The 72,089-nt window shown below is 43.5% G+C and overlaps 3 protein-coding genes, 1 long non-coding RNA gene and 1 pseudogene across 31 annotated transcripts; 1 reads left to right on the plus strand and 4 right to left on the minus strand.

Moving 5' to 3' along the window:
• Positions 1-9,319: 9,319 nt before the first annotated feature.
• On the minus strand, positions 9,320-30,464 carry LOC123068257 (uncharacterized). Of its 2 annotated transcripts, none has more exons than XM_044490778.1 (19): positions 30,223-30,464; positions 22,488-22,748; positions 22,106-22,361; positions 21,801-22,017; positions 21,540-21,690; positions 21,071-21,392; positions 20,858-20,976; positions 20,513-20,774; positions 16,526-16,754; positions 16,279-16,429; positions 15,979-16,170; positions 13,906-14,322; positions 13,477-13,583; positions 13,347-13,401; positions 12,611-12,650; positions 12,058-12,353; positions 11,789-11,932; positions 11,550-11,704; positions 9,320-9,974 (listed from the first exon to the last, which is right to left on the minus strand). In XM_044490778.1, exons 2-19 carry the CDS (start codon positions 22,656-22,658, stop codon positions 9,851-9,853), a joined length of 3,408 nt encoding a protein of 1,135 aa, XP_044346713.1. In that variant the 5' UTR covers positions 22,659-22,748; positions 30,223-30,464; the 3' UTR covers positions 9,320-9,850. The 2 variants fall into 2 exon arrangements, with proteins under 2 accessions (XP_044346713.1, XP_044346712.1); XM_044490777.1 differs by having other exon boundaries at positions 12,028-12,353.
• Positions 30,465-34,524: 4,060 nt separating this feature from the next.
• Positions 34,525-36,240, minus strand: LOC123067147 (uncharacterized; annotated as a pseudogene).
• Positions 36,241-38,532: 2,292 nt separating this feature from the next.
• LOC123064343 (formin-like protein 16) lies at positions 38,533-39,053 on the minus strand. Its single transcript, XM_044487839.1, has one exon. It carries the CDS (start codon positions 38,983-38,985, stop codon positions 38,695-38,697), a length of 291 nt encoding a protein of 96 aa, XP_044343774.1. The 5' UTR covers positions 38,986-39,053; the 3' UTR covers positions 38,533-38,694.
• A 993-nt stretch (positions 39,054-40,046) lies between these two features.
• LOC123068260 (uncharacterized) lies at positions 40,047-44,332 on the minus strand. The gene is made up of 8 exons (XM_044490784.1): positions 44,182-44,332; positions 43,515-43,567; positions 43,263-43,416; positions 42,369-42,518; positions 42,086-42,220; positions 41,471-41,653; positions 40,800-40,860; positions 40,047-40,410 (listed from the first exon to the last, which is right to left on the minus strand). Exons 3-8 carry the CDS (start codon positions 43,413-43,415, stop codon positions 40,382-40,384), a joined length of 711 nt encoding a protein of 236 aa, XP_044346719.1. The 5' UTR covers position 43,416; positions 43,515-43,567; positions 44,182-44,332; the 3' UTR covers positions 40,047-40,381.
• Positions 44,333-44,884: 552 nt separating this feature from the next.
• Positions 44,885-55,728, plus strand: LOC123068261 (uncharacterized). 27 transcript variants are annotated; one of them, XR_006431652.1, is made up of 10 exons: positions 44,887-45,552; positions 46,149-46,896; positions 47,380-47,498; positions 48,280-48,383; positions 48,918-49,231; positions 50,501-52,058; positions 52,638-52,782; positions 52,967-53,039; positions 53,935-53,966; positions 55,209-55,728. It is a non-coding gene; the product is annotated as an uncharacterized lncRNA (long non-coding RNA). The 27 variants fall into 27 exon arrangements; XR_006431638.1 differs by having other exon boundaries at positions 44,886-45,552; positions 50,501-52,782; positions 53,935-53,985; XR_006431647.1 differs by having other exon boundaries at positions 44,886-45,552; positions 50,501-52,782.
• Positions 55,729-72,089: the final 16,361 nt, after the last annotated feature.

Consider the following 72,089-nt stretch of genomic DNA (forward strand, 5'->3'; position numbering starts at 1 on the left):
TAATACCCATAGTTCACATCGTCATGTGATCAACACCCAAAGGGTTTACTAGAGTCAATAATCTAGTTCACATCACTATGTGATTAACACCCAAAGAGTACTAAGGTATGATCATGTTTTGCTCGTGAGAGAAGTTTAGTCAAGGGGTCTGTCATATTGCAGAGTCATATGTATTTTGCAAATATTCTATGTCTACAATGATTTGCATGGAGCTACTCTAGCTAATTGCTCCCACTTTCAACATGTATCCAGATCGAGACTTGGAGTCATCTGGATCGGTATAAAAGCTTGCATCGATGTAACTCTTTACGACGAACTCTTTTATCACCTCCATAATCGAGAAACATATCCTTATTCTACTAAGGATAATTTTGACCAATGTCCAGTGATCTACTCCTAGATCACTATTGTACTCCCTTGCCAAACCAGGGCAGAGTATACAATAGGTCTGGTCCATAGCATGGCATACTTTTATAGAACCTATGACTGATGCATAGGGAATGACTTTCATTCTCTTTCTATTTTCTGCCGTGGTCGAGATTTGTGCCTAACTCAATTTCATACCTTTGCAACACAGGCAAGAACTCTTTCTTTGTCTGTTCCATTTTGAACTACTTCAAAATCTTGTCAAGGTATGTACTCATTGTAAATATTATCAAGCGTCTTGATCTATCTCAATAGATCTTGATGCTCAATATGTAAGTAGTTTTACTGAGGTCTTTCTTTGAAAAAATCCTTTCAAACATTCCTTTATGCTTTCCAGAAAATTCTACATCATTTCCGATCAATAATATGTCATTCACATATACTTATCAGAAAGGCAGTAGTGCTTCCACTCACTTTCTTGTAAATACAGGCCTTTCCAAAAGTTTGTATAAAACCATATGCTTTGATCAACTCATCAAAGCATATATTCCAACTCTGAGATGCTTGCACCAGTCCATCGATGAATCGCTGGAGCTTGCACATTTTGTTAGCACCTTTCGGCGACAAAACCTTTCTGGTTGCATCATATACAACTCTTCTTCCAGAAATCCATTCAGGAACACAATTTTGATATCCATTTGCCAGATTTCATAAAATGTGGCAATTGCTAACATGATTCAGACAGACTTAAGCATCGTTACGAGTGAGAAAATCTCATCATATTCAACACCTTGAACTTGTCGAAAACCTTTCGCAACAAGTCGAGCTTTGTAGATAGTAACACTACTATCAGTGTCCGTCTTCCTCTTGAAGATCCATTTATTTAACATGGCTTGCTGATCATCGAGCAAGTCAACCAAAGTCCATACTTTGTTCTCATACATGGATCCTATCTCAGATTTTATGGCCTCAAGCCATTTCACGGAATCTGGGCTCATCATCGCTTCCTCATAGTTCGTAGGTTCATCATGGTCTAGTAACATGACTTCCAGAACAGGATTACCGTACCACTCTGGTGCGGATCTTACTCTGGAAGACCTACGAGGTTCGGTAGTAACTTGATCTGAAGTTTCATGATCATCATCATTAGCTTCCTCACTAATTGGTGTAGGAATCACTGGAACCGATTTATGTGGTTTAACTACTTTCCAATTCGGGAGAAGGTACAATTACCTTATCAAGCTCTACTTTCTTCCCACTCACTTCTTTCGAGAGAAACTCCTTCTCTAGAAAAAGGATCCATTTTAGCAACGAATATCTTGCCTTTGGATCTATGATAGAAGGTGTACCCAACAGTTTCCTTTGTGTATTCTATGAAGACACACTTTTCCGATTTAGGTTCGAGCTTATCAGGTTGAAACTTTTTCACATAAGCATCTCAACCCCAAACTTTAACAAACGACAACTTTGGTGCCAAACCACAGTTCATAAGCCATCGTCTCAACGGATTTCGATGGTGCCCTATTTAAAGTGAATGCAACTGTCTCTAATGCATAACCCCAAAACGATAGTGGTAAACCGGTAAGAGACATCATAGGTTGCACAATATCCAATAAAGTACGGTTACGACGTTCGGACACACCGTTACGCTGTGGTGTTCCAGGTCGCATGAGTTTGTGAAACTATTCCACATTATTTTAACTGAAGGCCAAACTCGTAACTCAAATATTCATCTCCACGATCAGATCACAGAAACTTTATTTTCTTGTTACGATGATTTTCCACTTCACTCTGAAATCCTTTGAACCTTTCAACTTTTTCAGACTTATGTTTCATCAAGTAGATATACCCATATCTGCTCAAATCATCTGTGAAGGTCAGAAAATAACGATACTCGCCACGAGCCTTAATACTCATTGGTCTGCATACATCAGTATGTATTATTTCCAACAAGTCAGTATCTCGTTCCATTGTTCCGAAGAACGGAGTTTTAGTCATCTTGCCCAAAAGGCACGGTTCGCAAGCATCAAATGATTCATAATCAAGTGATTCCAAAAACCCATCAGCATGGAGTTTCTTCATGCGCTTTATACCGATATGACCCAAACGGCAGTGCCACAAATAAGTTGCACTATCATTATTAACTTTGCATCTTTTGACATCAATATTATGAATATGTGTATTAATACGATCGAGATCCAACAAACTATTTTCATTGGGTGTTTGACCATCGAAGGTTTTATTCATGTAAACAGAACAACAATTATTCTCTGATTTTAAATGAATAACCATATTGCAATAAACATGATCAAATCATATTCATGCTCAACGCAAACACCAAATAACATTTATTTAGGTTCAACACTAATCTCGAAAATATAGGGAGTGTACGATGATGATCATATCAATCTTGGAACCACTTCCAACACACATCTTTACTTCACCCTCAACTTGTCTCTGTTTATTCTGTAACTCCTGTTTCGAGTTACTAATCTTAGCAACCGAACAAGTATCAAATACTCAGGGGCTACTATAAACACTAGTAAGGTACACATCAATAACTTGTATATCAAATATACCCTTGTTCACTTTGCCATCCTTCTTATCCACCAAATATTCAGGGCATTTCCGCTTCTAGTGACCATTTCCTTTGCAGTATAATCACTCAGTTTCAGGCTTTGGTCCGGCTTTGGGCTTCTTCGCGGGAGTGACAACTTTCTTGCCATTATGCTTGAAGTTCCCTTTCTTTCCCTTTGCCCTTTTCTTGAAACTAGTGGTCTTGTCAATCATCAACACTTGATGCTCTTTTCTTGATTTCTACCTTCGTCGATTTCAGCATCACGAAGCGCTCGGGAATCGTTTTCACCATCCCTTGCATTATAGTTCATCACGAAGTTCTAGTAACTTGGTGATGGTGACTAGAGAACTCTGCCAATCACTATCTTATCTGAAAGATTAACTCCCACTTGATTCAAGCGATTGTAGTACTCAGACAATCTAAGTACTTGCTCACTAGTTGAGCAATTCTCCTCCATCTTTTAGGCAAAGTATTTGTCAGAGGTCCCATACCTCTTGACACGGGCATGAGTCTGAAATACCGATTTCATCTCATGGAACATCTCATATGTTCCGTGACGTTTCAAAAACGTTTTTGTCGTCCCGGTTCTAAGCCATAAAGCATGGTGCACAAAACTATCAAGTAGTCATCATATTGAGCTAGCCAAACGTTCATAACGTTTGCATCTGCTCCTGCAATAGGTCCGTCACCTAGCAGTGCATCAAGGACATAATTCTTCTGTGCAGGAATGAGGATAATCCTTAGATCATGGATCCAATCCGCATCATTGCTACTAACATCTTTCAACGCAATTTTCTCTAGGAACATATCAAAATAAACATAGGGAAGCAACAACGCAAGCTATTGATCTACATCATAATTTGCAAAAATACTACCAGGACTAAGTTCATGATAAATTTAAGTTCAATTAATCATATTACTTAAGAATTCCCACTTAGATAGACATCTCTCTAATCATCTAAGTGATCACGTGATCCAAATCAACTAAACCATAATCGATCATCACGTGAAATGGAGTAGTTTTCAATGGTGAACATCACTATGTTGATCATATCTACTATATGATTCACGCTCGACCTTTCGGTCTCAGTGTTCCGAGGACATATCTGCATATGCTAGGCTCGTCAAGTTTAACCTGAGTATTCTGTGTGTGCAAAAACTGGCTTGCACCCGTTGTAGATGGACGTAGAGCTTATCACACCCGATCATCACGTGGTGTCTAGGCACGACGAACTTTGGCAACGGTGCATACTCAGGGAGAACACTTTTATCTTGAAATTTAGTGAGAGATCATCTTATAATGTTACCGTCAATCAGAGCAAGATAAGATGCATAAAAGATAAACATCACATGCAGTCATTATAAGTGATATGATATGGCCATCATCATCTTGTGCTTGTGATCTCCATCTCCGAAGCACCTCCATGATCACCATCATCACCGACGCGACACCTTGATCTCCATCGTAGCACCGTTGTCGTTTACGCCGTCCATTGCTTCTACGACTATCGCTACCGCTTAGTGATAAAGTAAAGAAAATACAGGGCGTTTGCATTTCATACAATAAAGCGACAACCATATGGCTCCTGCCAGTTGCCGATAACTTCGGTTACAAAACATGATCATCTTATACAATAAAATATAGCATCACGTTTTGACCATATCACATCATAACATGCCCTGCAAAAACAAGTTAGACGTCCTCTACTTTGTTGTTGCAAGTTTTACGTGGCTGCTACGGGATTAGCAAGAACCATTCTTACCTACGCATCAAAACCACAACGATAGTTTGTCAAGTTGGTGTTGTTTTAACCTTCGCAAGGACCGGGCATAGCCACACTCGGTTCAACTAAAGTTGGAGAAACTGACACCCGCCAACCACCTATGTGCAAAGCACGTCGGTAGAACCAGTCTCGCGTAAGCGTACGCGTAATGTCGGTCCGGGCCGCTTCATCCAACAATACCGCTAAACCAAAGTATGACATGCTGGTAAGCAGTATGACTTGTATCGCGCACAACTCACTTATGTTCTACTCGTGCATATAACATCAACGCATAAAACCTAGGCTCTGATACCACTGTTGGGGAACGTAGTAATTTCAAAAATTTCCTACGCACACGCAAGATCATGGTGATGCATAGCAACGAGAGGGGAGAGTATTGTCCACGTACCCACGTAGACCGAAAACGGAAGCGTTATGACAACGTGGTTGATGTAGTCGTACGTCTTCACGATCCGACCGATCCAAGTACGGAACGTACGACACCTCCGAGTTCAGCACACGTTCAGCTCGATGACGATCCCCGGACTCCGATCCAGCAGGGTGTCGGGGATGAGTTTCGTCAGCACGATGGCATGGTGACGATGATGATGTTCTACCAACGCAGGGCTTCGCCTAAGCACCGCAACGATATGACCGAGGTGGAATATGGTGGAGGGGGGCACCGTACACGGCTAAGGAACGATCACGAAGATCAACTTGTGTATCATGGGGTGCCCTCCTGCCCCCGTATATAAAGGAGGGAGGGGGGAGGTGCGGCCGGCCCCCTAGGGGTGCGCCTGGAGGAGTCCTACTCCCACCGGGAGTAGGACTCCCCCCTCTTGCCTTGTAGGAGAAGGAAAGGGGGAAGGGGAAAGAGGAAAGGGGGGCGCCACCCCCTCTTCCTTGTCCTATTCGGACTACGGGGGAGGGGGCACGCGGCCTGCCCTGGCCGGCCCTCCTCTTCTCCCTTAGGGCCCATGTAGGCCCATTAACCCCCGGGGGGTTCCGGTAACCCCCGGTACTCCGGTAAAATCCCGATTTCACCCGAAACGATTCCGACATCCAAATATAGGCTTCCGATATATCAATCTTTATGTCTCGACCATTTCGAGACTTCTCGTCATGTCCGTGATCATATCTGGGACTCCGAACAACCTTAGGTACATCAAAACTTATAAACTCATAATAAAACTGTCATCGTAACATTAAGCGTGCGGACCCTACGGGTTCGAGAACTATGTAGACATGACCTAGAACTATTTCCGGTCAATAACCAATAGTGGAACCTTGATGCTCATATTGGCTCCCACATATTCTATGAAGATCTTTATCGGTCAGACCGCATAACAACATATGTTGTTCCCTTTGTCATCGGTATGTTACTTGCCCGAGATTCGATCGTTGGTATCCAATACCTAGTTCAATCTCGTTACCGGCAAGTCTCTTTACTCGTTCCGTAATACACCATCTCACAACTAACTCATTAGTTACAATGCTTGCAAGGCTTAAGTGATGTGCATTACCGAGAGGGCCCAGAGATACCTCTCCGACAATCAGAGTGACAAATCCTAAACTCGAAATACGCCAACCCAACAAGTACCTTTGTAGACACCTGTAGAGCACCTTTATAATCACCCAGTTACGTTGTGACGTTTGGTAGCACACAAAGTGTTCCTCCGGTAAACGGGAGTTGCATAATCTCATAGTCATAGGAACATGTATCAGTCATGAAGAAAGCAATAGCAACATACTAAACGATCAAGTGCTAAGCTAACAGAATGGGTCAAGTCAATCACATCATTCTCCTAATGATGTGATCCCGTTAATAAAATGACAACTCTTTTGTCCATGGCTAGGAAACATAACCATCTTTGATAAACGAGCTAGTCAAGTAGAGGCATACTAGTGACACTTAGTTTGTCTATGTATTCACACATGTATCATGTTTCCGGTTAATACAATTCTAACATGAATAATAAACATTTATCATGATATAAGGAAATAAATAATAACTTTATTATTGCCTCTAGGGCATATTTGCTTCATCCCTAACCGGCCGCTCAGCCATGGTCCATGCCCAACTAGTTGGAGACAAGCTTCATGGAATCGGATGACGAAGAGGAGGCAGCTCAATCCCTCACCAACAGAGCATCCCGACCGAACCCAGCACCCCTGATGACGCCTCCAGCAAGGTCACGATGCGCAAGGTGCCGCCACAGCCAGATTCGCAGTGGATAAATGGTTTTCACCCGGGCAGGGGGGTCGGGGTGGAGAGCAGGGGACCTCGCCTGCGCCCCCATGGAGGAAAGCAGCGCCCTTGGGCGTTGCCACCGTCGGGTCGGCCGGATCGGCCAAGGTTTCCCCCGGTCCCCTAGCTGGCCACCAACACGCACCAACGCCGGAGCCAGAAAACAAATCGCTAGCCCCCGCCGACGGCGAGAGAGAGGCAACAGGGAAGAGGGATTCCGAACCTCCAGATCTGATGAAGAAGAGACTTCACGCCGCGGCCGGATTCCACCAGCCACGCCGTGACGTCTTATTTCTGCAAATGATGTTACCCTACTTGCTTTACTTTGTGTTTGCCAAACTAGAATTAGGCACGCACCTGTACATGAGAAGCTTATGTTGGTTCCAATCAAATATATGATATTGTATGTGATTCAATGTTCTTAGCCTTGCACTATTCAACCGTCTAAAAGGCTCAACAATAATAATTTGCATCAATTCAAGTTTTAAAAGTAACTTTCTATATACAAAGTCTTTTGCTCACAACTAGAATCTTCACGGGTAATTGATTTCCACCATTGCTATTCCTTGCTCGCATCCAAGCACAACCCTGCATAAATCAGTCAGTATGCCGCCATTAATAATTTTGTATCAGCAAAATTAAAAATAAACTGATAAGGCAACCCTACACAAATCAATGAGTAATATGTTTTTGTTAATTTCTTTTGCAATAGAAAACAGAAAAAAAATCAATAGACAAGGTATGGATTGTGAAGCAAACAAGTGATTTATAACTAGTGGACATGCAAAAAATAAATAAATTATACTCATGCTCCTCATATACCACATAGATGGATCCATTATGCCTCTTTATCATTCTTAATATACTTCATTAATAAAGTCAGTTCCATAAATTAAATAACTCCATATGAATCCATGTACTTCATATTATTTGCTCATAATTTGATTTTTCCTACGTAAAAATGTTATATTCCATAAACTAATGGACCCAGTGGTATTTGCTTGTACATTTTGTGTTGCAATATCTTAGAATAATTAATAAAATTTACTGAATATGATAAAGATATATAATAGTTTGGTATATGTATATAAGATAACAATATATGAGGCATGGCATAGTTACACCCACGCGACTTTCATATGTTGTAGGTACTATCTATAATACAAGAGACTTACTTGCAATTTTTCATATAGAATCTTAGATGTAGTATGTTGAACATACACAAAATGATAAAATTAGTACATATACTACCATTTATAGTATATGCGACGTTAGTGTAACTACACCTGCTTGCAGGTCTCTGCAGCCACACCTATCATGGTCGTACGAGCCTGCTATGTGATCTGGCGCCAACCGGAAAGGTGAAATGCCTGCTTCTTTTAGCCAACTCTCAAGTGGACTAAAACCCAACATATGTCGTTTGTTGCAGCGATCAAAGATTTTTTGCACGTGAACCACTAACTTTTCTCTAGAACAAGTGGGTCGCCCACATCACAAGGAACCAAATATGTTTCCTCACTTGCTCTCCAAAAAGGAAAAACCATGTCGCTTTGCTCCTCTCTTCCCACCAACCACTTCCCTGAGCACTATCGTGCACCTACTCCTTCCACCTCATCCAACACCAATGTCAGTGTTTCCCTCCTCCGCACGCTCTTCCCCACCTCCAATGCCGTAGCGCTCGCACCACCGTGGCCATGCTCCCTATCGGGGTCAAATCCATGACGACTAGATCCCGATTCTACCATGAGAGCTGCCATAGCTAACATATACACCATCGCGTGGATTATCATGTTCTGCTCAAGGTCGCGGTCACCACCACCAGTGCATCCATCACCTCCTCGTGTGTCGTGCCTTCTTCCCCTCCCCATCCTGGGACCCGTTGACGATGTCAGGGGATGCTAATAGCAGCTCCCCACAATGGTCGGTGTGCATCGCGACATCTGCATGGGCATGGCAACGACGGGGCTTCAGTTGCTCCTCCCTCTTCTACACGAGTAATTCCTTGGAGAACCAACAAGATCACTCGTCTTCCATGTATTTTCCTCCTCTCTTACCTTAGGATGGGAATGGGTTGGCCCGCTCCGGCACCTCTGTTCTGTTCAGGCACATGGAGCAGGCCCAGTGGTCCACGAGCGGCCTCATGTTCCATTGGGCAACATCGTCCGACCCATTTTAACACTAGATTGCACAAGAGCAAGTAACGATTGCACAACAACATTATTTCAATTAGCATCATCTAGTTGTAGGGATTTTTAGTAAGTTAAGATACATATAATTTATTTGTTCAAATGAAAAAAAATAAACATATGCAGCTCCGGTTCTATTTCTATCGTTAATTGTTTGCATCACAAGATAACATATTTGTAACTCTGAAACAAAGCAGCCTTAGGTCAATAGTTTGAAATTTTCATATCAACACAAGGATAACAACCTTGCAAATGCATGTGCATTATAATGGCAGACTACAATCTTGGGCAACTAAAATTGAGTCGACTCGCTTGTCCCGGTGGGCCGATGGTGACAGCTCTCTTGACCCAATTTTCTTATGAAGCCAACCCAGAAGACCCATCGGCCTTGAAATTATGGGCTGGACCAATGTCCCAATGGGTAACATCGGCCCATTCCCATCGGGACTCTCACACGATCTAGCTTCCACCACCTCCCTCATATGCCACTTTGGACAGAAACGTGAAGAACCGAAGGAAACCAAGATTTCAATTGTTCAGTTTTGGATGAAAAATTGAAGAACCGTATGTAACTTTTTTTGTAATTATTGATGAACCTTTTGTCCTCTCTTGGAAGTTGGAACCTTTTCTATTTAGGGTGATAACTGGGGCACCTCTCTATGTATGGAATTGATCAACATGAATTTTTTATATATCTGGATTGAACTTCTCACCTCTGTACGAGGGACTTGGATTGGTGTTTGGAACTTTCTGATCCGAGGCAAGAACTAATAAATTCGTTAGAAGCTTCCTTTACAAAGAGCCAGAACTTGGCACATAGAACCGTCTGAGACCTGTGTACAGAACCGCATTCATGCTAGTTAGATAGGAGGAAACCGGATAATATATAAAATAAACATGCATAGACACATGAAGAACCATTCACTTAATGCTGATGATTAATCATTATTGTGTGCATATGTATATTTGATCTCATTTTTGTTCATTACGTACTATATTTAGCAGTAAAAATGTTTCTAGTAAGTAAACTTAAGGCCGACAATAGAACATTTCATTAAGGCGAGGTATGTATGCAAGAGCAGTAACTGCACTGAGGTTAAGGCGAATTATGTTCTCAAGTCTGTAACATTATAAAGACCACTGTCAACTTCTAGGAAAAGTGTCAAAAAAACCATAAATAGGATTAGTCAGTTCCAAACTCAAATCAACTAGGCAATTATGTGTACCATATTGTCTAAATCCTGAGAACTTACAGTCTTGTATATCTCTACCTTCTTGCTCAATATCCCAGAACAATACATCTTTAAAAATCTATTTGTTTGCTAAATTATTAAAATTAGTTAACTATAAATTAGTATTTGTTGGACACTCACAACATAGAAATTACTCCAAATCCGTCTCTAGTAGTTCTCTTCATCTCATCTAGCAACAAAATCAACCCGATGCATATTAAGCATATGTTGTAGTATTAACTAAAGCACCCCACACGATCAATACTAACACAAACATCTTCGGGTTACTCTAGCTATGAATCTCTTGAAAAGTTGTATATTACTTCAGCATTTCCAATAGACCATCAAACCTAGCACACTATGCCCTACAAGGCTAACTCATCTTCTAACAGAACCTTGCTAATACAAGACTACATGTGTATAATTTGGAAAAGGGCCTAGAAAGAGATAGAAACTCCTTAATGGAAATTGAAAAGGAATGCAGGCCCTCTTAATTTAGACGGTAGGACTTTCGTGCAAGAAGCGGTGCCGACCTATTTTTTTCTAGGTTTTATTTCCCATATTTTTGCTAATATTTTTTTTCAAAAATATGAATACAGTCTGTGAAATTTGTATAATATACTCACCGAGAAAGTTAAATATTTGTAGATTTGTGCATTAATTTTCAATAAAAATACCAAAATTGACTATATTTAATATTATTACTGGATTTGTATTGAGATATACTTTATTATTGTGTAGTCGACTTTTTCAAAACAACATATTTTCAAATGAATTGGTAGTCGAAGTGTCATCTGAAAGACTCTGTAAATGTATAAAATGATCTAAATTTGGGCAATATGTAGTATGACTGATGAAATGACATTTGAAAATTATCTAGCCGTCAAACAAACAGCTACCTAAATAGGAACCACCTCTTGGTGTGAGACAGTGTTCCAAAAGTGGAGTCGTGACTATTAGTCACTGACACGAGTGTTTAAGTTTGGTAGTGTGTACTTGTATATTTTGCAATCACAAAGGAAAAACCTACTAGATGTGCTAAGATCTGCGAGGAAGCACAAAAACAAACAGACACTTTACGAAGTCATGTACTTCACATTTATACCATTTCAACCACCGAAAGAAAAATGAGCACCTAAGGGTCAGTGACCATAATGGTATATAAAAGAGCAGTACCTGTATCTAGTGCTAGTTTGCTTCCAGATTTGTACGGTCCCATCAAGGGAACCTGTTACTAGTACTTCATGTTTGGGGTGCCAACAAAGAGTAGTGAGACGATTTGTATGTCCTTCGAGCATACCAACACATGTATCCAGAAGCTCATCCCAAACCTTATTGAACAACCAATCAGTACCCCCTGATGACCGAAGTGAGTTTTATTGTTGCACTGAAGGAGCAATATGGATGTGTAATACCTTTGCAACACCATCCGAAGAGCCAACAACCAGTAAACTCCGATCATCGTAAGCTTGCCTATCTCTGATGTAGTGAAGACATAGCAGGCCACCCGATTTGTCTTCAAACGTGTTGTCGCAATTACCACAAGAAAGGTACCAGCGCTGTAAATTGTAAGCAATGTAAGGTAAAAATAACACATGTTCAACTGAAAACCATGTGGATTTTTGGTTACTGAATTCATAAGAGAAAAGAAAACCTTGACACTGCCATCCATGGAAGCACTCACAAAAACATAACTGGACCATGGGTCAAACATCACTTGTGTGACTCTGTCATAGTGCCCACTAAATGTTCGCATACATTCCCAGTGCTTGTCCCAGTCCCAAAGCTTGATCAGGTGATCATCAGATGCTGATAGCACGAAAGAAAAACTCGAATGCAGAGCCAAAGACATGATATTATTCTCATGAGCTTTGAAGTTCATGGCTTCTTTCATTGTATCATAACTGTACACATGAATGTATCCATCGCCATCCCCAGTCACGAACCAGTGCTTTGGTTCAATAAATTTTGCGGAATATACTACAATTGAAAATATATAGTTATAACTTCTAACAGAGGTTCATGTGCAAATGAAGTTAATTCATTAAGTTAAGTAGTGCTCCCAACTTTAAGTTTATTTGAAGGGGTAAAAGGAAATTGAGAGATATCGCAACAAGAAATTAAAAGGAAAACAAGTTTGTTGAGATGAGTAGTCGGTCGGCTATAAGCCTTTTTTCTGTAAATTGAAATAAATTTCATGAGTAGAGAAATGTGGATATAGAAGTCAGAAAGCTTACATGGTTCTCCTCGAGTAACTTCAAAGGAGTTCAACGTTTCCTGCACAAAAGGAGTATGGCTATTTAATCAGTATGGACGATCTAGCACACTATATTGAGCGTGATTGTCTGGGAAGGGCAGATGCCATGGCTCCCCCATGTTCTCTTGAGTAGATAGTTTTAGAAAAATTGGTTAACACTCCTGGTCTCTGAACCATTGCAATGCACAAAACCATATTTATTTAAAGCAGGAGTAACATCAAAGAAAACTCAACAAGGAGATAAAAACCACAACCAAATGTACAACAAGAATACTGTTATGCAATCTCGGGTCCGCTAACACTAGCGTTTCTGACCCATGTGCGTCACCAGGCTCAATCGAAGAGCAACACCGACTTATGAGAGGCCTTGGGCCCTCTACCCCCAAAAGACTCGACTGTTAGGAGGGACACCCCCACCCTAAGTCATGTTCTGTCTTCTCCCACAACCAATGTGGGAGTAAACCCAACAATCTTCCCCTCACGCACCAGTCACGATGGGCCCGCTAACAACAACTAGCGTTTCTAGCCCACCAACCATGAGTGAGATTTATGAGAGGCCATGCCCCCCCCCCCCCCCCCCGCAAAAAAGACTAGCCTGATAGGAGGGACACCCCACCCTTATAAGTCGTGCTCTGCCTGTTCCCACAACCAATGTGTGACTAAACCCAACAAATACAATCCTACAGATATAGGTCCTGCGGTTCTATCTCACATACCTTCTTCTCGTAGTTCCAAATGCAAATAGTGCCCATTTGGTTGGTCGTCAATAGCCTGCACTTCACACTTAGGAATCAAAACACAGATGCCCACACCAAGTCACTAGAAACTAGCAGGGCATAAACTCACCAAGGCTCCTTTGGATGCACATCTATGGACAACACCTGTCGGTAATTCTGGCTGATTGGATGAACATCAACGGATGGAACCACTCGAAAATGCTGACTGGCTATGATCTGAAACAATCAAAGTTAGAGAATTGCTCCCATGTGCTAAATTATTAAGGGACATTCTTTTGGGGCTTATGGCTGGCTATGGAAATAAGGTGCCATCTCCCCAGCTTCTAGAAGCCTAACCTATTTTTTTAGAATCCTAGTAGTTAACCCTTAATTAGTAGGCTTCTAAAATAAAAATTTAGGTTGGGCTTCGAGAATAAGCTTGAAGGGGAAGATTATTTCTACAACCATCCATAAGCCCCAAAATAACTGGCCCTATGCAACTATAGCATGCAACTCAAATCTGAGCAACTGAAGAAGATATAACACTGAATTGAGTAACCTGATCAGAGATGGTCTCTTCCGGTGGGTCACAAAAAACAGGCAGCATCATCTCTTGGACCTCATGATCGGGGTTCTCAAAAAGGACGGCAGCGGAGTCTGCGTCGAGATTCTTGAGTTCCTTCTCGTGCGTTGTGGTGCACATCGGGGTCAAAAATTCGTCGCTATTTGACGGTAGCTGCTTTGTCTGCTCATGCACTACCACGTTGATAGTGTAGGTGCACTTCGGCAGTACAATACCGTAAAGCAGCAGCTCTATATGGTACCTCCCTGGGTTATCCGTGAGAAGCCTGAAGGCGATGCACTCATCTTTGTTGTTTGTTAGGCACAATAGGCGGGAAATCAACCTTGTGGGAGTGAGAGGGAAGCAGAGACGCTGGGGTTGCACACTCAACGATAAGATGGGACCGACTCCTGGCTAAACAAGGGGAAAAGGCAATTATATACAAAATGGCAGAGTGAGAGATTAAAGGGTTAGGAGGAGCAAAACAAGGCAAGAAATGCAACATGATGGGTCAAGCAATATCAGTACACATATTTTGCTTATAGAGTTCAAAGTCTAAAACCTAGCATATATGTGCGTAAGTGAAATCATCCGTGTAGACCCGCGATTGTATATGGTTATTATTTTCTTACCTAACCCCCTCTCGGTCTTGCTGATCCTAGGATTCTGGGGGGCTAGGGCAACAGAATATTGGATGCCCTTTTTCAGACCTCACCCAAAAAACATATTAATTACTTCATTTTCCAAGTGAAAAGAATACTGATCCCCTCAAAATAAATGTTAAAATAATATTGACACATTCTAAACTTTAATATAGGTAAGAAAACTCTGAGTTACTCGCCGTAGAAGATTCAGTAATGCATGTTACCGATGACACATATTACATTTGGGGCCGTGTAATGGCCACAAGGCGAAAGGACACATAACAAGGTGTGGTTGCAAGCTTGCCAAGGTAATAGAAACGACAAATGAGATTTCTACTATTAGTTGCGACCGCAAACCCCTACAAAGTGTGGAAGGTGAGAACCAAATTGCACAACTAGTGAAGCTATTATTTCCAAAAAAAGTAGTGAAGCTAATTGTACTTATGCCTACTAGATATGAAATCCTAAGTTTTATGTCGATAATTTAAAATGGTGCCAGGCTTATTTGCAACTGGTGAACAGTAAAATAAAAAACAAATAGCAAAAAAATCCAAATTTTTTTCATCTAAGATTCTCAGATGCATGATGTCAGTGCAAAATTTTGGGGAGTTTGGACATTCGAGGAGTTCGTGTTACGACATTCGAGGAGCTCGTGGCAAAAAAGAAAAAAAATCAGCTCCGAAAAGGGGTTTTCCCGGAATTTGTATTTTTTATCATGAGCTCCACAAATGTCCAAACTTCATCAAATTTTGCATCTTACACGCCAAAAAATCTTTTTTTTTGTCTTCTTCTATTTTTTGTGATTTTACTGTTCATCCTCGAGCTCATCTGAGCCCGGACGCAGATTAGCCGTGTTTGTTTTATGTGTGTCTCAGCGAGATGAAAAATTCTTTCAGCGGCAGGCAACTTAAATTTCCTGCACATATTCCATATCCCCCAATACAACATAAATTGGAGGCATGTAGGAGGCATTTAACTTTGTTTGTCCTTGTCTCTAGTATCGCGGATGATTTCATCCTTGGAGCACCATTGCAGGAAGCAACCAGTGAGCAACATGTAATCTACTCCCTCTGTCCCAAGATATAAGAACGTTTTTAACACTACACTAGTGTAAAAAACGTTCTTATATTATGGGACGGAGGGAGTAGCATTCTCCTACTCATAAAAGCACATCAATCATTGGGTATCCACAGTGAAATTAAGCACTATCACATGACTTAAGGTACAAGATGCAATTGACGTACATTTAATCTTTGATGGGACTATAAATTGTGAAAGAAAGGTACGATTCACCCTTTCTCACTCAGTAAACAATTTTGATGATCCGTAAACTTTTCTGAGGAGAGGATGACCGAAGGAAAACACTTGTTAACTAAATGGAGCTAAATTAAAATGTGTACAAGGTTTAGGTTTTGAAGATGCATACCTTGTTTAACACTCTGCCTATATATGGATTATTCAGTGTATTGGCAATTTCCCGTATAGATGGCCTGTCCTTTCTTTTGTCCTCGACACACCATAACGCAATCTGGAGGCATACTTTGAGTTGACCAATGCAAGTGACACCAAGTGATGTATACTTTGATGCTATGTATTCATCCGTCCACTTTTGACGTGCCTACCAGATTTGAATACAGTGTTTAAGGGACCGAATAGAAGAAGATACAACAAAGTTCCACAGAAAATATATCACCATTCTTCAAATTTTGAAGAAGATTTGACTTACATTCGCAAAATGGCTATTATCCATGGTTTGTCGAGCATGAGACCTGTTTTTCTCTCCTGTTGCGATATCCATTATTAAGAGACCTAAGCTGTATATGTTTGATTGGAATGAAATAGTGTATCTATTTATGTATTCTGGAGCCTTGTACCGACTGAAACACATTAAAATCAACATACAAATCACTAAGTGATTGCAAAAATGCAACTTATTTTTATTAGTGTAAGAAAAATATATATACTGAGATTACTTTATTTCCGGATCGTATTCTGTGCCCTCTGGGGATAGTCCTTCGAACAAATCTGATAGACCAATATCTGAAAGTTTTGGTACCAAATTTTTGTCTAATAATATATTTTCAGGAGTAAGAGGCAGATGACTGATAGGCTTGTTTAACTCAGTATGTAAGAAATGCAGCGCCTCACAAATGGCCAAAATTATCTTGAAGCGCATATTCCACTCAAGTTGACAAGAATCACCTACATAGAAAAAACTGTCGGTTTAAAATCACTAGTACAGCTCTTTGTTTCGCTCCAGACTCCACCAATATATTTATGTTTAAAACATGTAAAACTCTCATTTACAGTTGTCCCTTTCTTTAAACACCATTTCCGTTGGTTAAGAAGAATGTGGGAGAGCTAGTTAATTCGTGGAAAACCGGACAAAAAAGTTACAATCACGCCCAAAGAACAACCGTCATGGAACATCGGCCAACCTGGCTAGCAACACACACACACACACACACACACACACACACACACACACAGAGAGAGAGAGAGAGAGAGAGAGAGAGAGAGAGAGAGAGAGAGAGAGAGAGAGAGAGAGAGAGAGAGAGACCAAAGAACAAGCGTCATCGCCATCACCCATCACCCTTGATCGAGTAACACCAATTTCATTGCAGGTGACCATCAACGAATTGATGATCAACACAATCACGCGGATCCCATGCGGTCCATGCCAAACAATCGACCACGCCCGTGAAAACTACAGACAGCTCCGACTACTTTGATGACTAACTTCAAAGGAGAAGTATGCCGGGCTTGCGTCGATGAGACTCCCACACACGACCACCCTTCCCATGTCAACTTCGTTGTCGAGGCTTGCTCCGTGGCAGCTCCGACTCCACAACAAATGACGAAGCACAAGAAGCCCACCAGACATGTAGGTAAAGTCAACTGCCTAAATCTATGACGCAATCCATTCAAGGTCATCATCATTTTCAAACAAATTGCCATGCCAAATGAATCAAGGGCAGCCGCCCTGACATTCCCCACTAGTCCCACCCATCAATGTTAACTCCCAATAGGATGCCCCTAAGGGAAGTGCGATGCACAAGCACCACCACCCTTACATCCTCGAGATGATCTAAGATTTTCCCCAGCATTGTTGGATGGCAGGACGAGCACAACACCTCAATGACGCCTTCGAGCAGGAAGTGATGCCTTCGAGCATCACTGCTGCCTACCAAGGCCAGTGGCAGAGGTCAAAGTCTTTACCTGGTGATGTTTTGCAATCCTCCCACCTGGGCCTTGAATCCGAGTCCTGCCAAACCACCTACTCCTATACACTCTCCTATATGCTATCAGCCCACCATCTCCACAAGAAACCACTTTGTCAGCCACCTGCATGAGATCTGCAAGTGCAACCCTTCGTACAAACTCTCTACAACACAAATAGAATGGGTCCAACACAGCGCCTCCATGCATAGCAGGGGGCTTACCGCAGCACCGAACTAGAGGGTACAACTTCGTTCCGCTCTGGGACATCCAACGACGAGGAGGCCCACCGACGAGGAGACCCACCGGCTCCACTGGTCACGTGTCGCTGATCTGCCATGGATAAGCACCAACCCGAAATCACTAATTATAAAGAGTACCCCTTTACCTCTTCGGGTTGCGACAAATGGCCCACTGCATGTGCGCCACTTATCACAACTGGAGAGTTTTCCTTTATTTTATAGTTCCGTTTATTCAAAATGTTTTATCTGTATGCTTCTTGAAGGCACCGCCTTGGAGCCCACGGTTCGTCATATGCGGCTTCATCTCTTCACGGTGGCGTGTTCACGGTCGAGGACCCGACTGCTCTTGTAGTGCTTGGCGTGGTGTTGCTGCACTCAGCGCTTATGTATCTTGCCTTGGGTGTGTGCGTGTGTTGTGGTGGCATGCATTTATACCGGGTTGTTGTTGGTCGATGCTTTATATATAAAGCGGGGCGAAAGCCTTCTTCGGTAAATGTTTTATCTCATACGTGTGTCCAAATCTCAAACCATTTTCAGCGTTGGATTTCTCGCGTCGAGATCTTCAAAACTAGATCCCATGTTGATAGGTTTGGACAAACTTTTTTTCACGAAAAAACCCGAACAAGGAGCATGTTTTTTCCCCTTTCTAAAAGCCATTTTCGAGAGGCACACGGAAGCAAAACCATGCCTCTCACGGAAGCAAATCCGTACCTCTCACAGAAAAAAAAAGAGAAAACATTTTTTTCTGTTTCCGAGAGGCACGGCCGTGCCTCTCGCGGAAGCAAAACCATGCCTTCCGCTGAAGCAAAACTGTGCCTCTTGCGGAAGAAAAAACAAGAGAAAATACTTTTTTTTGTTTCCGAAAGGCACGGCCGTGCCTCTCATGGAAGCAAAACCATGCCCCTCAGGGAAGGAAAAGAAATAGAAAACACATTTTTTGTTTTCGAGAGGCACGGAAGCAAAATCATGCCACTCGCGAAAGCAAAATTGTGCCTGTCAGAAAAGAAAAAAAATGTGTTTTTTCTCGAAAAGCTAAGAAAGACCGGTGAAAAAACGAAAAGCAAAAAAAACAGAAAAAATCGTTCAAAAATTTGAAAACACACGCGAAAAATATGAAGGAAGCGCCCGGAGCGCGACACATGGCGACGGTTGAGAGCAGTGATGATCGTTTTCCAGACTATACTATGTGGGGATGTGCTCACAACATGTCTTACGTGGGGGACCTACCTAAAATTTGTTTTTTTCTTGAACCGCTAATTCGATAGATGATCCATTTTCATCATTGGATATGTTTCTGTGAGATCTTAAAAACTAGATCACATGTTGATATATTTTAATGACTTTTTCCAGATTATACTACGTGGGGATATGCTCACAACATGTCTTACGTTGGGGACCTACCTAATTTTTTTATTTCTTGAACCGCTAATTTGATAGATGATCCATTTTCATCATTGGATTTGTTTCTACGCGATTTTCGAAACTAGATCACATGTTGATATATTTTGATGACTTTTTCCCTTGCTAGTAATTGCCAGATTAATGTCACTTATTTGCAAAATTACGGTCACTTCCACCAAATCATAATAAACTGGTTACTAGGTTACTAAACTACATTCTCCATGTAGTATAAACAGGTAACTAGAAAGAGAAAAAAAAGGGATAACTCAGTATGAATAATCTAGTAACTCGATATGTATAGTTTGGCAACCATGTACTATAAATCTAGCAACTAGTTTTGACAATAAAAATCATGGAAACATGCCTACATTGGATCTTGTTTTGAAGCCCTCGTCGAGACGAACTCATGGGTGAAGATGGACCACTAACTGGATTAAGCATTTGTGAGATAAATCATTTTTAAAATAGCATCAATGCGATGATGTCAGCATGAGTTGGAAAATTCATGCATGCATGCATGTGCTCTCTGCTTATAGGGATTTTTTCATTAGACACCCGCCAATGTGTAAGACTGAGTGGGGGACATGTCCCACTTAGATTTTCCGTTTTCTCCTTTTCAGGTAATAGTTGTCTCTTTTGATCCTTACATTTTGAATGTCAACAACGTAACAATCTCTCAACCAATGAAGATTAGTGGATTCAATTTACAAAATACATCACTGCAACAAGATTAGTGGCTCAAATGAGTAATATTTGAGTTATTTGACTTGTACACAACATATCTAAGGTTGTTGCTCACATAGTGCAAATTTCTCTGAAATCTAATGCAGTGGGGTGATTTTCTTTATGCCATCGTTAATGCATAGTCAATCAAGCTTGACACCTTAACCACAAGATTGGTTTTACCATATCTAAGTTCAATATTTTTGGGTTTTAAATGTTTAATGAGAACAAATAGTCATCACTACAATTTTTTTCTTAGAACATGATGGATCGATCGAGGGCCTACTTGGATCCTATTTTAAACCTGATTCAACATATATGATTCACTATGGAATTTAATCAAAGTAATATATAACATATGTCGCATTATCTTACCATAAATATATTGGTCAAGGCTTCTATTTGGCACATACTCGTACAATAGCAAAGTTTCTACCTTGCATGTCACAATATACCTCCCGTCATGCTTCACGGCTTCCCTCTTCTTTTCATTGCAATAGCCGAGTAACCGTACTATATTTTTGTGTTTGATCTCCATGAGCTTTCCAACTTCATTCTGAAACACCTTATCTGTAATATCCTTTTTACTTGCCCTAAATCTCTTCACCAGAGTCTCTTCCCCAGAGTTAAGTATACCCTGCTTAACTTCATCTATCAGCAAATGCATGCATGGTATTAAAGATGAGATATAGTTAACTTAATAAGAAACAGCAGAAGTACCTTAAAAATTGTCGCAGATGCACATTCAGAAACTATTCGTTCCTTTGAAAAATCATTAGTAATTTCTCGTAGAAACTCGAATGGCAGTTCACATGTGCGAATGTGTGAATCTTCTGGTTCTGATAAAACAAGTAAGCTATAGCAGTTCACGCTAGAAAATTCTTCACACTAGCAATACTGGAAATTGAGGGAACATCTACATCTAGCACCAACCTAGTGAAGGCATCTGAGGGGTGTCTATCATCTCGTTGATGTCTATCGGCAACGATAAGTCCGTTGAAAACTTGGCAGACGTATAATCTACTTTTAAACTAGATGTCATATAATGAGCGGCTGTAGCGCGCCCACGACGTACCCCTATCCTTCGTATTGGAATCAGCTTACTGACAATATGATTCATCGAAGGCCTATTAAGTCGCTCAATATCCATACATTGTAGTGCGATCTCAATACAAGTTCTTACTTGTTTACAATATTCTTCAAGCCATAGATACCGTGGTATCTCCTCAAACCTTTTCCTCCAGTTGTCGTGTACCTTCAAAATCAAGTAGGCAGGAAGCACTAATAGTGATAATATACATCTATCACTGTCTCCACTGAATATTAGATGATGTACTAAACTTTACAACTTTAAATATTAGAACAATTTATCTTAATATTAATATGATTAAAGGGTTCTTACATGCTCAATACATTCCTTGTCATTCATGTAAGAAATGTTCCAGTAGTCCATTGGTTCTGTCAATATCTTCATAATCGTAACCCCTAAGCTAAAGATGTCAAACTCTCTTGAGATAACTTCATTGTCTATGAACTCCCTTGGTATGTATCCACTGCATTAAATCATTATAATATAAACCATAAAGCGAGATTGTGAGAGTAAATAAGTAGTACAACCAGTTAGCTGATTAGAGATCCATGTTGATATCTGACATATGCTTACATTGTCCCTAACTGAGTTGCCTCTCTGATGCATTCTTCGACCAATAGCCTTGATATTCCAAAATCCGCAATTTTGGGTATCATTTCTGCATCTAGCAATATATTACCAGGCTTTATATCCAAATGCACAACGGAAACTTCATGAATATATTTCAAACCCTCACACATCCCGTTGATTATCTGGAACCGTGTGTGCCAACTACGTCCAGTATATTTTTCTGCAAGCACACAATGGGAAGACGAATTGTAAGAATCACATTTTGACTACATGCTGACCAACGTACCCATAGTGAATCACCAACATACCACGAAGATAGTCACTAAGGGGTCCCTTGGGCAGGCATTCGAGGCAGAGTGCCCTATGTATTTCTTCGGCAATTATTGTTTTCCCTTTGTACTCGACAAATGCATGCTCTGTTTCATCACAGAAGCCCACTAGCCGCACGATATTAGGATGCTTGAGCCTCTTAAGGTGTTCGTATTCGTTCTGGAATTGCTTCTCATCAATCCCAATCCTGAATGGCAGTTTCTTTACGGCAATCACTTCTCCATTGAACTCTCCCTGTTCACAGTTATTCATGATGCTACTTTGTAAGACGTGCTCGTGCTCTATAATTTGATAACGTAAAGTGAAAAGTAGGATATATACTATCTACGCAATAAGATTGGGGTGTGGGGATAGAGATACCCTGTAAACTTCCGCAGATGCACCACTGCCAAGTTTGTCGGCAAAGTTGTTTGTGACCTCCTTTAAGGATTGGAATGTCAGTTTCACTGGCATGTCACTTTCACGGTATCGTTGCTTGTTCTTCATGGCACACACTGATTCATTTGCAAAATTCCTTCCGGGCAAGAGCATGTGCGCCTGCAACAGGCCTTACACGAAGCAGCATGAGCAACGGGTATAGCTTCATTTGCCTCTTCCTCTAGCCATTTCCAAGCCCTGTAACTGTGCAGAAACACACTGACCAATATAAACAGGAGTATGGTATAGATTATGCATACTCAAGAGCTATCTAGACAACAAATTGCCACAATATATGTCATATTCAAGAACTCTTTTGGAGAAATCTGGAGCGTAAGACTACTTCATAGATATATTTATATTTTTAAAAGGTCCATATATAATTTAAAGGGAGAACCTACCCATTAGGTGACTAAAAAAAGAAATTGTTTCAGTCATATCTGCACCAATTCTGCAAACTTTTTATATGCGGATGGTTGGTGAATCTAACGACTGTGCACTAGCACTATTCATCTTCCCCAGCGATGCCGATCTTCCCCGTCTCTGCCCTACCTTGCCTCTGACAAGCTCTTGTCTGAGAACGTTTGTCTTCGGCTCGGGCTCCGACTAATCCAACTGCGAGAACGAAAAAGCCCGCACTCACACCTTTCAAGTTGGATGCTGCAGCTAGCTAGGGGCGTCATCTCCGGGTCCGACTCTGGCTCACTCCTGGCTCATCCTCATCGGCGTCCCCGTGCCTTGCCATCGTTCGATCTTCAATGCGGCGCCTCATCTCGGCCTCGGGACTATGCACTGTTCTCCCACCGAATCGACTGATACAAGTCCTATTTCCAGGCAACCGATGAATAACAAGACAATACTTTAAACCATGCACATACTCTGTATGTGTGCTCTTGACGGTTTGCTTTATCTATAAAGCGGGGTAAAAGCCTTTTTCGGTATATCAGTGCTTTCCATCACCCAGTGTGCAACTACATATAGTTGCACGCAGGCGCGCGGTGGCCGATGAATGTGTAGTTACGTTGAGTTGGCAGTTGCACACGGGCGCCCAACGTGCAGTTGCCTTTGCCTTTGGCCGGCAGACGTGTAGGGTTGTGCGTGAGAAACAGATATGTCGTTGCGCCTAGTTGCACGACAGGGACAAACGTGCAGTTGCACCAGGTTGATGTGGTTGAAACAGTAGTTGCGCGTGGAAGACATACATATAGCCATATAGGTGCGCACCTTTTTTTTGAGCAACATATAGGCGTGCATAGTTACTCGTGCGGGCTGCTACAAGCGGCCAACGAAAAAAAAACCCAGACTTAAAGCCTGCACCGGAAGAAAAAATTTAGAAGGAAAAAACTTAAAATGGAAAAAAAAATCTTGACGAATCATTACGCACATGTCAGGAACCTGACAAGGATCGAACTGTCTAAATGCTCAACATTGCGATTTCAGAGAGAGAATTGGAAGAATTTGCTAGGGTTTATATTGCTCAGAAAGGGGAAAGTAGCAAAAGCACGCCACCGGCGGCTAGGGTTTCTACCCAGTTACAATAATCATGCCCAAAACTGAGAGCGAGGGGTGGCTATATAGCCATTACAGAGGGAAAAGCAGAACAGAAAGTGGAGACAGAGCACATGGCGTGTCGGGCGATGAACAGCGACACTCAGGGCGATGATAGCCGTTGGATGGAGCATCTGCGACTCTGATGACAAACCAGTGGCGAACCGTTATCTTCATTGGAGAGCCACTTGATAGCGAATCGACGGCTGAGCTTGGTTCCGACACGCAGAAACAGGGGAGTTCTTCAGAGATGCAATGACTGGACTGACAATTCCCCCCTGTCAAGACAAAGCTTGTCCTCAAGCTTGAAAGGAAGGAAAAACCTTATGTATGAAGGCCGAGTCCTCCCAAGTAGATGCTTCTTCAGGCATATTGACCCACTTGATCAACCATCTGACGACTGGAATGCTGATGTTGCCCTGAGGTCTGGGAATTAGTTTTCTGTCCAATATTGCTTCAGGTTCCATTTTTACAACTCCATCAGCATCTATCAGGAGCAAGTTCTTTGAAGGAACTACTCTTCGGCCAATGTGCTTTTTGAGCTGACTGACATGGAAGGTGTTGTGTAGGAGACAGCCTTCAGGTAGAAGTAGCTGGTAAGCAGCTTTGCCTACTCGTTGCATAACTCTGAAGGGCCCATAGAACTTGGAATGTAGCTTGAGGTGTCTATGTAGACTCAATGATGTGTGCCTATATGGCTGCAGTTTCAAGTAAACCATATCTCCTGCCTCAAAGGATCTTTCCTGTCTGTTTCTGTCAGCATAATGCTTCATTCTTTCCTGTGCCTTGGACAGATTTTGCTTTATCACCTCTAGTGCCAGTTCTCTATTTTGCAGTAAATTGTCACTGTCCTCAGAAATGGAGTCAGGTAATGCAGACTCAGCTACCATGGGGGGAGGAAATCCATATAAGGCTTGAAAGGGGGTCATTTGCAGAGAAGTATGGAAGCTGGTATTGTACCACCATTCAGCTAGAGCTAGCCAGCCATGCCACTTTCTTGGCTGTTGGAAACACATACACCTCAAGTAGTTCTCCAAACATTGGTTTACCCTCTCTGTTTGGCCATCAGTTTGTGGATGGTAGCTGGTGCTCATGTGCAGTTTGATGTTGAGGGATTTAAACAGTTGCTGCCATAATTTGCTGGTGAAGATCCTGTCCCTGTCAGTTACTATGACCAATGGCATTCCATGTAGTTTGAACACTGTATCAGAAAATGCTCTGGCTACAGTTTGGACAGTTATTGGATGTTTCATAGCAATGAAGTGGGAGTATTTTGTGAACCTGCCAACTACAACCAGAATAAGGTCCTTGTTTTCAGAAGTGGGCAGTCCTTCCACAAAATCCATGCTAATGTGGGCCCAAGCAAAATCAGGGACTGGCAGGGGTTCAAGAAGGCCAGGGTAAGGAGTGTGCTCAGCTTTGTTTAGCTGGCAGACAGGACACTGTTTGATGAAGCTAATAACATCCTGTTTAAGTCCTTGCCAGTGGAATACTAAGTGTACTCTATGATATGTTGCTCTTGCTCCTGAGTGTCCCCCTAATTTAGAGTCATGGAATGTTTTCAAAATGCCCTGTCTTAGAGAAGTTGCAGTTCCAATGACAATTTTGTTCTTGTACCTCAAGATCCCATTCTTGAAGGTGTATCCAGTGGAGTTGTCCTTGTTGGTGGCACACTCAGCTATGAGGTCCTTAACCTTCTGATCTGCAACATAGCTTTTGAGGACTTCAGATATCCATTTTGGGGTGGTAACACTAGCGGAGAGGAGGGAAATCATGTGTTTCACTCTTGACAAGGCATCAGCAACTCTATTTTCTTTGCCCTTTTTGTACTCCACTGTAAAATTGTAACCCAACAACTTTAGCAAGAGCTTATGTTGTATTCCCTCAGTTAGCTTTTGCTCTTGGATGTACTTCAAACTTTCCTGGTCAGTTCTGATAATCAAAGAAGTAGCTAGGAAATAGTGTTTCCACTTTTTCACAGCCTCAATAATTGCTAGTGCTTCTTTGTCATAGGTGGACCATGCTGCTGCCTTGGGTCCTATTGACTTACTGAAATAAGACAGGGGTCTTCCCTCCTGCATTAAGACAGCTCCAAGACCATATCCACTTGCATCAGCTTCTAGGATAAATGGTTTGGAGAAATCTGGCAGGGCCAGAACAGGAGCTTGAGTTAGTTTTTCCTTGATAGCTGAAAATGCTGCTTGTTGCTCTTGCTGCCAAGAAAAGGAGTCTCTCTTCAGACAGTCAAAAAGGGGCCTGCAAATGATGCCATATCCCTGAATAAATCGCCTGTAGTAACCACTCAGACCCAAAAAGCTTCTGAGTTCAGTGACAGTTTTAGGAGTTGGCCACTCCTTGATAGCAGCAATTTTAGAAGGATCTGTTGCCACACCTTCCTTGTTGATAACATGGCCCAGATATTCTATCTCAGACTGTCCAAAAGAACATTTGTTCAGTTTGGCATATAAATGATTCTCTTGCAGCACTTGAAATACTTTCTTCAGGTGTAGTTTATGTTCTGCCATGGTTGTGCTGAACACTAGAATGTCATCAAAGAACACTACCACAAATTCAAAAGAGCCAAACAAAAAGTTCATAAGAGCCTGAAATGAGGGAGGTCCATTTGTTAATCCAAAAGACATCACTAGAAACTCAAAGTGCCCTTGCAGTGTAGAGAATGTTGTCTTGTGGATGTCTTCTTCAGCCATTCTTATCTGATGATATCCACTTCTGAGGTCTATCTTGGAGAAAACTGTTGCTCCTTTTAATTGGTCTAGAAGATCTTCTATTATTGGAATGGGATATTTGTTTTTGATGGTGATTGCATTCAGTTTTCTGTAATCAATACAGAGTCTCCAAGTTCCATCCTTCTTTTTGACCAGGAGGACAGGAGAAGAGAAGGGGCTAGTACTAGGCCTAATGAGACCAGCCTTGAGGAGCTCAGCAATGATTTTCTCTAGAGCTTCCTTCTGGTGATGGGGTACTCAGTATGGTCTTTGATTTACAACCTTAGCTCCTTCCACTAGTGGAATTCTGTGGTCACAAGCTCTGCTTGGAGGCAATTCAGTAGGTGCACTGAATAATTTGTCATACTGCTGAATGAGTTCTTGGAGCTCCATTGGGATAGGGTGATCAGCAGCCTGTGTCACAGTGTGACAGGTGGACAGGAGGAAAAATCCACAAACAGCTTGATCCATTAGTTTTTTGCATCATCTGTGATCTCCACAGGGGAAGAGGAGGGAACGGTCTCATCCACAAAAGTGGCCTGAGTGGTTGGTGTTGCATTAATTCTCATCTCCATTTTAATGAAGTCCATTTGCACAGGGCTATATTTTCTCAACCAATCTACTCCCAATATGATATCATATCCCTTCAGCTTTAAAACTCTGAATGTGTCCTGTAGCTGTATGCCTTGTATTTCATAGGGGCAATTGTGAGAAGTGAACTCACTCCATAGGACTCCTCCACTAGCTACTAGCACTTCTATCTTCTGGTTGGGAACAGGTGCAATAGGTAGTTTTGCAGCTATGTCAGGAGACACAAATGTGAAAGTGCTACCACTATCCACCAGAGCAGTAGCTATTGTTTTGCCCACCTTAACAGTTAATATAAATGTGTTCTTAACTACACCAATGCCCATGGCAGCATGCATAGAGACCTGTAGTACAACATTATCAGGAGGAGGTGCAGCTTGGTCCAACTCAGGATCTTCAAAATCTGTAACATAAATGATTTCTGCATTTTCTTCTTCCTGTACTTGTAATGCCTGTATTTGTGCTTTTTGGCTCATTCGACATACTTGTCGATGGCCAGGCACCCAAGGTTCTCTGCATTTGTAGCAGACTTGGTTCTGTTTTGCCTGCTGGATGACTGTGTTTCTGTTTTGTGTTGGATCAGCTAGGGGTGGCTTTGCTTGGTCAAACACCACTTGCCTTTTAGGCTGGGAAACATAAGTCTTAGGTTGGGCAGGAACACTAGCTTTTTCCATTCTCCTGGCATACCATACTGCTGTTTGCATATCTGGTGGTTTAAAACACTCCACATGACTTCTGATATAAGGCTGCAGTCCAGACAGGAAACTGGTTACATAATAGTCATTGGGTATAGCAGGGTTTTCTCTTCTCATGCAATTCACCAGCTGTTCAAACTGCTCTACATACACAGCCACAGTTGATGTTTGAGAGACAGAGTGGAAAGAGTTCACAATGTCACAAGCAGAGTCTATAGAAAATCTATCTGCAATATAAGAGCAGAATCTATGCCATGGCACATTATGGGGTGAAAACCCAGTTCCTCTCCACCACTGTATAGCAGGGCCTTGCAAATAAGAAACTGCTAACTTAGTTCTGTGCTCTAAGGGGGTTCTAGCAGCTGCAAAGTCTTGCTCCAAGTTCTGAATCCATGACTCTGGATCAGTGCCACTGAATTCAGAAATGTTCAGTTTGGCCGGCTTCACTGTGAGCACATTCCTTCTATCTTTAAATGGGGAGTGAGGTCTTCTACCTCTATCTACTCCATCTGGCCCTTCCTCCTGTGCCTGATCTTCCATTTGAACTGGTTGTTGCTGTGGATGTGGAATTTGTTGTGGTTGCTGGGGTGCCAAAGCTCTGGTGTTTGCAAAATTGGGATGGCAATAAGGCACTTTCGGTGTACCATCCAAGTTGAGTTCTTTTCCTGCATTATCTCTCAACGTTGCAGTCCCTATGATGGGAGGGGCCTCCTTTTCCACCATAGCTACTGAAGGTGGTGTGTTTGCAAGCAGCTGTTTGGGCCTGCCCGGCACAATGATTGGAGAATGAAGTTGTTGTTGTTTGGGTTGTGCACTCCCGTGTGCCGACTGCTCATCAGGGATCTCTACTGGTTCAGGAAGCAGCAACAAGCGCTTGAAGTTGTCCTGAATCTTGTCGAAATTTTGCTGCATTGTGACGAAGTTCTTGTTGACCATGGATTGGAAATCCTGGAATTCTTTCTTGTCCTCCTCACGGTAGCGCTGTAGTGTCTTGATATCAAGCTCCAACGACTGGAGCTGCAGAACACCTGTGTCGGACGACTCATCTAACTAGGACATGATTTCCTTCCGAATCCTGAGAGGGTTGGGAAGGGAGGGATTTAGCCAACTAGCTTATGTTCTACCGCCGCCAACTCCGATTCCTGCCACCAAGAAGCACCGCCCGATTTCAGCTGCTGGGATTTTACCACAGGAGAATTGCTCCGAGGCAACCAGAACTGATTTCAGACTGCCTCCGAATTGAGCCACTCCGGCCGCCACCAACGAATTGCAGAGGGATTTTAGGGCGATGCGCCAACCTCTACACGCCAGATTCAACGCCTCCGAGAACCGATTGGGCCTCTGATACCAATTGTCAGGAACCTGACAAGGATCGAACTGTCTAAACGCTCAACATTGCGATTTCAGAGAGAGAATTGGAAGAATTTGCTAGGGTTTATATTGCTCCGAAAGGGGAAAGTAGCAAAAGCACGCCACCGGCGGCTAGGGTTTCTACCCAGTTACAATAATCATGCCCAAAACTGAGAGCGAGGGGTGGCTATATAGCCATTACAGAGGGAAAAGCAGAACAGAAAGTGGAGACAGAGCACATGGCTTGTCGGGCGATGAACAGCGACACTCAGGGCGATGATAGCCGTTGGATGGAGCATCTGCGACTCTGATGACAAACCAGTGGCGAACCGTTATCTTCATTGGAGAGCCACTGGATGGCGAATCGACGGCTGAGCTTGGTCCGACACGCAGAAACAGGGGAGTTCTTCAGAGATGCAATGACAGGCCTGACAGCACATACGGTGGTTTAGTATTTCTTAATCAATTGAGAAATAGCAATCCGGCCTGGAAGGAAAAAATGATGGGGAAGTCTGAGAAGTTCCTCCAGTTTGCAGTATCACCACAAAGCAATCACCCCATACGAATCGAACGCATGCATGACCTCCCCTGAGAGAGCAAGAATTAATAATCCCGGGAACAGCGACTCCAATTCCAAATCAACCAACCAGATCGAGTAAAACGCCTAGACAGTAAATCAACCAGATAGTAAAACGCCGAGACAGTAAATCAACCAGATCGAGTAAAACGCCGAGACAGTAAATTGGGCATGGTTGATGGTCTGATGCTTACCTCGATCCTCTGTCTCCACAGGGTGCGTGCAGTGCAATGGATGGCGGCGTCCCAGATGGGCCTCGGGAAGGAGAAGCCGTGGACGAGGTGGCGGAGCGGAGGTGCCGTGGACGAGGGCAGCGGCGGCGGCGGCGGTGAGTTTGGCTCGAGGGCGTTGCAAGGGAGCACGGGCGAGGATAAGAGGTGGGCAGGGCACACATGCAATCAATCATTATGGTTGGCCGATTATTGTTGCATAAGTCGTCAGTGTTCACATTGAGATGCCAGTAAGACATCCTATTCCTAGCAGATACAACTATCACGCTATAGGTTCGAGCAGATCCTCCTCATAGCTCAACTGTTTAACTCCAAAATAAATAAATTAAGAGCTCCTCAAAAACTAGGTCCCAGTAACTACTATCTCCGTCCTAGTTTATTGGTCCCCGTTGTAATATGTGCAAATTTTGACCATAAATTTAACTAATAAAATATTTGTGCATGTCACCAAAAATTATATTATTAAAAACTATGTTTATATACGAATTCAACGATATAATTTTTATTAACATGCACTAACATTTTGTCAATTAAATATTTGATGTAAATTTAGCACAAATTACATAGGAGATTAATAAACAAGGACAGAGGTAGCTGGAAGAATGGACGGAAGTTTTACATCAGGAACAAATCTTAGCCCGAGGTTGAAACAGGGAACCATTTTCTAAGCACTTTTGTAGTGGAAAGACTCAAATAAAAAGAAATTTGGCATCTTGCTATGTTGGTCAACATTAGAGTTATGATGGATCGGAAATTATTGTGAACTTGTTGTCACCCTACAGTATTACATTGTGTGGACTTCAATTCTTGCAACATATGGTCCTATATAATTAAACTATACAAGCCACACCTAATCAGCATAGGTCACGCAACACTAGCTCGAACACATGGAAACCTTCTTCATAGCAATATGTGGATTTTGTCTAAAAAAGTGGATTTGTTTTGGGGCATTCTTTGGTTCATAGGACAGAAACATCGTAGGAATAGAAAAATTTAGAAAGTGAGATGACATGTATCTCAATTCCTATAGAAAAAGAGATAACATTTGATGCATATGATAGAAATTTTTCATTGAGTCTAAGCTAATATATTTTTCTACGTATGAATAGAAACCCATTCCTACAAACCAAAGGGCTCCAAAGGAAAAAAAATCTTTGAAAATTCTATCCTATATAATTCCTACAAACCAAAGGAGTCCTTAGTTAGTTCCGTATCCCAAACAAGAAGGATACCCGTAGTTAAAACCATATCATCAAACTCAAAACTCAAAACACTTACTGAAAAATACGATCAAGTCTATGAACCAAAACCTACAATGAAAAGAGTAAATGTTTACCCATCCTCCCAAACTATTGTAAGGGCTCGTATAGCTTAAGCACTGTCACTATGGCCTAAACTTCTTTTCTTAAGCAAGTAACCAGAGTTTGTTAGTATTTTATTTTGTGGGTTAGAGTTGGTTGGTGTTTTTCTAACATAGTACAGACGCAAGCGCTCATATATACGTGTATACACTCATACCTATGAACGCGCACACACACCCTATATCTGTGAGCATCATTGAAAAACTGTCATCTTGAGATTTACGGAGCCACTGTAGGTGCCTCGTCATCGATGAAAACGTCTCCTTTCACTGAAAGCGCATCGCCAGAAATCCTGAAGTAAACATTGCATATTAGTTTGGATCACTTACTATTGTATTGCAGCACCACGCCCACGCCCACGCTTGAGACAAAGAAACTTGGCAAGTTGGCATCCGTTGGACCTCACGTATTTTCGGCACGAGACACTGTGTTAGTAAACTGTTTGGAGAGTAGTTAATGGTTGAGGTGGACGCACGAACCAACTTGGTGTCGTGTCCCACGAATTCTAAAAAAGAAAAAACTTGGTGTCCCACGAGTATGGACCAACAGCCGCGAGACCGCGACAGGTGGATCGGTCATGTATTTGTTCCCCGATTTTTTATAATTAGTAATTAATAATTCGGTAATATCAAAACTAGTAAATAAAACATGGAAATTTTAAAAATAGGAAGGACGCCATAAACAACCACGTCCAAACCTGGACGTCATTAAGAACCACACCCATGTCTGGACGCTATTGCCAACAACATCCAGTTGTGTGGTTCGGTCACTGCTCTAATTAAACTGAATTGAGTCATTTTCAGTTGATATATGGAGTTGCATGAGCTGTAAAACCTACTCCCTTCGTCCCATAATATAAGAACGTTTTTGACACTAGTGTAATGTCAAAAACGTTCTTATATTATGGGACGGTGGTAGTAGTTTGTTGGCAATCATTGCTCCGCCTTTGCCCTGCGGTAAGCAACGTCGGCCGATGTTACAAACCAAGCCACTACTCCATCAAACACATGGTTTTACTGCTCCCTCGTGTTGATTCACTCAAGTATCAGGTCTGATTACAGGAGGGGAAACACTAGAGAGGAGAGATTGGGGAGGAAGAGAGCTAACAACATTGCTAGCGCCGCCTCGACTTGCTCTGGGTAGAGGCCGTGGAGCTCCGACATGTACGCCTCATCGGAGGCCTCCGTGCCAGCCACTCCCTCGTCTCCGGATCCTACCTTGCCTCCCGTGCGGAGCCACTCACGGGTCGACGACATCTAGCCACGACATCTCATCGAACTCAAAGTTTTGGTGGTCGTCGGCGCCGTGCAGCCGGGCCGACCAAATGCCATATTCTTTGGCGTCCTCCTCGGCGGAGTGGAAGGATCCGAGCCAAAGCTTCTCGTGGGTGTGCCGATCCGTGATCTCGGCCACCCGCGTCCCCAATCCCATTGCCACATGTCGATGTATGGCTTTCGAGGCGGCGGCGAACGGGGAGCTCGGGGAAGCCGAACAGCCTGCCGCGGGAGGCTGATGGGGCGGCGCTCGAGGAAGCGTCGCGGCAATGACGGAGGGCAGCTAGGTCGGCGCTGCTCTCGGGGCTACCCATATTCGCGCTGCGGATGGGCAGTGGGGCGAGGCGTCCATGGGATCCGGCCATGTCGGCAAGGGTGGGGCGCGGGTGTTGTGTGTGGGTGGTAGGGGGGCGCCTGCGAGAAGAGGGCGGCGAGGGATTAAGGAAGAGAGACAAAGAGGCGTGGTGTGCTTTTACTCTGAGACCGAGCGGTCGAGTAATTTTAGGCGCTCGGCTCGGCGAGGAGTAAAATATATACTCCACTGTAGGATTTATGGGATCAGCTAGGTCCCGGTTAGAGGAGTAAAACTGATTATTTTTTTTACTCTCTAGAAGGTTTTAGGGATCGACTAGAGATGCTCGAAGCCTTATTAGGGTCCTTCAGTTCGTTTCGTAATCCCTTCGGATAATCTATAGGAATAAGAGCGACACTACTAATAGATGAGACACTGTCTCATCGGCTGCTCGCCATTATGATCCACCAATCGACATTTCTTTGGTCGGGCAAACAGATTAGGGTGGGGACAGCTGATTCTGGGTTTCTGGGCTGGGTTGGTTCAATCATACACTGGACGCCGCTAACACTAGCGTCCAGACCTGGACATGGTTCGCAATAGCGGCCAACATGGACGTTGTTACTCATAGCGTCCTTCCCATTTTTCAAAATTTTAAGTTACCTTTACTAGTTTTGGAATAATTGGTTTATCCTTTATTATTAATAAAAAAAATCGGATTTGTTCCCCTCCCTCGTGCATCGTGAGCAAAGCAACAGAAGTGAGAAGTGAGAAGGGTCATCGTCACCAGTGCCTCTCACTCTCGACTCTCTCGCCTCGACGTATCAAATTAGATCAGACCGCACCATTCATCCAGCAGCATCAATCAGAATCAAATCACTCTGTTCGTCTGTCATATAGTGTAAAGTTGGTCGATAGTCTCATCGGTGCAACATACTTGATACTCCTATAACACACATGACACATACTCCCTCCATTCTAAATGCAGCGTATATTTGATTTTAAAAGTCAAATAATGTCTATATTTTTAGCAAGTTTGTAAAAAAACACCCACAATAAAATATTATTGTCATTAGATTTGTCGTGCAATAATTTTATATTTTATTTAATTAGTATTTTAGATGTCGGTAGTTGTTATAGTCAAACACACATATTTATTTGGTTTTAAAAACATACGTATTTTTTATACTTTTAAAAAACTAATATGTACTCCCTCCGTCCGGAAATACTTGTCATCAAAATGGATAAAAGGGAATGTATCTAGACGTATTTTAGTTCTAGATTCATCTCTTTTTATCCATTTTGATGACAAGTATTTTTGGACGGAGGGAGTACTACATTATGAAACCAAAGGAATACTCCCTCCGTTCTGAAATATAAGTTTTTTTAGAGATTCTAACAAGTAACTGCATACAACGCAAAATAAGTGAATCTACACTCTGAAACATGTCTACATACATCCGTATGTTTTAGTTCATTTGAAATGTCTAAAAAGACTTTTAGGAGTATTTAGGAACGGCGGGAATACTATATAGGAGTAATAAAGTTGCATGTTCCTCAGATGTGTGTCAATGGATGTCCTTTGCTTATTTCTGTGTACTTGGCAACCATGCGATGCATGCAGGCATACATTTTTACTTCTTGCACACCACGCCTTGGCCGTCCATGCATGCCGCCGCTGCAGGTGACGGCAGTGAGCTCCGATACCACGTTGGCGCCATGGACATTTCCACCGGCATTTCCATACGTCAAATCGGTTCACGTAGTCGGAGCGGTAGGTCTGCCCGACCACGCCGTGGACGTCCTCCGTGAGCGCGTTGAACTTGGAGACCAGCTCGAGGTGCGCGAGCAAGTCATTGGCGGTGACGCCGTAGCAATGCACCCTCGAGTCCTCCGTGGTGATGGGCACGGTGTTGGCCCTGACGCTGAACTTCCTGTCGAGGGCGACAAGCACGCCCGTTGGTCGCCTTGGTGCGGGTGACTGTCAGCTGGGGGACGCGGCTGGACGTCCACTTGCCAGTGTCGTGGCCGGGTAGGTGCACGGGCTCGCCGTCCAAGGTGATCTCCAGGTGCTCGATGACATCATCCCAGGTGCCGGTCTTCCTGACACCGATGTAAAGGCGGTGGCCATAGTTGAAAAGCACGGCGATGGCCTGGATCCAGGTGAAGTCCCGAGACATGCCGCTGTGGCCACTCTTGCCGATGAAGTGTGCGTTGATGTGGAGGTCACGGTCGGAGACGACGCAGAAGTCGGCATCCCTATGGCCATGGAAGTAGAAGGTGTTGTCGTCACCGCCGATGAACCGCGGATCGCCGCTCGCACCTGGGGTGTTGCACACTGCACGCACGCACGTCTATAGCACACAATCGGTCAATGCTTTTTTTTAGGTTCATCGGTCAATGCTACAATGTATATTGTATCGCATTTTACTACTCCCACCATCCCGTAATATAAGAGTGTTTTTGACACAGCGCTCGTCTATTAGGGACGGAGGGAATACTAATTATGCAAGAGACTCTATTGGTTGTTGGTACTTGGTAGATGGATGGAGTGCTCAACACAGACGGGCTTGCACGTGTTGCAATCGGCGTAGCAGGATTGAGGGCAGTAGGAGGGGCAGTCCATGTTCCGATTGCAGCGGTAGGGGTTCTCCTTGCGGCTCTCAGTGCACTTGACACTCATCGGCTTTGGTTTCGGCTTCGGCCCCTGCGCCTTGGGCGGACCCTAGGCCTTGGGCAGCTCTGAGGCGGGCTCTTAGGAGGCCCTTGTGCCTTGGGTGGGCTTTCAGGTTGCCCCTGTGCCTTGGAAGGGCTCTGAGGCGGGCTCACAGGAGGGCCCTAGGCCTTGGGTGGGCTTTCAGGTGGCCCCTGAGCCTTGGGAGGGGCTCTAAGGCGGGCTCATAGGAGGGCCCTGGGCCTTGGGTGGGCTCTCAGGAGGGCCCTTGGGCTTGTCTTCCTTGGGCTGGGGCCGTGGCCCAGACTGCGCCGCGGCAGTGGTGCCGAGCAGGAGGACGGCAGCCGCCAAAGCGAGCGCGACTCCGAGGTGCCTCGCCATTGCCAAGGCCCTCGCGCTGTTACTCCTAGCTTACAGTGTAGCCTTGGTAGTGTCTTTGGTCTGGTGATCTATGGTTCGTGGGTAATTTACAGGCGATCGACCCATGGAGTTGACACCTAAACCCTAAATGCACCTAGCCCGATTGGTACGGCGGCGCTAGCTTGTCAACGCCAGCATATCTTCACCCGAACGATACATGGTGCTTTACGCTAGCCACTAGCCCCTAGTTGCTTAGCCCCCATGCATGCCTATGCAAGTATAGTAACGCACGTTGTGATGTTTATTCCATGAGTGGCAAGATTATTGCCAGGATGCAACTTAATCTTAAGTGAAAAGATGCTAATGCGTGTACTTAACTTGCCTGCTGGAGCAAGCGATGCCATTGCCAGCGTTTCACCGTCCTTGGTTACAATATCTCCCACTAGCTTGTTTACCCACTTCTTTGTCTTGCATTTCGTTCTATAATTCTGTCAATGCAGACATGCAACGCTTTGCACGCGAGCAAAAGTCAGTTGCAGTTGCAGGTGATCGAGCAGTACTTCCCCCGTCTTGATTTATAAGCCCCCTTTAAATTTTGACTAAGTTTTATAAAAAAAAAATTAACCAATAAATTATCAGTAGTATGTACCGCCACAATAATTATATCCAAATTAACCAATAAATTATCGAGCAAGAAACTTAGAGATGTTTGAACTACCGGAGAAGGCAAAGGAATAGTAATATAAGCATGGAACTATGGAAGCAACTCAGATAGTGCGATTGCTACTTCTTTTTGTTTGGATCAGTTATATACATGACAGTGCGAGAAGAAAACCATCAGCAGTTTCAGATTTTGTGCTGCTTGCAGGATGCACTCTTGTGCCAATTTCGCTTGCTGGATCTCGCCTACATGCAGTACTGTGTCGTCGTCGAGGATGGCCACCGTGCAACAGCAGTAAACTAGTCGTCCTGCGGGTTAAAAGGAACCTCCTCCTCTATGTACTAGCTGCAGAACCCACTGGTCAAAGCGCCTGCCCTGCATGTTCAGATGGTCAAAACTGTCAGCTTGTCAACTGCAAATCCTACTGATCTTCAAGAAAGGAAAGAGTAGGATGTAGGTTCCTTTTCCCAGGATAATTTTTCATGGGCTTTACATCGATAAAACAATAAATGAAACAGAACACAAATGAAAACAACCCTCATACACTGATACCTGCTTATTCACACAGTAACATGCATGCATGGTGAGACCAAGACCCATAAGGCCTTGTTCGGTTGTGTGTGAATCCAAGTGGATTGAAAGGGTTTGAGGGGGATTTAAACATCTTCTAAATCAAAATACGAACCAATCCTTGCCAATCCCCTCCAATCCTCTTGGGAGGAGGATTAACCGAACAAAGCCTAAGGAGATAAATTCCACAGTTGATCGAAGCTTACAAACATCGTTATATAGATACAGATGCGGCGCAGCGCCCAAACAAGTTAACATCAATATATCTTGCGTGGATCTTGAAGATGCAGCGCACACATAGGGTAGATGTAGCTAATACATAGTTACTTGTAACGGTTCGTAATCTCAAATGAAATTGAGGATTCTCCATGACATCTTGATTTTCATCTTCTGGGAGCAACTTGGTTGGGCACATACGTGGCTAGTTCTCAGAAATCTTCAAAGCAGCAACTGTCATCATACAAGTACAACACAGAGTGCCAGCAACAGAAGTAAAAGATAAAAAGTATGAGCAACGTTGGAACTTCCTCATTTGTTCTTTTTGTAAAACAGGTTATCAAACTCGAGGCGAAAAATCAAGGTAAAAATTCTCAATTACAGATAGATGTACCAACATGGCATTGATAAACATATCACATCCTTGCTTCCACAGGAAGCACAGAAAAAACACAACATGTGCTTTTGTGAGAAGCACAGATATAATTCCGCAAGAAGTACGGTTTTGCTTCCACGTGAAGCACAACATTTGTTTTCATGAGACGTGCAATTCTTCTTGAAAGCACATCTACCCTTCTACCGAAAAAGGAAAAATGTCCTACCGCAAGAAGCACAACTTTTCTTATGCAAGCCTAGAAAAAAGGAAAAGCACAGCATGTGTTTCCAAAAAAATGAAAACATAGTTGTGCTTCTGGCCTTCGATTTTTTCTTCTTTCAATTTTATTTTTCCCGGATTCCATTTTTTTGCATTTTTTTGTATTTTTTGTTTTCTTTTCGGTTCCGGATTTTTGTTCTGGGTTTTCTTTCGATTTTTTTGTGAAAAAAGTTGTTGAAACCTATTAACATGTGATCTAATTTCGAAGATCTCAACGCGGAAAATCAAATGATTAAAATGGTTCAGAATTTGGATACACGGTTCAAGAGATGAACCTTATTGAAAAAACAAATACGAAAAAAAAACTACAAGGTTGCGACAAGTGGCGCACATGTAGTGCGCTGGTGGGATGTTACTTTTGCAAGCATAAGCATTAACTAGTGATTTTGAGGTCCTTCTTGCAGTTCTCACTGCACTTAACGTGCATCGGCTTCGCCTTCGACTTCGGCCCTTGGGCCTTGGGCGGCCTCTCAGCAGGCCCCTTCGGCTTGTCTTCCTTGGGCTCCTTCAGCTTGGGCCCCTGGGCCTTGGGCGGCCTCTCAGCAGGCCCCTTCGGCTTGTCTTCCTTGGGCGCCTTCAGCTTGTCGGACCGGGCGGCGGTGGCGGTGACAAGGAGAAGAACGACCGCCGCCACAACCAGCACGACTCCCAGGCGCCTCGCCATTGCCAAAGCCCTCACGGTGTTGCTCCTAGCTTATAGTATGGTCTTGGTAGTGTCTTTCGTTCTGTTGATTATCTGAGATGGGTGCGTTTGTATGCATGGTTCCCATGGAATTTATAGAGCATGGATACCTATGTAGCTCACTTGGTACGTGGTGCTCGTCAACGGCGCCGGCCTATCTATCTTGGCCGGAATGTAAGTTGCCGCTCGCTTGAAGCGGCAAAGGTTATGCGTTGGCCAGGACGCGACCTAATCTTCAAGGAAAAGATGCTAATGCATGTGCTTAGCAGCCTGCTAGCGGAAGCGATCCCAGAGTTTCACCGTCCTTGATTACAATATCTCCTAGTGTGTGTTAATTACTCTTCACAATGAGCAAAAGTTGCAGGTTGATCGAGTAGTACATATGTACTAGCTGTTTCAGTGGTATAGACGAACATGACCCCCCTCCTTTTTTTTGTTTTTTTGGTTTTTGTGCAAAGTACATTAACCCGGACATTTTTATTTTAGTACGTGTTCCAGAAAAGAAATAGAAGAATGTGACTATGCGACATTGTATATGTTAGTGCAATGCGACTATGCGAGCACATTGTGGTTATCTGAAGCCCCAAGAACCATAGAAGATTAAAGATGGTTAGACGGGACACCGTGCTAGTTTGAAAATAAATGTCAGTGCCCAAACAAATAAACTAGCTTCTCGTCGTCATCACTTTGCGCATCCTCTGCGTCACTTGTCAGGCTGCTGAAAACCCCAAGTTATTAGAAGAAAAAAGGAACAAAATGCAAAGTCACTTTGGGTGGGCTGCAGCCAGTATATCTCCCAAGAAAGGAGAGGACAACCTGTCAACGGCTTTACATCGATAAAACAATAAATGGAACAGGACATAAATAGAAACGACCCTCATATGTACACTCTGATCCCTGCTTACAGGCAATCATCAAGCTCTTAGATCTATTTCAGACAGTAACGTGCAACGTGCATGCAGGGTTAGAAGACCGGGACCCCAAAAGAGCTAAATTCCGAAGATGATCGAAGAAGCATACTGTGAAATAGTCACCACCGCAGATAAACTTTTCCAGTTCATATGCATATATAAGACGAATGGCATCTTCTGTGACAGATTGCCACTCTTTCTCAGACACAACCTGAACCAAGCTTATAAATATCTTGCACTATATAGATAGATAGATAGATAGATAGATGCGGCGCAGCGCAGACACCAAGTTAAAATTAATATATCCTGCGCGCATTGATCTTGAAGATGCGGCCCACACCTAGGGTAGATGTAGCTAATACATAGTTACTGCTAACGGGTTCGTAATCTCAATATGAAACTCAGGGCCCTCCATGAAAATCTTGATTTTCATCTTCTGGGAGCAACTTGGTTGGGCACATAGGTGGCTAGTTGTCAGAAATCTTCAAAGCAGCAACTGTCATCAAACAAGCAAAACAGAGTGTCAGCAACAGAAGTAAAAGGAAAAAAGTATAAGCAACACTGAAACTTCTTCATTTGCTCTCTTTGCATCACACTCGTTGTCGAGCTAAAGGCTAAAAATTAAGGTAAAAATTCTCACTAACAAACAGAAAAGGAAGCCATGATTATGTAACAAACATAACCAACATGCCATGTTAAATTACCAAGCAATGATGTCTGAATTAATGGACGAGTAAAAAATCTATCTTAGCTTCGTTACTGTTTTACTGTGTTTACGTCAATTGATATAGTTATTCTTAAAAAGACATTGGTATATACTATATATATACTGAACAAATGCTTCGAAAATTAGTTGTCCCGAAATATGGACACATAGGCACACACCTTCGCGGACAGGGACTTCTATAGAACCATCACACTGCCAGTATCCAGTAGTTGTGCCAACCTGCCAAGGTAAAAGAGAGATAATGTTGCCAACAACAAACAAGAGATCATCAATACAGTCACATCCGAGATGGCAGTTCATAAACTTGACTTCAGAACATTTAGTTTGTACTGAACATTTGGTAACGTGAGTCTATTTAAATGGAACAATGTGATGAAAATTGGGAATCGGTCATCACATGGAACGATGGATGTGAGAGATACAATCAGTGGCATAGAAAGAAATATGCATCAATAACAAGACTGTAAATTAACATAATCAAAATAATCTCCGTGCATAGCAATCAGTTTGCTGGTACAGTACCAGCAACACTAGAAGACATATGTGGTCAAAGTAACCATTTGATTGCCAGTCAAAAACGTAAGTAGTAATGATTTGATACTATATGTGTTCTCTCCACTCTGTCGGTTGAAGCCGCCAAGTGGTGTCCCTTTGTTTCCTTTGGGATTTTCACAAAATTGCAATCATGTTGCACTTAAAAGCATGCATGCCTCTTGTTTGTACATAACCTTATATTTTCTAGTTCCTACAATCCAAAGAGGCCTAAAAATCGATAACCGTAGCAGCTAGCTTGGCATAAAAATGACAGGAGTTTGAGTAGAAGTCTTGCCTGCGTGGTTGAATTGGGAGCCTCAGCTGCAGAAGATACTTTGTGGCCGATCAAGGGAAGCAGGTAGCTAAAACGGGGATTGGCAAGGAACGTATCCTCAAATATAGGATCAAGCACATACTCAGCGCTGACGTTTGGTCCAAACTGTGGGCGTGTACAACGGTGCACCGACAAAATACTATGCTGCAAACCGAACAAAACAGCTCTGTCACATTACCTTAATTCAACAGTGTTTGAAATAACAAGGATTTCTTTGGCAGCGAGATTACAAGAAAGAAACATATTTTACCCTATATATAGGCTATGTAATCAAGATCTACTTTTCAGTTTTATGCATGTACCTTGTTGCTCTTTTATACTCCATTTATTTTGACTATGATCAATAAATTACTTTGTACTAATTAAACAATTGACCACATCGATCTTTGGATGCATGAGGGGGGGGGGGGTTCCCCTCTAATATCTAAAATGAACGGGATTTATAAAGGGAGAGAGATATTTCGCATGGAATATTATACTCCCTCCGTAAACTAATATAAGAGTGTTTAGATTACTACTTTAATGATCTAAACGCTCTTATATTAGTTTACAGAGGGAGTATTAAGCAATGCTCACTTTGTCCATCGCTGCAAACAGCTCTGTGCTGTAATGCTCCATGTCCACAACCCCGTCTTTATTGCGCCAGTCGACATGAAAGGCTTCAGATGGAGGCCCATAGTAAATCGGGGGAAGAGGCCAAGATCCAGCATTCTGCAATGAGAATATTACAATTTTTATCCATGGATCAAGGATTTAAGGATTTAGGGTGTTCACATTAAAAAGGGAAAATGTAACATTTGTATCCATGGATTAAGGATTTAAGGTGCTCGCATTAAAAAGTGTGTGGGGGTTGTCTTACCTTTCCAGAGCAACCATCCATGGACGGAGGAGGGTAAGGCGAGTAGCGTCGATCGGGGGACCGCTCTGCTCTAGGAAGAGGCCGCTCTTTGTGGAAATGAGGTGTTGGCAGCGGCGCCTTCTTCTTCTTCTCCATCTCGCTTGTAGGATCCTAGAGCACAGACAAAAACAAAGTGATGAAAGCGGGTTAAAGGTAGGTATCGGCTACAGAAACAGACAGTATGTAATTAGCCATAGCACTGCTGCAGAAGAGGCAATTTTTTATCAAAGTACAGGTTGCAGCAAAAGAAATTGGCAAGCATGTTTATATCAGTAAACAAAAATGCAGCAGCACATGGCAATGCTGTACTAGTAGTACTTGATGCTATTTGCATCACAAAGTAAACACAGAGAAGTTAAAACCAAAAAACCCACGAAAAAATGCTACTGCTCGCCGAACTACATGTGTGCTGCTTCTTTACTCCCTGTGCTGCATGCCTAATGATATGCAGCAATAAGATAAGCCCTGCTTGTATCATCACGATTTAGCCATGATACAGTCCAGAGGAGTCCATAATATATGTTGCAGCCTAAAAAACAGCAATGCAATGGACCATCTGAAACCCTAGAGCATGTGTTTAGTTCCAAGAATACTATTTTCAGGAACAGTTGACCAACCCAGTTACGTTGTAGTTGGTTACACCTAGCTAGACAAATTAAAATGAGAAGATACGTAGACCTCTATTAGCAACAAAAGGGTCTTGAGAACCAAGGAACATATTGTTCAGATGCAAATTAACTAGACCATGCAAGTGATTGATCCATAATATATTGCCGAGTGCATGCCAGTTCAAACAGAAAGGGTAACATTTGTATCCATGGATTCAGGTTAAGAAATATGCAGGGCTTGTCTCACCTTTTTGGAGTAATCATCCTTGGAGAGAGGAGGGCGGAGTGAATAGTGTTGATCAAGGTAGTGTCGTGCTCTAGGAAGAGTGTACTCTTTGTGGAAAGCAGGCGCTGGCAGAGGCGCCTTCTTCATCTCCATCTCGCCTGTAGGCTGTTGCATCCTAGAGCACGACGAAGGCAATGCAAATGAAAGCAGGTAAAGGCAAGTTATGGATAACAGTAGCACTGGTGAAGAAGAGAGAATGTTGGGTTTTGTTACAGTGCAGGTTGCAGCAACAGAAATTGTCTTCTCGGAAGAGGTTTTCGCCCGCTTTATATATAAATCAACAACCAAACAAAGTACACACAAGGTGATCAAGTAGCCCTCACACAGTGCCTATACTAGGATAATCAGATCACGCAAGCCACATACCAAGAGAGAACAGGAAGAACTGAAAACAACGCCACGCTAACACCCTATAACACCTAAGCTCCACGACAACGCCCCAAGCGGGAGAACGGCGCTAGGCATCGCCGCTGCCGAGTCCACACGGACAAAGGTTTTCACCCGGAACCCGCCGCTCCACCTCTAACCGCCCACACAACCAAGAGGGAAGTCCATCACCGCCACCCATGGAGCCCGCCGAAGAGCCAGCAGAAATTGTCTAAGCCCTTTTTATCAGTATAAAAAAAGATGCAGCAGCACATGGCGATTCTGTACTAGCAGAGGCACCATAGCATGAAAAAGTGGGTACATCGAGATCAAGAAAGGCGCTAACTGTTCCCTAAATCAAATCAAGCCGGTCGACTCAACCAAGATTACCTACGAAGTCTTGACAACCTAGCCACTCCAGATCTAGGGTTTGCAAAGGGGCGGATCTAACTAACCGCGGAGGCCAGGGGCATTTTAACAAATCTAATCGCCGGATGAAAACAAGATATCATACCTCGAACCCCAGGGACGGCGACGGAGGCGACGCGCGGCGCGGCAGAGGCGGAGGAGGAGTTGTGTAAGGCACGCTGGGACGGGGACGGGGACGGGGGCGGAGGTTGTAGGGCACGGGGTGGTTCACGATCGGTCTCTTTTTGTGGTTCACGATCGGGACTCGGGTTGTCGGGTGGGAACAAAACCTGTCCAAGTGGGCCGCGCGCCGCGTTGCCGGCCCGGCACATGACACACCTTGGGCTGTGACTAGGCTGCGAGGCCAGGCCCGCGTGCGGGCACACCACAGCCCCCTTTTTTCTTCAAAATATCTTCTACTCCTAATTTATTCGAAATCAAGAGATAAGAGAAGGATGTTACCACATGCCTCCTCAGAGATCAGCGATTTCTTGATGCGTTTCTGGACGTCGGATCAACATCTGGATGAACCTGAGCCGTCGGATCTGGAGCTGGCACTGCTGAAATGAATAGTAATGGCAGCAAAATGTAAATACCATGCCCCCACCGGGGCATTTTGGTCATTTCACGTAGTGGGGATATAAAAGGGGGCGCTCCTATCCTGTGGCGGAGACCTAGCCGCCGCCTCCTCTCTCCCTCCCTCCCCTCCCCTCCCGCGCGCCTCCTCTCCTCCCACCCACATCGCCGCCGCCGCCGCCCACCTCCCCGCGCCGTCGGCGGCCAGATCCATCGCAGCAAAGCCCCCCCCCCCCCCTCCCCAACGACTAGCAGAGGGAGGACGAGGAGCACGAAGGCGGCGGCAGCGGGGAGGAGCAGCAGCAGGGCAAGGCGTCTCCTCTCCTCCGACCACGCCGCCGTCCTGCGCGACGGCGAGTGGGCGCCCGCCCTCCCCGTCCGCGAGCTGGTCCCCGGGCACGGCGGCGGCTCCCGAGCCCTCCTGCTCCGACCCCGCAGAGTGCTCGAGTCTGGAGGGGCAGCAGACGGTGGTGGGCGCTTGCGCCGCCGCCATCTCCTTCGTCCTGCCCGCCTGACCCCCGGCGCTCACTTCCCTAGCGTCGTCGCCGTCATCCACAACCACCGCCACCGCGCCCCCACCCTCTCCCCGTCGCTGCAGGCCCCCACCTTCTCCCAATCCCCTCACCCTTCTCTCCCGTGGCCAGTGGATTCGCCCCTCGTGGGATCGATTCCTCCGAGCCAGCGGTCTGCATGGCCGGACGGGAGCGGCGCGGCCCCCATCGGTGCGTCGGTGGCGATGGCCCTGCGGGTCGAGGCTGACCCCCAACGGCGCTGGCGCTGCGTCAAGCCGGCGCGTGCTTCTGCTCGCGGGACAACGTGGTTAAGCGGCGACGAGATGCTCGTCCATCTCCTCCTCACGGACCAAATCGTCGAGGATTCCTCATCCATCGACGCGCCCAAGGTGAGGACGGATCCCGCCTCCCGAACACTTTTCGAGTTCGCGTCCATTATCGGTTCCTGCTCGTGCGCCTTGCCGATTCCCTTGAGATTTTGACGCCCCTGCAATGCATTCTCTTTCTCACGGCTCGTATTGGGGTTCCACAATGATATCTCGTGATGGGGTTGGCTCCTGCGCTCGTCTTTCAAAGCCCTTATTAGATAATTCCCAACGGTAACAGGCAGATTGGGTTGGATTCAAAGCCCTTATTAGATAAAAAATTCTTTGTAAAGCACATCATCTTGGTCAGCACCTTTGTAAAGCTCGCTGAGGCCATATTGGTTCGAGTGCTAGAGCTGCACCTGTTGTTTTCATTTCCTGCTATCCGATTTGATATGAATCTTACGTTTTCGATGTACAGATGTGCTTCGCCAAATTTTGAAAAATCTTGATGATTAACGCTTTAACTTGAGGAGATATTTCCATAAGAAGTTCAGTTTCTTCCTGTACTAGGTTCTATTAGCTTATTCTGAATCTGAAGTTGACATCACGAACCACTGAATCGCAATCAGATTTTTTTTTCATGTGTGTATTGACTGGCATACATCTCATGCACACAGACTGGTTCCTGATGGTGCAGCCAACCTCTGTCTTCCTCCCCGACGGCGGCGTCGAACCAACACTGGGTTATGCTACCCTTGGCCGTGGCCTAACACGTGCGGACTGAAGCGTTGGTCAGGCACCCACTGCTTGGCTGCACGTCTGGGTCATCTCAGATAAGCTAATCTATCTCTTCTTTAAAATAAGATCATGTGCTTCTCTGATCCGGTTGTAGTAAGTTGTACAAGGCCTTAGCTGGTTGTCAGGAGGAACCTTCACCTCATGGCTAAAACTTGGATAAAACTGTGGGCATACAAAATACATCTTTGTTTTTGTTGCCTTATAAACATGGCTGTGAAAGAACCGAATATTGGAAAACAACTGTATATCAATTCTCACTTACTCTGGTATTTCTGAAAGTGAAAGGGGTGAAGGATAGTGTAGTGAGCAGAGAACACACAGGTTATGTTGAAAATTTTGGTCGATGTTACAGTCCATTAGCTGGCAGAAATATAGCACAACTAGCATGCCTAGATGCACACAACGTTGATGGTAAGATATGCTTGACAACTAACTAACAAAATCAGATTATTCATTTCATAAATGTAGAAAAAAAATAAGTATGGTCTTCACAACGTGTCTTCTTCTATGATTCGGTAACTTGCATTCCAATCTTATTTGTCTTCTTCTCATTGGGCATGGTGTCTTTAGGTTATCAAAGGGGATTGTGTATGGCTGTTGACAATCCAGATTGTGGGCAGCTAAGAGGTTAGGATTACTCATGTAAATTTTTGCTTATAAATAATATAATAACGCAGTAGTAGCCTCTCGTACTATTTTTTGTCAAAAATGGTGTGATACTAAGATTTTCACTACAGTACCATCCGTATCCAATGTAACTCGGCTATAGGTTATCCAAAGTAATGATGTCTATCACTCTGGTTGATTTGCGATATGGTATTATGGGTCCATATGCACCTGAGCTTTGCTACTTTCTCTGATTACCATGAACTCTGTACACATGAGCATGCCTATGCCATTGTCAAGTGCTACTCCAAACACCATTTACTGCTTTAAAATATCTCTCAACTTGGATAGAGCATCCTGAAAGGTCCAGATTTACACAACATGATATTTTTACTATGAGGACCCTTACTTCTAGCACTAGGTTTTGATTGTCTGTTGTTTTGTACATCTTTTACCAATATGATTTTAATCTTTAAAAAAGATCATATTCTGGACTCACAACAGATTGGATAGAGCATCCTGCAAGGTCTGTGAGGTGCAGATGATATTTCAGTGCTCAGTGTGCAGCTTATTTTGTAGACATCGCGGTTTCAGTTTGCAATATTAGACCTACTTGTATCAAGGTAGGGTTGACCATAACTGAACTTTGAATTTGTTTATACAGTATACATTATGCGCTTCATCCAGTATACGTTATGCGCTTCATCCAATAAAAATATGAAATCCATGTGTTGCTTTGGCTCTCTTGATAGCAATTAATTGCGTATATTCAACTGGCCTTCTGGTTGACTAGCATAAAAGGTCATATTCTATTTTTGATGTGAGCTATCCTCCTATTCATGTCCTGGAGGCTTTGCTTCCCAGGTTTATTGCTTTTGCAATTTAAAGTTTTGAAGCACTGCCTCACATTTCTTTAATTACTATTAACATTACAAACTGGGCTTCGAATATCATGGTTTTTCACTGGGAAATAATAGCACATTTAGCTTTGTCTGACCTATTTATTATCGATTAATGTAACACTTTACGATGTAGATGCTGGCAATGGGCCGTTAGCTACGCGCTTATAGTTTGTAGTTATGCACACCAGGTTCCTATGTAGGCCTATTTATGTTGCAGAGGGGAAAACTTCTCTGTTCCGTCCACTTGCCTACAGTGGTGGCGCATACAAGTTGCATGTGAGTAGGCCACATATCTTGGTTTTTCCTGTTACTTCTGATTATCCATGTGAAAACATTATTTTACAATCAGCTGTGGTGAAAAAATTATTGCAGTTGAGTTGGTTAATTATCGTACTTAAATCTCGCCTCCATGCACGGAATTTTAATGGGGTTAGTATGCTTTGTACTGACCCAAGAACAATTCCTTATGATGCTCACCATTTGTGCATTTCTTTTGGTCTAGGACAAAGGGTATGTGGAAGACTGGATTTGATATTATCATGGAATGATAGCTATTAGCGTGTTCCTGGCTCTCGTTTGCTGTTATTCCTTCATAATTGCAACAAAGTGAGTATTGTAGGCTCAGAGAGAAATCTTCTGAATTTTGTAGCCCGCATCTTTATTTTCTTCCTCAACAATTCATGATGTACCATGTAGTAATTTTGATTTTTCATTCGGATGTTATTTTCTTTACAAATCCGCAAGCAACACACAATTCATGTTTGTTGTTTTAGTCTTGCTAATTCTTGACACGTTCCCATGTTTGTTTTGTGAGAGAGCTTTTGATGTCGTATCTATGCTCATTCTTAAAAGATACTTGTTTGGTTGATTGCATTATGAAGAAAGTAGACCATTTTAGACCGAAGATATGGATTTATGACAACTTCGAGATGAGTTTGGCTGATGATGAAACTTTCAAATTAATGACATTTTGATTTAGCACGTGGTTAGGTTATGCTCTTAGGAAATAAATGTTCTTCTGTAATTTTAGTTTCAAGTACTTTTGATTGATAATATGGAGGATATGTATTTATGGTAATGTTTTCTATTGGTATTATTTAGGGATGCAAATCAATATCTTGCTCTGGCTATGCTGTGCAGTGGCCTAAGCGTTGGACCACCGGGTGGATAGGGCAAGCGTGTGATGTGCCAGGGCGTAATCTGTGTCGCTGCTCCGCATAGAGGAGCACACCATCGAGATGGCCCAAAATGGAAACACCGTAGGCCACAACTCTGGTGGGGGCCTCCATGGTTGCTGACGACCAGATGCCACCATGGTCTCCGACGTCGTCATGGCCCTTGCCGCCAGCCCACAACACAGTGCCGAGCAGGGGGGTGTGGCCGGCGGTGGTCATTGATATCTTCAGCAGCGTCGGGTGTTGGCCACTTGCGCTGGTGGCTTTCTCCCGCTTTTGGTGCGTCACATCTTTGTTCATTTCATCCTTCCTGTTTATTGGGTACCTCTGCTTCTAGAAACAAACCAAACCTATTATTTCTACTAAATTAACTATATACTCCCTCCGTTCCTAAATATAGGTCTTTCTAGAGATTTCGACAAGTGACTACATACGAAGCAAAATGAGTGAATCTACACTCTAAAATATGTCTATATACATCCATATGTGGTAGTTCATTTGAAATCTCTAGAAAGACTTATATTTAGGAATGGAGGGAGTATATTTGTTCTGTCCAGGAAAATGCATAAGAGGAATTTAATGGTTCTTATATTTGCACAGCTACACTAACATTGTCACAGAGCAAGCACAAAAGTCTAAATTTTATGGTTTCATTTAGTTTTGGTCTTCAAATTGGCACTAAGTGCTTGGAATTGAGTCCAAGGACGAGTAGTCACACAATGCAAAGTTTAGTTTTAAAATAGTAAGAATATATGATTCATTTTTCCTTTTTGATAGGTCAAATACATAATTTTACCCAGATTTATGTAAATAGATAATTGATGTCTTATAGATCTACTATACCTCCATATTTTATTGTATTGCTACTGCTTTCCTTTATTTTTCTATCCTGCATATCCAATATACAACATACATAATAAATTTCCAGTCTCTAAATCTGTAGACAGGAAAAAAATAGCTAAACATGATTATAAAGTTTTCGCTGTTTTTTGGCCTGATGAAATATAATATCTGTTATAGCTCTAAATGCTTACTGTGCTCTTTAAACCTTTCATGGGCATTATAATTGAAAAGTAACCTAAAATCCTTAATTTCATCGAGCTTGCTATCTAAAAAATGCTTAGAACTATTGCTAATATACCATCCTACGGGTGCTTAAAGATCTACTTATGAATCAGCTGCATTTTCCAATAGGCCAACTCCTAATCTACGGCTGTTTCGGCTGTTGGATCAGATATGTTTAGTACAGAGTAACCGCATCGAATAAATGTGTACAGAGCATACAGATTAAATATACTTTATAAATGAATATGGGGTAAGCAATGTCGGTTAGGTAATACTCCATTCTTGCCCAGTGAAGGACAAGCTCGCTCTTGGGCTACCGCTAGGTGATCTAATTGACTCGGGGGTGTCTTTTCTCAAAAAAGAGAGGCTCAACCATGAGAGCATGAGATCTTTGCACCTGTATGTCTTACCTATTAGTCATTCTGCTAAATAGTACTAATTAAATAATTGTTTCTGATAAATAATCATGCCTTTCTTATACAGGTTTTTTGGTGCGTTTGTGCTTGTCGGCGGGACGGTGCAAGGCGCAACTCCGACGCGGTTCCTTGCCGGTTGGACGGCGTTCACGCGCAACCCCGGCGTGCACTGAGTACTGCCTCGGCTACAACCTCCCTCGGTGAGCTCCATCTTCTTCCTGCTCCTCTGCTTCGGCTACTGTATGGGACATGGCCATGGCTACATTGATCCATACATCCATCTAGAAATAAGAATAGAAGCTCCTCAGGCCGCACCACAGCGATTTGGGATTCCTGGCCGTCGGATCGGGTGGCTTGATCGGATCTGGGCCGTCGGAGCGACCCCTGTAACGACCTCGTCCGTCGGATAAAAAAAAGTTACTGCTGGAATGAATAGTTACTCCCGTTTCGTGCCACCGCTCGTAAATAGCCTGCCCCGCCGGGGGCATTCTCGCCATTTCGCTTTGTCTGTGGCGGTGGCGTTCGTGCTAGGGCGATGATGATTAACTGTGGCTGGAATGAGTGTGCCTTTGAGCAATCATGGCACCTATGGGTATCAAGTTGGATCCTCCCTGTTGTCTCTAGAATCCTTTTTGATCCTGTGATACCTATTGATCTGTCCTTGGATGGTCATTCTTGTTGAGTGATAACCAGGGCAGCTCCATTGTATAAACAGATTGATCTGGTGATAAGAGATGATGGGGGTAGGTTATATGATCGAGAAAAGGCGAATCTGAGCCCACTATGCAATGAACCCTAGACCCTTTTTTACTTGTATATCTAAAGGTGTTGCTTATTTATGCTCCAGTGTTTATAGCCATCTTCCATAAATCTGAGCCATTGAGCGGACATTTCCTTTTGTTTTCTTTGGTTTGTTCTGAAGCTTTCCCCAATTCTATCTGTCACCACTGCATTTTGTGGATCATGCACCAGACTAAATGTAAGTGAACTTTGAAGGATGCATGTTTTGTTAGCTTTGTAACTTATTTCCTTGCTAAGTAAGCATTTGGGGTTAATTTGTTTTGTTGCCACCTTCTTTGTACATATAGTTTTGCATCGATTTGCCTTGCACTCTTCCCGACAAGCTTGTAATAGTGTTGAACTTTGTTCATTTAGGCATAGCAACTATTTGAATTATGAAAATTTGCTACCATTTGGTTACCACCGGAAGTTTGTCTATTGATAAAACATGGTTCAGGAAGGCATTTTGTCTTCTATGTTTTTTTAATAGAATTCTGATTTGGGGCAACGATGATTGACCACTGCTAATATAAGTACTTTCTTGAGCAATCAAGCAATTTGCTGATATAAAACATGGTCCAGGAAGAACACGAAGAATACAACTGGTTTCATATGTACTTTATGCTCATCCCTTTTAATCTTCGAATGATATAGGAGATTCTGTTGGTGCTCTATTAACATGATTGTTGTGTGCGTTTCTGTTACGTAATAATATTGTTGACAAGATATTTTACGATCGGAAGTTGCTGCCCGCCGGGTTGGTCTGCAAGAGGATGCCTCACTCTCTCTCTTGCTGCGTAATTAACATGAATTCAGCTAGGCGTTAATGTGCAGTAAGAGGCAAGGTACCATCTCTCTCTCTCTCTCTCTCTCTCTCTTCTCTGATATGATCTATTTAAGCTTCTATGTCTTAATCAGCAATTAGATTACCACAAATTAGGTATGCATTTTGAGGTTATAACGCTGCATGGTTCTGAGTTTTAGATTTAATTAGTCACTGTTGAACTATACATATTTTAGATCTTGGTTCTACTTTTCATTTCAGAAAAGTGTTTTCTTTTAATTTATATTTATTTTTTTAAGAATGTGATATTTCCCTTCTAGGAAGAGTTGATCTCAGCTTCTTCCAAGTATAATTTGACTAAAAAGTAAAAAGTGAGTGTCGTGTTTCTTAAATGGTCACCATATTTTACTGTACTGTTTGTCATGTGAATAGATGAATGTGTAACTGAATGTTCTTTTCTATTCATGGTTGATTCACTGTTGAACTGTACATATTTAGGACGCTGTCAACCAAAGGCGAGAGCAGCTACATCTGTTGTATGCATACTTGCATTATTGTTTTCCTTTGGACTGTGATGTGATGAAACCTGATGTTATTACTTCTCGTATTTACGGGAAATAGTACTATAATGTGCTTATAGAGAGGGCAACACCAAGAAAGATGAGCTATATTGAAAGGTGTATGTTAAGCTCTAAAGGCAAGCACGGCCTTGACACTGGCGGCCGGACAACTCGATCATGGCGTCCACTCTAGCGTGCAGTTCATCGGAGCCGTCACGCAGATAGGTATATGTGTGCATGCAGCCAGGCCTTAAATCAAGTAAATGGAGCAAAAACAATTTGGGTTCCCATTGAAGTGCATAGAATGCACAATGCATTATGTGCCATCGTAAGCAGTGCATATAATAGCTACGATTTGCTTGATTTTGGTTCGTTTTATCCCTCTGAAGATTGAATGACCTCTCTTCAGGTGTGCTTGGTCCGCAGTGACGACCTTTGGGCCAACAACACATGGACATTTTAGAGATAAACTATTGCATCAGGTATAGTGTATTGCGGACAAGCCGGACATTAGTGTCTAGGTATTGATAGTTTGAGATAGAAATGCCAATATGCATCTTCATTTATACAGCAGCCCATGCGTGTGGTTAGGGATGTAAATGGCAAATAAATGGTGTCCGCAAGTCCCGTTTGGTTAGCGTTGCCTAGCTTCATAGTTCATTTTTGCAGAAAATAAAATAAAATTTTAAACTGTTCGATTATATAGTGGGTTTAAACGGGATTAAATGGGACCCGGTTGACATCCCTACGTGTGGTAATATTTGAGAACGCCAAAAGATTAGGGGAGAATGAATAAACTTGCTGTTTTCTCTCTCTGTTGGCTGATCGCGCAATACATGTTGGCCGATTTTTTGGTTTCCTATATATCGACAGAATTGGGAACGCCAAAACTATACAGAAAATAATGGGCTCACAGAGACACGTGCAATTGGGCCTTGGTCATTGGCCCATCTCTTACAACTTACAAGCAAATCTTTATCTTCTCGTCTTCCTGCTCGTAACTTCCACCGATTGAACGCCTTTAAAAAAAAACTTCCACCGATTGAACGTACAGGTCTACACGAGACTATGAGAGCTGCTCTCCTGCCCATGGCAGCCATTGGAAAAAGCAGTAGGGTACCCTAGGTCTTGAAAATTTAGCCGGGGCGACCGACCCTACATGACCCCACGCTAGATCCGCCCTGCTAGGTTGGATTGAAATATAATTGCTTGGTAAAACTGATGTCTAAAAATAGTGCTTACTTCTTCTGCAAAGAAAATGTTGTGCCACATGCTCACCCATGAGAACCATCTATTCAGCTATTATCTAATTAAGCATTGAACAATTTGATTATGATATGCACTAATGGTGGTCTTCTAACTGAATGACATTTGCAGAAATTTGCTTGGCGAAGATCTGGGACACTCGGGTACATTAGACCCATGAGGGTAATTGATTGTTTTCATTTGATTATGATGCAGGGCCTAGGAGAACCATCTCTTTTTCATTATATAAATAGTAGTACAGATCATTCTTTACCTTTTTATGTTATTCTGTTGCTTTGGGCATTTCCTGCTTCTATTCTCTGCTGCTACTCTGTGTTAGATGGTCATTGGCCATATAATGCCACTAGATGTAGTGTCTGATAGCATCTTGTATTGCTTCAGTTTTAATCAAGTAAACTGGAGCAGGTATCTGCCCTGTTCAAATAGCAATGAAAATTGTTGTTTTTGTGTGCTGCAAAATATAGCTCAAAATTTTCTCCTTTTTTGCCTTCAAAGGACCAAGCTCATCTCAAATTTGTGAGTTGCATTGTACAGTTCATATTTATTGAACTGTATGCAGTTTGCAGCTGGATCTCTTTGGTTTGTCATCATTTTCTAGGAATTTAGTTAAAATAATATATCAAAGTTGTCATGTTGGCGACATGGCGTGACGAGCCAAAACTGCTTGATGAAATGTTGGTGTGTGCTTACCCAGAGGAGCACGGCTTTTGCTCTCGCCACTGTTGTGCTCCTCCTCTTCCTCCTTGGTGCTCGGCAGAAAGATCTCAGGCTGCCAACACACAAATAAAATTGTGCATCCTATGATTTTGTGAGCATGGGGCTGAGCCATGGATGACCAGTGAGCATGTATAATTGTAACAAGTTAATTGCCCGTAGTTTGCCACTGGCATAATCGTAAACACATGGTGGGTATTTTATTTCCTATGCTCACTATGGCAATGTTCAGGCTGACAAATGAATGGCAAGTTCTTTATGCCTATAGAACTATTACATTATATTTTGGCTATGATGAGACACACCATTGGCTCTCATTGTGTACTTATATATGTAGGCTGCTATGCGACTATTGTCAGTAGCTTTCTCTATAAACGCCTTAGTTTTAATGTTTTGTACTATTCGGCTGCCCTCTAATGTACTACCCAGTCTTCAATCCCTTTCTATATAAAGGACTTGCTTCAATCATTATGAATGGTCTTTCGACTTGTGGAATGTGTTGATTTTTATATAATGACTTGCTCTATTCCTGATCTATGATAATGCATTGCATTTTTTTTCTATTCCTTTGTGACAAACTTGATCTCTTCATAAGATGAAATATTAGATGAATTGCTTTGGGCGTCGAACCGTGTGCTAAGGTACTGTTTTTGATCTCGCGCCTGAACCAGGCAACGTGACGGAGGCCATGCGCTCAAGTGGGAGGCGGAGCTTGCCTCCCCCAATGACGACGGCTTCGACCCCAAGTGGAAGTGGGAGGCCAAGTCCAAGCCATGCACCGCCGGCAAGGTTGAAACCAAGTGGGGCGCCGAGGAAGCCAACGAGGATGACAAGAAGCCGGCAAGAAAGTGCGTCCAGATCAAGGAGATCCCCATCGGCTGCGACATCCAGATCGAGGTACTCAGCAGAAAAGATGAAATTGTTGTGATGAAATATGGGATTTCCAGTACTCCAGTAGCTAAATGATGAAATGTGGGAGTAGATTCAAGAGGAAGATTGCAGTAACTTACTCCAGTAGCTTAGATGGAACTTCGCTGTTTTGGAATTTCCAGTAGCTTAGGTAGTAGATTTCCAATAAAATCTTGCCTGAGTGATGTTTGCTTGGTTCCTATGAATCTTAATCTTGGCTGTGTGTCTCTGAATCTTAATCTGATGGGTGCTACTATGGATAAGGTTGGTTGTTGTTGATTACTGCATGAGTGTATTCTTGTTTTTGCATTGAAAAGATGGTGGTTCAGTTGCCTGCACATGTGAATATTTCTTCCTTTATTTTGTTATCTTGTTTGAATGCCTACGTTAAACATGGATTTCTACTAATTTGAGCATTACCTACTTGACCAAAACGTTCGGACAGGCACCCTCGCGCCAAGGCACGTTGCTGATCTAGTCACTAGTAATTGAGGAGCGCTCCCCGCAACGATTAGTCGGGGAGCGCTCCCCGCGCGCCAAGTGTCACGCGTGGAGCGCTTGAAGAGACTTTTCTGAGGCGCTCCACGCGCGACACTTGTGCGCGCACGGCTTCTCCCGTGATTTCCGGTTTCCCATTGTGGTTTTTCCTTTTTTCACTTTAGTACTTATATTTTTAATGTTTTGTAATACCTTCTGATCTTTTTTGAGATCTGTTTCTCTCTGGTGTGGGCAAACCGTCGTCGCGCACTGTTCTTTCTTTGCCGTCGTTTCCGCCCATCGCGGCCGCCGCTCTTGTCGCGTGGTTACGGCGGCCCCTGTCCCGTCCGCCGCGCTTGTTGCCTGCTCTTACGGCGGTCCTTCTTTAGCGTCGACCGCGCTTCCCCGTTCGCGATATCGTCATTCCCTACCGTTGCCTTCGTGGGTTCCCTGTTTCCCTTTCTCGTTTCTCCTTTTGTTCCCATTATATTTCCTGGATATGGAGACTTATGGGGTAGTTACGGGTGGGGACTGCCAACACTATCAGATGTCAAGTTTCAACTGGGTTTTGTGGGATTAGTTCTTGATAACCATTGTGTTCCTTGCAGTTATAGCTTGTCCTTTTTGCCGTATGCCTGGTGGCCCGTGTTCTTCTGTTGATTCTTCTGTAGATGGGTTTAGTGTGGTCCTGGATCGGCGTTGTTGGAGGCGTGTTGTAAGAATATCATTTTATAATTGTTCAATTTTTGCCACACACGCTTATTTCTTTTGGTGCTGCCCATGTTGTTTAGGTTTTGATTATGATCCTTGTTTTGATTTGTTGTGCAGTATGTTCCGTGCAGTGTTAGAGCTCATCTTGCTCCTTACATCGAGGAGTGTAGAGCTTTAGCCATAAGGAGGGGTGACGAAGATACTGATCTTGCTCTTCAGTGCAATGAGGGTTATTTGTATGGTGTTCTGTTTAGTCATGGTCGGGGGAGGAGCAAATTTCATGGTCTTGTTGGGGAACGTAGCAGAAATTCAAAATTTTCCTACGTGTCACCAAGATCTATCTATGGAGAAACCAGCAACGAGGGGAAGGAGAGTGCATCTACATACCCTTGTAGATCGCTAAGCGGAAGCGTTCAAGAGAACGGGGTTGAAGGAGTCGTACTCGTCGTGATCCAAATCACCGGAGATCCTAGTGCCGAACGGACGGCACCTCCGCGTTCAACACACGTACAGCCCGGTGACGTCTCCCACGCCTTGATCCAGCAAGGATAGAGGGAGAGGTTGAGGAAGACTCCATCCAACAGCAGCACAACGGCGTGGTGGTGATGGAGGAGCGTGGCAACCCTGCAGGGCTTCGCCAAGCACCTACGGGAGAGGAGGAGGTGTCACGGGAGGGAGGGAGGCGCCAGGGCTTCTGGTATGGTTGCCCTCCCTCCCCTCCACTATATATAGGGGCAAGGGAGAGGGGGGAGGCGCAGCCTTGCCCCTTCCTCCAAGGAAGGGGTGCGGCCAAGAGGGGGGGAGGAGTCCATCCTCCCCAAGGCACCTCGGAGGTGCCTTCCCCCTTGAGGACTCTTCCCTCCCCAAGTTTCCTTGGCGCATGGGCCTCTTGGGGCTGGTGCCCTTGGCCCATATAGGCCAAGGCGCACCCCCTACAGCCCATGTGGCCCCCCGGGGCAGGTGGACCCCCCCGGTGGACCCCCGGACCCCTTTCGGCACTCCCGGTACAATACCGATAAAGTGCGAAACTTTTCCGGCGACCAAAACAGGACTTCCCATATATAAATCTTTACCTCCGGACCATTCCGGAACTCCTCGTGACGTCGGGGATCTCATCCGGGACTCCGAACAACATTCGGTAACCACATACAAGCTTCCTTTATAACCCTAGCGTCATCGAACCTTAAGTGTGTAGACCCTACGGGTTCGGGAGACATGTAGACATGACCGAGACGTTCTCCGGTCAATAACCAACAGCGGGATCTGGATACCCATGTTGGCTCCCACATGTTCCACGATGATCTCATCGGATGAACCACGATGTCAAGGACTCAATCGATCCCGTATACAATTCCCTTTGTCTAGCGGTATTGTACTTGCCCGAGATTCGATCGTCGGTATACCGATACCTTGTTCAATCTCGTTACCGGCAAGTCTCTTTACTCGTTCCGTAACACATCATCCCGTGATCAACCCCTTGGTCACATTGTGCACATTATGATGATGTCCTACCGAGTGGGCCCAGAGATACCTCTCCGTTTACACGGAGTGACAAATCCCAGTCTCGATTCGTGCCAACCCAACAGACACTTTCGGAGATACCTGTAATGCACCTTTATAGCCACCCAGTTACGTTGTGACGTTTGATACACCCAAAGCATTCCTACGGTATCCGGGAGTTGCACAATCTCATGGTCTAAGGAAAAGATACTTGACATTAGAAAAGCTTTAGCATACGAACTACACGATCTTTGTGCTAGGCTTAGGATTGGGTCTTGTCCATCACATCATTCTCCTAATGATGTGATCCCGTTATCAACGACATCCAATGTCCATAGCCAGGAAACCATGACTATCTGTTGATCACAACGAGCTAGTCAACTAGAGGCTCACTAGGGACATATTGTGGTCTATGTATTCACACGTGTATTACGATTTCCGGATAATACAGTTATAGCATGAATAAAAGACTATTATCATGAACAAAGAAATATAATAATAACACTTTTATTATTGCCTCTAGGGCATATTTCCAACAGTCTCCCACTTGCACTAGAGTCAATAATCTAGTTCACATCACCATGTGATTAACACTGACAGGTCACATCACCATGTAACCAACATCCAAAGAGTTTACTAGTGTCATTAAACTAGTTCACATCATCATGTGATTAAGACTCAATGAGTTCTGGGGTTTGATCATGTTCTGCTTGTGAGAGAGGTTTTAGTCAACGGGTCTGAACCTTTCAGATCCGTGTGTGCTTTACAAATCTCTATGTCATCTCCTAGATGTAGCTACCACGTTCTATTTGGAGCCATTCCAAATAACTGTTCCACTTGGAGCTATTCTAAATTGTTGCCCCATTATACGTATCCGGTATCTCTACTCAGAGGTATCCGGATAGGTGTTAAGCTTGCATCGTCATAACCCTTTACGACGAACTCTTTTACCACCTCCATAATCGAGAAAAATTCCTTAGTCCACTAGTTACTAAGGATAACTTTGACCGCTGTCCTGTGATCCATTCTTGGATCACTCTTGTACCCCTTGACTGACTCATGGCAAGGCACACTTCAGGCGCGGTACACAGCATAGCATACTGTAGAGCCTATGTCTTAAGCATAGGGGACGACCTTCGTCCTTTCTCTCTATTCTGCCGTGGTCGAGCTTTAAGTCTTAACTTCATACCTTACAACTTAGGCAAGAACTCCATCTTGAACACCTTCAAGATCATGTCAAGGTATGTGCTCATTTGAAAGTACCATTAAGCGTTTTGATCTATCCTTATAGATCTTGATGCTCAATGTTTAAGTAGCTTAATCCAGGCTTTCCATAGAAAAGCACTTTCCAAATAACCCTATATGCTTTCCAGAAATTCTACATCATTTCTGATCCATAATATGTCAACAACATATACTCATCAGAAATTCCATAGTGCTCCCACTCACTTCTTTGGAAATACAAGTTTCTCATAAACTTTGTATAAACCCAAAATCTTTGATCATCTTATCAAAGTGCACATTCCAACTCCGAGATGCTTACTCCAGTCCATAGAAGGATCGCTGGTGCTAGCATACCTTTTAGCATCCTTAGGATCGACAAAACCTTTCTGATTGTATCACATACAACCTTTCCTTACAAAAACTGGTAAGGAAACTCGTTTTGACATCCATCTGCCAAATTTCATAAATGCAGCTAATGCTAACATGAATCCGATGGAGTTAAGCATCGCTACGGATGAGAAAATCTCATTGTAGTCAACTCCTTGAACTTGTGAAAAACTCTTTGCCACAAGTCGAGCTTCATAGACGGTGACATTACCGTCCACGTCCGTCTTCTTCTTAAAGATCCATTTATCTCAATGGCTTGCCGATCATCGGGCAAGTCCACCAAAGTTCATGCTTTGTTCTGATACATGGATCCTATCTCGGATTTCATGGCTTCTAACCATTTGTCGAAATATGGGCCCACCATCGCTTCTCCATAGCTCGTAGGTTCATTGTTGTCTAGCAACATGACCTTCAAGACAGGATTACTGTACCACTCTGAAGTAGTACGTATCCTTGTCACCCTACGAGGTACGGCAGTGACTTGATCCGAAACTTCATGATCACTATCATAAGCTTCTACTTCAATTGGTGTAGGTGCCACATGAACAACTTCATGTGCCCTGATACACACTGGTTGAAGTGATGGTTCAATAACCATACCAAGTCTCCACCATCCTCCCACTCAACTCTTTCGAGAGAAACCTTTCCTAGAGAAAGGACCCGATTCAAGAAACAATCCATATTGCTTTCGGATCTGAATTAGGAGGTATACCCAACTGTTTTGGGTGTCCTATGAAGATGTATTTTATCCGCTTTGGGTTCGAGCTTATCAATCTGAAACTTTTCACATAAGCGTCGCAGCCCCAAACTTTTAAGAAACGACAACTTGGGTTTCTCCAAACCACAGTTCAAACGGTGTCGTCTCAACGGAATTACGTGGTGCCCCATTAAAGTGAGTGTGGTTGTCTCTAATGCCTAACCCATGAACAATAGTGGTAATTCGATAAGAGATATCATGGTACGCACCATATCCAATAGGGTGCAACTATGATGTTCGGACACACCATCACACTATGGTGTTCCAGGCGGTATTGATTGCGAAACAATTTCCACAATGTCTTAATTGTGTGCCAAAACTCGTAACTCAGATATTCATCTCTATGATCATATCAGACATTTTATCCTCTTGTCACAATGATCTTCTACTTAACTCTGAAATTACTTGAACCATTCAATAATTCAGACTTGTGTTTCATCAAGTAAATATTCTCAACATCTACTCGAATCATCTGTGAAGTAAGAACATAACGATATTCACTGCATGCCTCAGCACTCATTGGACTGCACACATCAAAATGTGTTACTTCCAACAAGTTGCTATCTTGTTCCATCTTACTGAAAACGAGGCTTTTCAGTCATCTTGCCCATGTGGTATGATTTGCATATCTCAAGTGATTCAAAATCAAGTGAGTCCAAACGATCCATCTGCATGGAGTTTCTTCATGCGTATACACCAATAGACATGGTTCGCATGTCTCAAACTTTTCAAAAACGAGTGAGTCCAAAGATCCATCAACATGGAGCTTCTTCATGCGTTTTATACCGATATGACTTACATGGCAGTGCCACAAGTAGGTGGTACTATCATTACTATCTTATTTTGGCATGAAAATGTGTATCACTACGATCGAGATTCAATGAACCATTCATTTTAGGTGCAAGACCATTGAAGGTATTATTCAAATAAACAGAGTAACCATTATTCTCCTTAAATGAATAACCGTATTGCGATAGACATAATCCAATCATGTCTATGCTCAACGCAAAACACCAAATGACAATTATTCAGGTTTAATACTAATCTCGATGGTAGAGGGAGCGTGCGATGTTTCATCACATCAAACTTGGAAACACTTCCAACACGCATCGTCAGCTCACCTTTAGCTAGTCTCCTTTTATCTTGTAGCTTTTATTTCGAGTTACTAACACTTAGCAACCGAACCGGTATCTAATACCCTGGTGCTACTAGGAGTACTAGTAAAGTACACATTAACATAATGTATATCCAATATACTTCTATCGACCTTGCCAGCCTTCTCATCTACCAAGTATCTAGGGCAATTCTGCTCCAGTGGTTGTTCCCCTTATTACAGAAGCACTCAGTCTCGGGTTTGGGTTCAACCTTGGGTTTCTTCACTAGAGCAGCAACTGATTTGCCGTTTCATGAAGTATCCCTTCTTGCCCTTGCCCTTCTTGAAACTAGTGGTTTCAACAACCATCAACAATTGATGCTCCTTCTTGATTTCTACTTTCGCGGTGTCAAACATCGTGAATACCTCAAGGATCATCATATCTATCCCTGATATGTTATAGTTCATCACGAAGCTCTAGCAGCTTGGTGGCAATGACTTTGGAGAAACATCACTATCTCATCTGGAAGATCAACTCCCACTCAATTCAAGTGATTGTTGCACTCAGACAATCTGACCACAAGCTCAACGATTTCTCTCTTAGTTTGCAGGCTAAGAAAATCGTCGGAGGTCTTATACCTCTTGACATGGGCACGAGCCTGAAATCCCAATTTCAGCCCTCGAAACATCTCATATGTTCCGCGACATTTCGAAAAACGTCTTTGGTGCCTCTACTCTAAACCATTTAACTGAACTATCACGTAGCTATCAAAACGTGTATGTCCGATGTTCGCAACATCCACAAACGACGTTTGGGGTTCAGCACACTGAGCGGTGCATTAAGGACATAAGCTTTCTACTGTCCGCATAATCGCTACTTTCAACTTTCAACTATATTTTTCTCTAGGAACATATCTAAACAGTGGAACTAAAACGTGAGCTTACGACATAATTTGCAAAGGGTCTTTTGACTATGTTCAGGATAATTAAGTTCATCTTATGAACTCCCACTCAGATAGACATCCCTCTGGTCATCTAAGTGATCACATGATCCGAGTCAACTAGGCCGTGTCCGATCATCACGTGAGACGGACTAGTCATCATCGGTGAACATCTTCATGTTGATCGTATCTACTATACGACTCATGCTCGACCTTTCGGTCTCCGTGTTCCGAGGCCATGTCTGTACATGCTAGGCTCGTCAAGTTAACCCTAAGTGTATTGCGTGTGTTAAGCATCTGATCTGCTTACACCCGTTGTATGTGAACGTAAGAATCCATCACACCCGATCATCACGTGGTGCTTAGAAGCGACGAACTGTAGCAACGGTGCACAGTTAGGGGAGAACACTTCTTGAAATTTTGTAAGGGATCATCTTATTTACTACCGTCGTCCTAAGTAAACAAGATGCATAATCATAATAAACATCACATGCAATTATATAGTTGTGACATGATATGGCCAATATCATATAGCTCCATTGATCTCCATCTTCGGGGCTCCATGATCATCTTGTCACCGGCTTGACACCATGATCTCCATCATCATGATCTCCATCATCGTGTCTTCATGAAGTTGTCACGCCAACGACTACTTCTACTTCTATGGCTAACGCGTTTAGCAATAAAGTAAAGTAAGTTACATGGCGTTCTTCAATGACACGCAGGTCATACAATAAATAAAGACAACTCCTATGGCTCCTGCCGGTTGTCATACTCATCGACATGCAAGTCGTGATTCCTATTACAAGAACATGATCAATCTCATACATCACATATCATTCATCACATTCTTCTTGGCCATATCACATCACATAGCATACCCTGCAAAAACAAGTTAGACGTCCTCTAATTGTTGTTTGCATGTTTTACGTGGCTGCTATGGGTTTCTAGCAAGAACGTTTCTTACCTACGCAAAACCACAACGTGATATGCCAATTGCTATTTACCCTTCATAAGGACCCTTTTCATCGAATCCGTTCCGACTAAAGTGGGAGAGACTGGCACCCGCTAGCCACCTTATGCACCAAGTGCATGTCAATCGGTGGAACCTGTCTCACGTAAGAGTACGTGTAAGGTCGGTCCGGGCCGCTTCATCCCACAATACCGTCGAAACAAGATTGGACTAGTAACGGTAAGCATATTGAACAAAATCAACGCCCACAACTACTTTGTGTTCTACTCGTGCAAAGAATCTACGCAATAGACCTAGCTCATGATGCCACTGTTGGGGAACGTAGCAGAAATTCAAAATTTTCCTACGTGTCACCAAGATCTATCTATGGAGAAACCAGCAACGAGGGGAAGGAGAGTGCATCTACATACCCTTGTAGATCGCTAAGCGGAAGCGTTCAAGAGAACGGGGTTGAAGGAGTCGTACTCGTCGTGATCCAAATCACCGGAGATCCTAGTGCCGAACGGACGGCACCTCCGCGTTCAACACACGTACAGCCCGGTGACGTCTCCCACGCCTTGATCCAGCAAGGAGAGAGGGAGAGGTTGAGGAAGACTCCATCCAACAGCAGCACAACGGCGTGGTGGTGATGGAGGAGCGTGGCAATCCCTGCAGGGCTTCGCCAAGCACCTACGGGAGAGGAGGAGGTGTCACGGGAGGGAGGGAGGCGCCAGGGCTTCTGGTATGGTGCCCTCCCTCCCCTCCACTATATATAGGGGCAAGGGAGAGGGGGGAGGCGCAGCCTTGCCCCTTCCTCCAAGGAAGGGGTGCGGCCAAGAGGGGGGGAGGAGTCCATCCTCCCCAAGGCACCTCGGAGGTGCCTTCCCCTTGAGGACTCTTCCCTCCCCAAGTTTCCTTGGCGCATGGGCCTCTTGGGGCTGGTGCCCTTGGCCCATATAGGCCAAGGCGCACCCCCTACAGCCCATGTGGCCCCCCGGGGCAGGTGGACCCCCCCGGTGGACCCCCGGACCCCTTTCGGCACTCCCGGTACAATACCGATAAAGTGCGAAACTTTTCCGGCGACCAAAACAGGACTTCCCATATATAAATCTTTACCTCCGGACCATTCCGGAACTCCTCGTGACGTCCGGGATCTCATCCGGGACTCCGAAAAACATTCGGTAACCACATACAAGCTTCCTTTATAACCCTAGCGTCATCGAACCTTAAGTGTCTAGACCCTACGGGTTCGGGAGACATGTAGACATGACCGAGACGTTCTCCGGTCAATAACCAACAGCGGGATCTGGATACCCATGTTGGCTCCCACATGTTCCACGATGATCTCATCGGATGAACCACGATGTCAAGGACTCAATCGATCCCGTATACAATTCCCTTTGTCTAGCGGTATTGTACTTGCCCGAGATTCGATCGTCGGTATACCGATACCTTGTTCAATCTCGTTACCGGCAAGTCTCTTTACTCGTTCCGTAACACATCATCCCGTGATCAACCCCTTGGTCACATTGTGCACATTATGATGATGTCCTACCGAGTGGGCCCAGAGATACCTCTCCGTTTACACGGAGTGACAAATCCCAGTCTCGATTCGTGCCAACCCAACAGACACTTTCGGAGATACCTGTAATGCACCTTTATAGCCACCCAGTTACGTTGTGACGTTTGATACACCCAAAGCATTCCTACGGTATCCGGGAGTTGCACAATCTCATGGTCTAAGGAAAAGATACTTGACATTAGAAAAGCTTTAGCATACGAACTACACGATCTTTGTGCTAGGCTTAGGATTGGGTCTTGTCCATCACATCATTCTCCTAATGATGTGATCCCGTTATCAACGACATCCAATGTCCATAGCCAGGAAACCATGACTATCTGTTGATCACAACGAGCTAGTCAACTAGAGGCTCACTAGGGACATATTGTGGTCTATGTATTCGCACGTGTATTACGATTTCCGGATAATACAGTTATAGCATGAATAAAAGACTATTATCATGAACAAAGAAATATAATAATAACACTTTTATTATTGCCTCTAGGGCATATTTCCAACAGTCTCCCACTTGCACTAGAGTCAATAATCTAGTTCACATCACCATGTGATTAACACTGACAGGTCACATCACCATGTGACCAACATCCAAAGAGTTTACTAGTGTCACTAATCTAGTTCACATCATCATGTGATTAAGACTCAATGAGTTCTGGGGTTTGATCATGTTCTGCTTGTGAGAGAGGTTTTAGTCAACGGGTTTGAACCTTTCAGATCCGTGTGTGCTTTACAAAACTCTATGTCATCTCCTAGATGTAGCTACCACGTTCTATTTGGAGCCATTCCAAATAACTGTTCTACTTGGAGCTATTCTAAATTGTGGCTCCATTATACGTATCCGGTATCTCTACTCAGAGCTATTCGGATAGGTGTTAAGCTTGCATCGACGTAACCCTTTACGACGAACTCTTTTACCACCTCCATAATCGAGAGAATTCCTTAGTCCACTAGTTACTAAGGATAACTTTGACCGCTGTCCTGTGATCCATTCTTGGATCACTCTTGTACCCCTTGACTGACTCATGGCAAGGCACACTTCAGGTGCGGTACACAGCATAGCATACTTTAGAGCCTACGTCTTAAGCATAGGGGACGACCTTCGTCCTTTCTCTCTATTCTGCCGTGGTCGAGCTTTAAGTCTTAACTTCATACCTTACAACTCAGGCAAGAACTCCTTCTTTGACTGATCCATCTTGAACACCTTCAAGATCATGTCAAGGTATGTGCTCATTTGAAAGTACCATTAAGCGTTTTGATCTATCCTTATAGATCTTGATGCTCAATGTTCAAGTAGCTTAATCCAGGCTTTCCATTGAAAAACACTTTCCAAATAACCCTATATGCTTTCCAGAAATTCTACATCATTTCTGATCACATATTCAACATATACTTATCAGAAATTCTATAGTGCTCCCACTCACTTCTTTGGAAATACAAGTTTCTCATAAACTTTGTATAGACCCAAAATCTTTGATCATCTTATCAAAGTGCACATTCCAACTCCGAGATGCTTACTCCAGTCCATAGAAGGATCACTGGAGCTAGCATACCTTTTAGCATCCTTAGGATCGACAAAAACTTTCTGATTTTATCACATACAACCTTTCCTTACGAAAACTGGTAAGGAAACTCGTTTTGACATCCATCTGCCAGATTTCATAAATGCAGCTAATGCTAACATGAATCCAACGGACTTAAGCATCGCTACGGATGAGAAAATCTCATCGTAGTCAACTCCTTGAACTTGTAAAAAAAAACTCTTCGCCACAAGTCGAGCTTCATAGACGGTGACATTACCGTCCACGTCCGTCTTCTTCTTAAAGATCCATTTATCTCAATGGCTTGCCGTTCATCGGGCAAGTCCACCAAAGTCCATGCTTTGTTCTGATACATGGATCCTATCTCGGATTTCATGGCTTCTAACCATTTGTTGGAATTTGGGCCCACCATCGCTTCTCCATAGCTCGTAGGTTCATTGTTGTCTAGCAACATGACCTTCAAGACAGGATTACTGTACCACTCTGAAGTAGCACGTATCCTTGTCACCCTACGAGGTTCGGTAGTGACTTGATCCGAAACTTCATGATCACTATCATAAGCTTCCACTTCAATTGGTGTAGGTGCCACAGGAACAACTTCCTGTGCCCTGCTACACACTTGTTGAAGTGACGGTTCAACAACCTCATCAAGTCTCCACCATCCTCCCACTCAATTCTTTCGAGAGAAACCTTTCCTCGAGAAAGGACCCGATTCAAGAAACAATCCATATTGCTTTTGGATCTGAATTAGGAGGTATACCCAACTATTTTGGGTGTCCTATGAAGATGCATTTTATCCGCTTTGGGTTCGAGCTTATCAACCTGAAACTTTTTCACATAAGCGTCGCAGCCCCAAACCTTTAAGAAACGACAACTTAGGTTTCTCTAAACCATAATTCATACGATGTCATCTCAACGGAATTACGTGGTGCCCTATTTAAAGTGAATGTGGTTGTCTCTAATGCCTAACCCATGAACAATAGTGGTAATTCGATAAGAGACATCATGGTACACACCATATCCAATAGGGTGCAACTATGATGTTCGGACACACCATCACACTATGGTGTTCCAGGCGGTATTAATTGTGAAACAATTTCCACAATGTCTTAATTGTGTGCCAAAACTCGTAACTCAGATATTCATCTCTATGATCATATCATAGACATTTTATCCTCTTGTCACAATGATCTTCTACTTCACTCTGAAATTACTTGAACCATTCAATAATTCAGACTTGTGTTTCATCAAGTAAATATTCTCAACATCTACTCGAATCATCTGTGAAGTAAGAACATAACGATATTCACTGCATGCCTCAGCACTCATTGGACTGCACACATCAAAATGTGTTACTTCCAACAAGTTGCTATCTTGTTCCATCTTACTGAAACCGAGGCTTTTCAGTCATCTTGCCCATGTGGTATGATTTGCATATCTCAAGTGATTCAAAATCAAGTGAGTCCAAACGATCCATCTGCATGGAGTTTCTTCATGCGTATACACCAATAGACATGGTTCGCATGTCTCAAACTTTTCAAAAAACGAGTGAGTCCAAAGATCCATCAACATGGAGCTTCTTCATGCGTTTTATACCGATATGAATTACGTGGTAGTGCCACAAGTAGGTGGTACTATCATTACTATCTTTTTGGCATGAAAATGTGTATCACTACGATCGAGATTCAATAAACCATTCATTTAGGTGCAAGACCATTGAAGGTATTATTCAAATAAATAGAGTAACCATTATTCTTCTTAAATGAATAACCGTATTGCGATAGACATAATCCAATCATGTCTATGCTCAACGCAAACACCAAATGACAATTATTCAGGTTTAATAATAATCTTGATGGTAGAGGGAGCGTGCGATGTTTGATCACATCAAACTTGGAAACACTTCCAACACATATCGTCAGCTCACCTTTAGCTAGTCTCCGTTTATTCCGTAGCTTTTATTTCGAGTTACTAACACTTAGCAACCGAACCGGTATCTTATACCCTGGTGCTACTAGGAGTACTAGTAAAGTACACATTAACATAATGTATATCCAATATACTTCTATCGACCTTGCCAGCCTTCTCATCTACCAAGTATCTAGGGTAATGCTGCTCCAGTTGTTGTTCCATTATTACAGAAGCACTTAGTCTCGGGTTTGGGTTCAACCTTGGGTTTCTTCACTGGAGCAGCAACTGATTTGCTATTTCATGAAGTATCCCTTCTTGCCCTTGCCCTTCTTGAAACTAGTGGTTTCACCAACCATCAACAATTGATGCTCCTTCTTGATTTCTACTTTCGTGATGTCAAACAACGCGAATACCTTAAGGATCATCATATCTATCCCTGATATATTATAGTTCATCACGAAGCTCTTGCAGCTTGGTGGTAATGACTTTGGAGAAACATCACTATCTCATCTGGAAGATCAACTCCCACTCGATTCAAGTGATTGTCGCACTCAGACAATCTGAGCACAAGCTCAACGATTGAGCTTTTCTCCCTTAGTTTGCAGGCTAAGAAAATCGTCGGAGGTCTTATACCTCTTGACGTGGGCACTAGCCTGAAATCCCAATTTCAGCCCTCGAAACATCTCATATGTTCCGCGACATTTCGAAAAACGTCTTTGGTGCCTCTACTCTAAACCATTTAACTGAACTATCACGTAGTTATCAAAACGTGTATGTCCGATGTTCGCAACATCCACAAACGACGTTTGGGGCTCAGCTCACTGAGCGGTGCATTAAGGACATAAGCTTTCTACTGTCCGCATAATCGCTACTTTCAACTTTCAACTATATTTTCTCTAGGAACATATCTAAACAGTGGAACTAAAGCGTGAGCTTACGACATAATTTGCAAAGGTCTTTTGACTATGTTCAGGATAATTAAGTTCATCTTATGAACTCCCACTCAGATAGACATCCCTCTGGTCATCTAAGTGATTACATGATCCGAGTCAACTAGGCCGTGTCCGATCATCACGTGAGACGGACTAGTCATCATCGGTGAACATCTTCATGTTGATCGTATCTACTATACGACTCATGCTCGACCTTTCGGTCTTCGTGTTCCGAGGCCATGTCTGCACATGCTAGGCTCGTCAAGTTAACCCTAAGTGTTTTCGCTGTGTAAAACTGTCTTACACCCGTTGTATGTGAACGTAAGAATCCATCACACCCGATCATCACGTGGTGCTTAGAAGCGACGAACTGTAGCAACGGTGCATAGTTAGGGGAGAACACTTCTTGAAATTTTGTAAGGGATCATCTTATTTACTACCGTCGTCCTAAGTAAACAAGATGCATAATCATAATAAACATCACATGCAATTATATAGTTGTGACATGATATGGCCAATATCATATAGCTCCATTGATCTCCATCTTCGGGGCTCCATGATCATATTGTCACCGGCTTGAAACCATGATCTCCATCATCATGATCTCATCATCGTGTCTTCATGAAGTTGTCACGCCAATGACTACTTCTACTTCTATGGCTAACGCGTTTAGCAATAAAGTAAAGTAGTTTACATGGCGTTCTTCAATGACACGCAGGTCATACAATAAATAAGGACAACTCCTATGGCTCCTGCCGGTTGTCATACTCATCGACATGCAAGTCGTGAATCCTATTACAAGAACATGATCAATCTCATACATCACATTCTTCTTGGCCATATCACATCACATAGCATACCCTGCAAAAACAAGTTAGACGTCCTCTAATTGTTGTTTGCATGTTTTACGTGGCTGCTATGGGTTTCTAGCAAGAACGTTTCTTACCTACGCAAAACCACAACGTGATATGCCAATTGCTATTTACCCTTCATAAGGACCCTTTTCATCAAATCCGTTCCGACTAAAGTGGGAGAGACTGGCACCCGCTAGCCACCTTATGCACCAAGTGCATGTCAATCGGTGGAACCTGTCTCACGTAAGAGTACGTGTAAGGTCGGTCCGGGCCGCTTCATCCCACAATACCGTCGAAACAAGATTGGACTAGTAACGGTAAGCATATTGAACAACATCAACGCCCACAACTACTTTGTGTTCTACTCGTGCAAAGAATCTACGCAATAGACCTAGCTCATGATGCCACTGTTGGGGGACGTAGCAGAAATTCAAAAATTTTCCTACGTGTCACCAAGATCTATCTATGGAGAAACCAGCAACAAGGGGAAGGAGAGTGCATCTACATACCCTTGTAGATCGCTAAGCGGAAGCGTTCAAGAGAACGGGGTTGAAGGAGTCGTACTCGTCGTGATTCAAATCACCGGAGATCCTAGTGCCGAACGGACGGCACCTCCGCGTTCAACACACGTACAGCCCGGTGACGTCTCCCATGCCTTGATCCAGCAAGGAGAGAGGGAGAGGTTGAGGAAGACTCCATCCAGCAGCAGCACAACGATGTGGTGGTGGTGGAGGAGCGTGGTAGTCCAGCAGGGCTTCGCCAAGCACCTACGGGAGAGGAGGAGGTGTCACGGGAGGGAGGGAGGCGCCAGGGCTTCTGGTATGGATGCCCTCCCTTCCCTCCACTATATATAGGGGCAAGGGAGAGGGGGGAGGCGCAGCCTTGCCCCTTCCTCCAAGGAAGGGGTGCGGCCAAGAGGGGGGGAGGAGTCCATCCTCCCCAAGGCACCTCGGAGGTGCCTCCCCCCTTGAGGACTCTTCCCTCCCCAAGTTTCCTTGGCGCATGGGCCTTTTGGGGCTGGTGCCCTTGGCCCATATAGGCCAAGGCGCACCCCCTACAGCCCATGTGCCCCCCCGGGGCAGGTGGACCCCCCCGGTGGACCCCCGGACCCCTTTCGGCACTCCCGGTACAATACCGATAAAGTGCAAAACTTTTCCGGCGACCAAAACAGGACTTCCCATATATAAATCTTTACCTCCGGACCATTCCGGAACTCCTCGTGACGTCCGGGATCTCATCCGGGACTCCGAACAACATTCGGTAACCACATACAAGCTTCCTTTATAACCCTAGCGTCACCGAACCTTAAGTGTGTAGACCCTACGGGTTCGGGAGACATGTAGTCATGACCGACACGTTCTCCGGTCAATAACCAACAGCGGGATCTGGATACCCATGTTGGCTCCCACATGTTCCACGATGATCTCATCGGATGAACCACGATGTCAAGGACTCAATCGATCCCGTATACAATTCCCTTTGTCTAACGGTATTTTACTTGCCCGAGATTCGATCGTCGGTATACCGATACCTTGTTCAATCTCGTTACCGGCAAGTCTCTTTACTCGTTCCGTAACACATCATCCCGTGATCAACCCCTTGGTCACATTGTGCACATTATGATGATGTCCTACTGAGTGGGCCCAGAGATACCTCTCCGTTTGCACGGAGTGACAAATTCCAGTCTCGATTCGTGCCAACCCAACAGACACTTTCGGAGATACCTCTAATGCACCTTTATAGACATCCAGTTACGTTGTGACGTTTGATACACCCAAAGCATTCCT

Source organism: Triticum aestivum, chromosome 3B (genome assembly GCF_018294505.1).
Source record: "Triticum aestivum cultivar Chinese Spring chromosome 3B, IWGSC CS RefSeq v2.1, whole genome shotgun sequence".
In the NCBI taxonomy this organism is placed as follows: domain Eukaryota; kingdom Viridiplantae; phylum Streptophyta; class Magnoliopsida; order Poales; family Poaceae; genus Triticum; species Triticum aestivum.

Bases quoted from the DNA above. Each gene is read 5' to 3' on its own strand.
- LOC123068257 (XM_044490777.1), bottom strand. From the start codon at position 22,658: ATGCTCTTGCCCGGAAGGAATTTTGCAAATGAATCAGTGTGTGCCATG. The intron at 22,362-22,487 runs GTATCTCTATCC...AACTGTGAACAG, and splicing joins CATCTGCGGAAGTTTACAGG to GGAGAGTTCAATGGAGAAGT. The intron at 21,691-21,800 runs GTAAGCATATGT...GATTTAATGCAG, and splicing joins GCAACTCAGTTAGGGACAAT to TGGATACATACCAAGGGAGT.
- LOC123064343 (XM_044487839.1), bottom strand. From the start codon at position 38,985: ATGGCGAGGCGCCTGGGAGTCGTGCTGGTTGTGGCGGCGGTCGTTCTT.
- LOC123068260 (XM_044490784.1), bottom strand. From the start codon at position 43,415: ATGCAACAGCCTACAGGCGAGATGGAGATGAAGAAGGCGCCTCTGCCA. The intron at 42,221-42,368 runs GTAAGACAACCC...TTCTCATTGCAG, and splicing joins TGGATGGTTGCTCTGGAAAG to AATGCTGGATCTTGGCCTCT. The intron at 41,654-42,085 runs GTGAGCATTGCT...TTCGGTTTGCAG, and splicing joins TGTTTGCAGCGATGGACAAA to CATAGTATTTTGTCGGTGCA.